The sequence below is a fragment of the Triplophysa dalaica genome, unplaced genomic scaffold (assembly GCF_015846415.1).
Source record: "Triplophysa dalaica isolate WHDGS20190420 unplaced genomic scaffold, ASM1584641v1 Contig4, whole genome shotgun sequence".
In the NCBI taxonomy this organism is placed as follows: Eukaryota; Metazoa; Chordata; class Actinopteri; order Cypriniformes; family Nemacheilidae; genus Triplophysa; species Triplophysa dalaica.
The window spans coordinates 490,192-562,280 of NW_026622638.1; the positions used below are offsets into that span (position 1 = coordinate 490,192).

At 40.5% G+C, this 72,089-nt stretch overlaps 3 protein-coding genes across 3 annotated transcripts; 1 reads left to right on the top strand and 2 right to left on the bottom strand.

The window, feature by feature from the left end:
• Nucleotides 1-3,354: 3,354 nt before the first annotated feature.
• On the bottom strand, nt 3,355-36,212 carry LOC130416972 (NACHT, LRR and PYD domains-containing protein 3-like). Its single transcript, XM_056742329.1, has 8 exons — nt 36,158-36,212; nt 27,035-27,316; nt 20,871-22,668; nt 19,377-19,547; nt 4,735-4,905; nt 4,495-4,659; nt 4,361-4,407; nt 3,355-4,232 (listed from the first exon to the last, which is right to left on the bottom strand). Exons 2-8 carry the CDS (start codon nt 27,297-27,299, stop codon nt 3,676-3,678), a joined length of 3,174 nt encoding a protein of 1,057 aa, XP_056598307.1. The 5' UTR covers nt 27,300-27,316; nt 36,158-36,212; the 3' UTR covers nt 3,355-3,675.
• A 12,288-nt stretch (nt 36,213-48,500) lies between these two features.
• On the top strand, nt 48,501-55,509 carry LOC130416970 (putative nuclease HARBI1). Its single transcript, XM_056742327.1, has 6 exons — nt 48,501-48,594; nt 48,778-48,956; nt 54,581-54,635; nt 54,733-54,857; nt 54,944-55,055; nt 55,133-55,509. The coding sequence occupies exons 1-6, from the start codon at nt 48,501-48,503 to the stop codon at nt 55,507-55,509; spliced, it is 942 nt and encodes a 313-aa protein (XP_056598305.1).
• Nucleotides 55,510-55,558: 49 nt separating this feature from the next.
• Nucleotides 55,559-57,429, bottom strand: LOC130416971 (uncharacterized). Its single transcript, XM_056742328.1, has 8 exons — nt 57,053-57,429; nt 56,754-56,824; nt 56,300-56,476; nt 56,159-56,220; nt 56,030-56,080; nt 55,870-55,923; nt 55,651-55,782; nt 55,559-55,579 (listed from the first exon to the last, which is right to left on the bottom strand). The coding sequence occupies exons 1-8, from the start codon at nt 57,223-57,225 to the stop codon at nt 55,559-55,561; spliced, it is 741 nt and encodes a 246-aa protein (XP_056598306.1). The 5' UTR covers nt 57,226-57,429.
• Nucleotides 57,430-72,089: the final 14,660 nt, after the last annotated feature.

The window sequence follows — 72,089 nt, forward strand, 5'->3', positions numbered from 1 at the left end:
TTTCATACACGTTTAATTGAGTTTTAACAGTTAACTTTATAGAATTAAGCTGCAGAATCACATCCTATTACACTCACAACTGTAGGCTATATAAAGAAAAGACCAAAAATGCAAATACTTTGAAATAATATAAAACATTTTTTAAATCCATTTATTTGTCTTATTTCATCATATATTATTATGTCATCATATCATTCTAACACATAGTTTCTTTGTTGTAAAGTCCATGGTATCTGCCTTTGTACTTCCATCTTGTTACTCTTAATAGGTTATTAGACCTCTTCAGACCTCTTGAATCATTTAGGAGCTGAGACCTAATCTTAACACTTATGAACCTTTATGAATAACTCTTAAGTGTAAGAATAACAGCAAAATTACGTCATTTATGTGAAGCATTTTGACAGACTTAAGAGTGGAATTTTACTCTGACGCGCTTTATATTCCTTGTCTCTATTTTCTATGTATTTCTGTAGAGAGAAACAGTGAATTCACGAGTTCACGTCACAGATAATGAAGTGGGACAGACAGTATGTGTGTTTGTCGAGCTCTGAGCTCAGTGTGTGTCCAGATCATACCCCCCGGTGCTGAAGTAAAGACGGGCTCGTGGTGTGGAGGAGGGATGTGGTGAAACCAGAGAATGGAGGTGAGGGGGCTTGACTTCTTTTAGGCTGTTCAGATGATTGAAGTGATTGATTATGGAGAGCCAGACGAGTTCATGTGTGTCATATATGATCATATATAAACAGAGTAAAAGAACACAACAGAGTTCACGTGTGTCAAATGTGATCATATATAAACAGAGTTCATGTGTGTCATATATGATCATATATAAACAGAGTAAAAGAGCACAACAGAGTTCACGTGTGTCATATGTGATCATATATAAACAGAGTTCATGTGTGTCATATATGATCATATATAAACAGAGTAAAAGAGCACAACAGAGTTCACGTGTGTCATATATGATCATATATAAACAGAGTAAAAGAGCACAACAGAGTTCATGTGTCATATATGATCATATATAAACAGAGTAAAAGAACACAACAGAGTTCACGTGTGTCATATATGATCATATATAAACAGAGTTCATGCGTGTCATATATGATCATATATAAACAGAGTAAAAGAGCACAACAGAGTTCACGTGTGTCATATGTGATCATATATAAACAGAGTTCATGTGTGTCATATATGATCATATATAAACAGAGTAAAAGAGCACAACAGAGTTCATGTGTGTCATATATGATCATATATAAACAGAGTTAATGTGTGTCATATATGATCATATATAAACAGAGTAAAAGAGCACAACAGAGTTCATGTGTGTCATATATGATCATATATAATCAGAGTAAAAGAGCACAACAGAGTTCACGCGTGTCATATATGATCATATATAAACAGAGTAAAAGAGCACAACAGAGTTCATGTGTGTCATATATGATCATATATAAACAGAGTAAAAGAGCACAACAGAGTTCACGTGTGTCATATATGATCATATATAAACAGAGTAAAAGAGCACAACAGAGTTCATGTGTGTCATATATGATCATATATAAACAGAGTAAAAGAGCACAACAGAGTTCACGTGTGTCATATGTGATCATATATAAACAGAGTTCATGTGTGTCATATATGATCATATATAAACAGAGTAAAAGAGCACAACAGAGTTCATGTGTGTCATATATGATCATATATAAACAGAGTTAATGTGTGTCATATATGATCATATATAAACAGAGTAAAAGAGCACAACAGAGTTCATGTGTGTCATATATGATCATATATAATCAGAGTAAAAGAGCACAACAGAGTTCACGTGTGTCATATATGATCATATATAAACAGAGTAAAAGAGCACAACAGAGTTCATGTGTGTCATATATGATCATATATAAACAGAGTAAAAGAGCACAACAGAGTTCACGTGTGTCATATGTGATCATATATAAACAGAGTTCATGTGTGTCATATATGATCATATATAAACAGAGTAAAAGAGCACAACAGAGTTCATGTGTGTCATATATGATCATATATAAACAGAGTTAATGTGTGTCATATATGATCATATATAAACAGAGTAAAAGAGCACAACAGAGTTCATGTGTGTCATATATGATCATATATAATCAGAGTAAAAGAGCACAACAGAGTTCACGCGTGTCATATATGATCATATATAAACAGAGTAAAAGAGCACAACAGAGTTCACGTGTGTCATATGTGATCATATATAAACAGAGTAAAAGAGCACAACAGAGTTCACGTGTGTCATATATGATCATATATAAACAGAGTAAAAGAGCACAACAGAGTTCATGTGTGTCATATGTGATCATATATAAACAGAGTAAAAGAGCACAATAGAGTTCATGTGTGTCATATATGATCATATATAATCAGAGTAAAAGAGCACAACAGAGTTCATGTGTGTCATATATGATCATATATAATCAGAGTAAAAGAGCACAACAGAGTTCACGCGTGTCATATATGATCATATATAAACAGAGTAAAAGAGCACAACAGAGTTCACGTGTGTCATATGTGATCATATATAAACAGAGTAAAAGAGCACAACAGAGTTCACGTGTGTCATATATGATCATATATAAACAGAGTAAAAGAGCACAACAGAGTTCACGTGTGTCATATATGATCATATATAAACAGAGTAAAAGAGCACAACAGAGTTCACGTGTGTCATATATGATCATATATAAACAGAGTAAAAGAGCACAACAGAGTTCACGTGTGTCATATGTGATCATATATAAACAGAGTAAAAGAGCACAACAGAGTTCATGTGTGTCATATATGATCATATATAATCAGAGTAAAAGAGCACAACAGAGTTCATGTGTGTCATATATGATCATATATAATCAGAGTAAAAGAGCACAACAGAGTTCATGTGTGTCATATATGATCATATATAATCAGAGTAAAAGAGCACAACAGAGTTCACGCGTGTCATATGTGATCATATATAAACAGAGTAAAAGAGCACAACAGAGTTCACGTGTGTCATATGTGATCATATATAAACAGAGTAAAAGAGCACAACAGAGTTCACGTGTGTCATATATGATCATATATAAACAGAGTAAAAGAGCACAACAGAGTTCACGTGTGTCATATGTGATCATATATAAACAGAGTAAAAGAGCACAACAGAGTTCACGTGTGTCATATGTGATCATATATAAACAGAGTAAAAGAGCACAACAGAGTTCATGTGTGTCATATATGATCATATATAATCAGAGTAAAAGAGCACAACAGAGTTCATGTGTGTCATATATGATCATATATAAACAGAGTAAAAGAGCACAACAGAGTTCATGTGTGTCATATATGATCATATATAAACAGAGTAAAAGAGCACAACAGAGTTCACGTGTGTCATATGTGATCATATATAAACAGAGTAAAAGAGCACAACAGAGTTCACGTGTGTCATATATGATCATATATAATCAGAGTAAAAGCGCACAACAGAGTTCATGCGTGTCATATGTGATCATATATAAACAGAGTAAAAGAGCACAACAGAGTTCATTTTCAGACACACACACAGATCATAATGTCCAGATGACAGAAAGATTTGACAGTATTTGTGTAATAACTCATGTGGTTATGTGTGTGTCTCTCTTGTGTTTAACAGGAAGCTCTATAGAGGCTGTTTATGTCACACAAACACACTGAGGAGTTAAAACTCACACCAAATCCAGCACAGAGAGGCTCAGTGAATGTTGTGTAGTATGTGTGTAAGTGTGTGAGTGTGTGTGTTTCAGAGACGCTGTAGAAAGACAGAGTGCCGGCCGACTGGTCCACATACACACCTGCTCTACATACACCTGAAGAGACACTAATGTGTGTATAATTATTATTGTGAACTGCAGTGAATCTGTCATCAGTGCACCACAAACTCCATGATTTTACATTGAATCCAAACACACTGTCACTCTCTCCTCTCCTCTCAATGCTTTTATATGACACTGATATATCAACACCTGATCCGCTCCATTCAGTCTCCCAGTAACAGCGTCCAATCAGACTCTCTCTACACAACACCTGAGGATACACACCAGCAAATCTGTCTGGATGATCAGGATACGACTGACGCTCTTCCACACCTCTGATCTTTCTGTTGTCTTCAGACACTTTGAGTTCAGTGTGTGTTGTGTTTAGATCCAGTGTGAGATCACAGACATCTGAACAAAAGAAGACACATTTATAACACAACAGCAATATGTGTGTGCCTGTGTGTGCCTTTGTCTGAGTGTGTGTGTGTGTGTCTCAGGTTTGTGCGTGCGTGTCTCAGGTGTGTGTGTAGACTTACACTTGTGTAGTCCTGCTGTTATTCTTCTCTCTCCTCCATGACTCACACTACACAAACACAGACACATAAAAGACAGAAAGATGATGTGACATTGGTCTGGTGTGTGTGAATCATGTGTATGTTGTGTGTCATACTTGATTGTGTAGTTTGGATCATTGAGTGTGTGAGAGAGCAGCTGAAGTGTTGTGTGTTGTGGGTGATTGTAGCTCAGATCCAGCTCTCTCAGATGTGACGACTGTGAACTCAGAGCTGAAGCCAAAGAACAACAACCTTCATCTGTCACCATACAACCTGACAACCTACAAACACACACATCAACATGTCAACACACTCTTCACTTTTCTTTTGTGAGATCAGTGTGTAGAGAGAAACACCTCAGTGTGTGTAGTTGACAGTTGTGAGTCTTGAGAGCATCAGAGATCAGCTTCACTCCTGAATCCTTCAGATCATTGTTACTCAGGTCCAGCTCTCTCAGAGACGATGATGATTGTAGACATGAAGACATTTTTACACAACACTCTTCAGTCACATTACACAACGACAATCTAAACACAACCAAAACACAATGACACAAAAGACACAAATATCAGTTTGTAGAGAACATCTAGTGTATATATAAGGCATTATAAATCTGTTATGTTGAATAACTTTGCTGTACAACCACTAAAGCCTTGCTCAGACTACAGGAGTTTTAAAATCCTGACAGATTTTAAATCTGGTTGCAGCTCACACATAAGGAGAATCTTATCAGATTCTCTTATGTAAAATCTTAAACCTGGCATTACATCTACATTTGAATCTCTTTTTCAAGCACTACAAAAATAGGTTTGGCCTTTGTAAACTTGCATTTATGAATGTGAAATGTCCAGAGAAGAAACCTTGGGGGTAAAGTTGTGTTTATAAATAAGACTAAATGTTGCAAGTGCAAAAATAAAAATTAATTGATTGGAATTTTTTATTTAATAATTGCACATCAAAAGACATTTTAAGACACCCAAATACAGGATAATATTAAGATTATCATACCAGAGGAGGCCTCTTACGTCATCTCACCGGGAAACAGAAGTAAACAAAGCGACATCGCAGTTAATTTCACGTGACCTATTTGTCCTATTATGAAAAAAGTGTATTTCCACGATAGATGAAGGAAATGCAACGGCTATGCAACAGGTCTAGAGTGTGTAACTGTACCGTTTTAACTGTAGGGCTACAACGGCGTATCCGCGGTGAAAAGCTAATGTATCTGTAGCAATTAGTAGCAAAAGATTTATACTTTATTGTAGCAAAACTGTAGCAAGGTGTGTAACATTCAATCCTGGAATTCTGAGTCTTTGTCGCTCTGAATGGTTCTCTGTCTGTCAGTCCAAAGCCGCGGGATCATATTTTGAGTAGATGGTGCTATATGATTTTTTTAATAGGGCTGAAGTTATGACTGTGCTCTGGGAGAGCAGCTTAAGTTTAATGTTAATAAATAAAGGAAGAAAACAATTGTCGCTGCCGAGAATAAAGATGAATGCCAACGTAATTATAAGATAAAGCAAAAAAACAAACACATAAACGCATGCATGTGTGCCTATAGCCAAATAACAATTTGATGAACGAAACTACAAGCTGGGCGTTAGCAGTTAATTTACCCGGTACATTTAAAACCGATGTGACTTCTCCCCAGCTCTTGTTCTTATCTGTGCGGTTGCGGTATATTTTTGAGGATACATTATAAAGACGATCCTCCTTCTCCGCTGTACAACGTACCCTTGCAGGAGCTTTTGCGGTCTACATTTTTAAAGGTCTGTCAGTCATCTCCGTCAACTTTCAGATCTGTATCTCATTGGCTGTAGCGTAAGTACCAACGTTCGCTAAGAGTGTCATATACTGGCAAGGCAGATGCTTAGCCACGCCCATAGCAACCAAACAGGTTTGCCTAACAACCATTTTGCAATACCTATATCTCTGCATCAGAACATCGTAGAGACATGGTGGTCGGTTCGTTTGACTCATAGCTAAGAGTGACATATACTGAAAAGGCAGATGCTAATTCACGCCAATAGCAACCAAACAGGTTAGCCTGGCAACCATTTAACAAAACCTATATCTCTGCATCAGAACATCGTAGAGACATGGGGGTTGGTTCGTTGCACTCATAGGTAAGAGTGTCATATACTGGCAAGGCAGATGCTAAGCCACACCCATAGCAACCAAACAGGTTAGCCTGGCAACCTTTAAGCCAGAAATATATCTCTGCATCAGAACATTTTACAGACATGGCGATTGGTTAGATTCGTTCATGGCTTTATGTGTCATCACCCTAGTGAATGCCCAGTGCCGCAGTTTGCCATGAAGCCCAACTGACATTTTTCTCAGAAAGTGTATTGCAGAACATTTTTTGACATAATTTTGACGTTATTTTATTGAAGACGTGCTGCATTAATCACCATTTTAAGTCCCATCGCCTTTATGTTTTCCCTTTAAAGGACACAAAAAGCGATGTAGAATGAAACCAAATATCAATGATTCCTAATATCAGCACAATTGTAAAAGTAAATGATGTTCTACAGTTCAATAAAACAAGAAATTTTAATTAGATTTCATTGTCATATAGTAAACAATGACTGTTTTCTCACTATTTCAATGATTCAAATCATTCTAAACAAAGCAGAATTGTTGTGTTACTCTGAACAACACACAACGCTGTTTCGTTTCTAAATGAATCTGTTAGAGATTTAATCGATCTTTACTCCAAAATCAAGAACTTTGATCACATCTGCGTACTTCTCTAGTCGAGTTTATTCACTTGATAAATAATCCTCCATCCTTATGGAAGATTAAACAAAATATTTTTTTGGAAATGTGTGTTTTTTCTTTTTTTCCCTCAGAAATCTAGGAGCGGCGGCAGAAATGAGCTGAAGAGACGAGTTCAGGAGGTGGAACAGGACCTTAAAAACACTTTCTGTCAAACAAAGAGAGAATAATGACATGCACTTAAATCTGAGCTAAAGATCACACTTTTACACCCATAGATCTGAGCAGAAACATACATTTGCTTCTTATTTTATTTCATTTATCACTAATTCCATTATATATTTACTAAATTATATACGTTTAGTACATTAATTTTATCATATTCTTTATATTTATTCATTTATTTGATCATGTTATTATTCTTATTATTTGTCACATTTTGTCCTTATTTTTAATCTTGTTGAATCTTATGTTGGGTGCTGTATTGTGTCTCCATCTCAAGGTTAATGATAACATCACGAGACAATGTTTAAAAAGCTCATTCTTGTGTGGTATAATAATACATAATGAATCTGTTTCTAGTCAGACGAAGCTAAACTGAGCATTTAAGCACAACTTTTCATTTTATTCACATAACTTGGTGTCAAGCTGCTGTTCTTCTCTTCTGCATCTACCTTGTGGTTGATTTGAAGTATAAACTCACAACAGAGATGATATTTAAGTACAGATTTAGTCAGATCTAGTGAAACTGGACTCTTTTCATCTATAAGATCTGCGAGTCACATCTATAGCTGGATCCATCAACACAGAGCTGATGTCATTCAACATCACACGAGGCAATCTCATGATTTCTTTGGTGAGAGGTCATGTAAATGATGAGCATGACTGATCAAACAGATGGAATCTAGAGCAAACATTCATGTTGTAAAGAGAGACGGTGTTTTCTTCACGAAACCTTGAGCTATAAATCAGAGCTTTAAAAGTTCTTCTGAACTCTTACATCTATCTGTCCTTCAGCAGTTTCATCTTCCTAAACTTGATGAACACTATCAGGAGATGCTCAATTGTCCCTTGATGAAGTGAAACTGGTCCTGGACTCAATGCTAAAGAACAAAGGTCCAGACAGTGAGGGAATCCCCCTGAAATCATTTCTGTAATCTGGGATATAGTCTCAGCACTCATTGAGAAGATTTATCAGAATGCTTGAAACACTCTATAGCTCACATTCTCACATTCTTCAGTGTGGTTATGTTTCGCTCTTGGTCGTGATACCCCTCAAGGTCGTCCTCTATGGCCTTTGCTTTTCATTCTGTCAGTGAAGTCATTGGCTGAAGCCGTCATCAACTACACAACCCATTATTTCTGTCAATACCTCACGTCAAATCAAATCTCTCTTTATGATGACAAGATTTTGCTCTGTTTCCAATATTTCTGTGTCTGTTCCTGAATGCTTCAATCTTTCAAACATTTTTGTTTATGTATTTCTATCCCCACAAGTTATTGTCTCTTTTCACTTCTCAGCTGGTTAATAACAGTTGACATCAATCTCTCTGTAGTTGCAGCAGTGCTGTTTTAATATGACAGAGGAGAACTGGCTCTACCGCTTGAGTCTGGTCTCTCTCAAGGGTTTTTCTGTCAATCTAACTGTCAGGCCCCGGGTCTGAGCACCTGTTTGTTGTGTGTGTCTTGTTTATGTTCCTTCTCGCCAAGCACATGGGAGAGACCTTTTTGGCAGGTCTACATGTGCTTGGTATTTACCTTTGGGAGCCCTGCCCCCCTTGTTATCCACTCATCACTGCACCCCAGTTCCTTATCCCGCTAATCACACCACACCTGTTTCTACTCTCACTATCTCATCTCTCCCTTCTTATACTGCCCGAATTCCCTTGTTCCTTGTCAGTTCATTAGAAGTTCTAGTCCTTCTGTCCAAGTCTTGTCTTGTCCAAGTCTTGTCCAAGTCTTGTCCAAGTCTTGTCCAAGTCTTGTCCAAGTCTTGTCCAAGTCTTGTCCAAGTCTTGTCCAAGTCTTGTCCAAGTCTTGTCCAAGTCTTGTCCAAGTCTTGTCCAAGTCTTGTCCAAGTCTTCTCCAAGTCTTCTCCAAGTCTTCTCCAAGTCTTGTCTTGAAAATTTGAAAGATAAATATCATACTTTTTACTCCACTATATTTATAAAAGGTCCAAAAGTAGAACATGTTTTTTTTGCAGCGGGTTTTCCTCTGTCAGGACCTTTTACTATTGCCAAGAATTTCCATTTTTCTAAGCTGGCAGATTTCCGGCAAGCTTTGAATGTCAATTTGGCAGATTTTTTTAGGCAATCTAGCAAATCTTGGATCTTCCAGCTAAACTAATGTAAACGTAGGCGCTGCTACACCGTTGAAAGCTCTAAAATGGCAAATAGAACAATCAAAGGAAAAGGCACATGTTATCATCTGTGGGTTACGATCTGTAAAAGATCACAGAAACATTGTCATCAAAATGATCGGTGAATAAGCATCACATACACCTTGAGCTACGCGTGCGTGTTAACTTCTGATCTGCTGCTATATTATTTAAAGCAATTTGGAAAATAATGATGTTTCAACTGAAGTTACTGATTGCATCGCTGCCGGCGGCTAGTTTGTATCCAATCTTTATTTGAGGATAGAATACCTTTTATTGTCACTGTACATGTACAATGAGATTCGATAGCTGGCTCCACAAGCAGTGAAATAAATACTATAAATTACATTACAAGAAAAAAAAAGGGGGTAAGGTTGAGCAGACCTGAGGAACGTGTACATTTGCAATAATTACGAACAGTGCATGTGAGAGTTCAGAATAGTTATTGCTTTTGGGAAGAAACTGTTTTTGAGTCTGTTTGTTCTAGCCTTGAGACACCTGTAGCGCCTCCCTGAGGGGAGCAGTTTGAAGAGGTCAAAACCAGGGTGGGAGCTGTCCTTGGTGATGGCTAGTGCTCTGTTTAGGCAACGGGAGGTGTAAATGTCCTCCAGGGAGGGGGGAGGGCAGCCAATTATCTTTTGTGCTGCCTTTTCAACCCTCTGAAGCCTCTCCCTGTCTGCAACGGTGCAGCTGCCATACCATATTGTGATACAGTATGTCAGCATGCTCTCGATGGATGAACGGTAGAAGGTCATTAGCAGGTTGGAGTTCAGATTGTACTTCCTGAGAACTCTCAGGAAGTGCAGCCGCTGCTGAGCCTTCTTGTAGACTGCCTTGATGTACTCAGTCCAGGAGATGTCGGCGGAGATAAGGACGCCGAGAAACTTTAAAGAGTGAACCCTCTCCACACACTCGCCGTTGATGTATAGGGGGGCTGGGTCGGTCCTGTGCTTCCTGAAGTCGATGATGATCTCTCTGGTCTTCTTGGTGTTCAAAGTGAGATTATTCTCTGAACACCAGACTGCCAATTTACCAACCTCTTCTCTGTAGGCTGCCTCCTCACCTTTATAGATGAGTCCGACCACTGTAGTGTCGTCCGCAAACTTGACAATGAGATTGTCGTTGTTGGCCACACTGCAGTCGTAGGTATAGAGACAGTACAGGAGGGGGCTCAGCACACAGCCCTGTGGGGAGCCGATGCTCAGCATGCGGCATGAGGATAGGTGGGGGCCAAGTCTCACAGTCTGGGGACGTTTGGTTAAAAAGTCCTTTATCCAGGCACATGTGAGAGGGGAAAAACCAAGAGTGGCCAGTTTGGTGATGAGTCTGTCTGGGATTATGGTGTTGAAGGCTGAACTGTAGTCCACAAAGAGCATCCGAACGTAGCTCTGCTGTTTCTCCAGGTGGTTCAGTGCAGAGTGGAGAGCTACGGAGATGGCTTCCTCGGTGGATCTTTTTGCACGGTATGCATACTGGTGTGGGTCAAAATCTGGGGGGAGATGATCCTTTATGTGCTGAAGGACCAGTCTCTCGAAGCACTTCATGATTACCGGGGTAAGGGCCACCGGCCGGTAATCATTCAGACTTGTGATGGGAGTCTTCTTTGGCACTGGAATGATAATGGATGATTTTAAGCACTGCGGGATGACTGCCTGGGCCAGTGAGAGGTTGAAGATCCTGGTGAAGGTGGGGGCAAGCTGGAAGGCGCACCCTATGAGCACCTTGCCAGGTATTCCGTCTGGGCCGGCAGCTTTCTTGGGGTTCACTGCCAAGAGCACCCGTCTTACTTCATGTTCGTACACGGTGAGTGAAGTTATGTGGGAGGTAGTTGCAGGTGAGGGGAGAGCTGGAGCAGATGAGTGCTGCTGAGGTATTTCAAAGCGAGCAAAGAAGCAATTTAGCTCCTCTGCAAGCGGCGCACTCAGGTCATCTGTAGGCGGATCCCTGCCTCTGAAGTTTGTGATGTCCTTTATGCCCCGCCACACCTCCCGTGTTTTGTTGCTGGACAGATGAGACTCGATGCGCAGTCTGTGGTCCGCCTTAGCTCTTTTTATACCCTTTTTAAGGTCGGCTCAAGCCGCTCTGTACAGAGAACTGTCCCCAGACCTAAAGGCAGAGTCGCGGACCCTGAGGAGTGTACGTACCTGGCTGGTCATCCAGGGTTTCTGGTTTGGGAAGACCCGGATGTTTTTTTCCACCGTCACAGTTCCGATACAGAACAGGATATAGTCCAGTACCGTCCCTGTGAATGTCCCCAACTCCTGGTGTACAAATAAGTCCCAGTCTGTCAAATTAAAGCAGTCTTGTAGCATGAAGAGTGCATCGCTAGGCCAGGTTGTAACAGACTTTGTGGTGGGCCTGGCCCTGCGTCTGAGAGGGGTGTAGGCTGGGGAAAGCAGGAGGGAAAGATGGTCTGACTTACCGAGGTGGGGGAGGGGTATGGCTCTGTATGCGTGCTTAATATTGGTGTAGACATGGTCCAGAGTCTTCTCCCCCCTTGTGGAACACTTTACATGCTGGTAGAACTTGGGGAGTACAGTCTTCAAGTTGGCCTTATTGAAGTCCCCTGCAATTATGTGAACACCGTCTGGGTGGGCCCGCTGCTGTTCGTGTATGGTGTTCAGCAGTATAGAGAGGGCTGTGTTTACACTGGCATCGGGTGGAATATACACAGCTGTGACAATCACCACAGTTAGCTCCCTCGGCAGAAAGAAAGGCCGGCATCTTACAGACATGTCCTCGACGTCTGGGGAGCAGTGACTGCCTATAACTGTCCCGTTGTTACACCATTTGTCATGCACATAAACACAGAGTCCCCCCCCTGCTCTTACCTGAGTCCTTGGTCCTGTCATGACGGAGCAGAGTGCGGCCTACTAGCTGCACGCTTGCATCGGGTATACCCGGCTGAAGCCAGGTTTCGATGATAATCAGGACACAGCAGTCACGAACATAGCGATTTCCAGCAAGTTGTAGTTGCAGCTCATCCGTTTTATACACCAGGGATCTGGCATTGGAGAGATACAGGCTTGGTAGAGGTGGCTTGTGTGGTTGTTTCCTTAGCCTTAGCATAAAACCGGACCTACGGCCCCGCTTCTGCTTCCTCTCCCTCCTCCGTCTGCGCCGCCTCCTCGTCCCGACAACAATCCACGGAGAGCCCGGCGGTCTCGCTATGTCGTTTGGGATGTTATGTGTGTTGTGAAAGTCGCCCGAAACAGATATCTGATGTTGATCCCCGATTTCCAAAAGCGTCTGGCGGGTGTACTGAATGTTCACAGCACCAATAATACTCAAAGTAAAAAAAAAAAATCAACAGAAGAGGGAAAAGAAAAGAGCAAGAGCACTGAAGTGGAGAGCCGTAAGCCGCTGCAACCATGCGCGCCGCCATTACAAAATTAAGAGTGTTAGGACAATAGAAAACACTTTGGATGTGAGCAACTTTAGTGAACACAGCTCGGTTCCGGTTGAAAATGCCCTGCAGCTGGGAAACTTTGTGACTGTGATACAGCATAGTCGCAAGACAATACATCATTCAGCCGTTCCAATTAGAGTCTCGAACAGGTTTGCCCCGCTCAGTGACGCACCGACTGAGAAACATGCCCTAGTGATTCTATTGTCGGAACGTTAACATAGAGGCACCAGCCACCATAGTCAAATGTTTACCGGGAGTGTATGACATCCAATCAAATTTAAATGTCCTGGCTAAGGCTAATCGTAAATTCAGTAAGATTGTTATTCACATCGGCACAAACGATGTAAGCCTCCGTCAATCGAAGATCACTAAAGATAATATTTAAGTGGTGTGTGAGCTCGCAAGCACAGTGTCAGACACTGTAATATTCTCTGGCCCCCTCACTGCTGACCGTAGTGATGAGATTTATAGCAGATTATCATCACTAAATGGCTGGTTGTCTGAGTGGTGCCTGCAGAATAATATAGATTTTATAAATAACTGGAAGAGTTTTGAGGGCAGACCTGACCTGTTGAAACGAGATGGTCTCCATCCCTCATGGGATGGGGTTTCCCTCCACTCTAGAAATTTGGCACATAGTCTTAATAATGCTAAAGTCTGATTACCTAGGGCCCAGGTCAGGAAGGAGACAGAATGGCTTAACCAACTGTCTGCTTGCCGTCTCGCGTTACAGAATACACAAAATATACAACATGTAAAAATCCCTTCTTACAAACAACATAAATAGAGACTGTGTCTGTCTCCCGGATTAGCAAACATAAGATATTGCGTAAACCTCTTGAAAGTAATTTAATAAACGTTAAACAAATCAAACATGAACAAAATACAGATAATCAACTTTTACGACACAGATTGCTTAATATTAGATCTCTCTCAAATAAAGCACTTTTTGTTAACGATTTAATAACCGATCATAAAATAGACATGCTTTGTTTGACAGAAACATGGCTAAAGCCAGATGATTTTATTACTCTAAATGAATCCGTTCCCCATGATTATTACTATAAACACGAGCCTCGTCTAAAAGGTAGAGGGGGAGGTGTCGCTGCACTTTACAAGAATTCTTTTATTACCTCTCAGAAGTCTAATTTTAAATACAATTCTTTTGAAGTCATGGTACTTCACGTATCGACACCTAATACTAAGGACAAAACATTTTTAAATTTATTCTAGCTATTGTATATAGGCCTCCAGGGCACCACACAGATTTTATTAAAGAATTTGTTGGGTTCTTATCAGAACTAGTACTGGCCGCAGATAGAGCCCTTGTCGTTGGTGACTTCAACAACCATGTAGACAATGATACAGGTGCCTTGGAAATGACTTTCAAAGACACTCTTAACTCCATGGGCGTTAGTCAACATGTGTCATGACCCACTCACCTTCGTAATCATACTTTAGATTTAATACTATCTTATGGTATAAATGCGGACGATGTTAAAATCCTTCAGCAGAGTGAAGACATTTCGGATCATTTTCTGATATTATTTTTGCTTCACTGGCCTAGGGCTGCAAATCAAATTCCTTGCTACAAATATGGTAGAACGATTACTTCAACTTCCAAAGATTCGTTTGTAATAAATCTCCGTAAAAGGGAAGGAGGCGGGAACCGGCAAACATTTAAACATTTAATAACAGAAATAATAAAAGCCGGCGGCCCCTCACGGCCGACCGCCGGCAAACAAAACATAAATACAAAACACAAGATCATAAATATAAACTCAACATGTATCTGGGCCCGGTCCTCTCTCTGCGACGGTCCGGTCACTTGTTCCTTTTATATGCTCCCTATCTCCTACGTGATTCGAGCCCGGTGTGCGCACAGCTGGCACTCATTCACAATTACTCACCGGACTCGAACCACGGTCTCGCCCCGCCTACTCTACTACAGCGTTTCTCGTTAATCTGGCTGAATTGTCTCAATTCTCTAGCATGAGTTTGAAGATCTTGACATGACTATTGAAAATAGTCACCTTCTCAGAAACATTACACACAGTTGCTCCTCTGCGTTTAAAGAAAATTAAAAATGGCAGCCAAACACCGTGGTATAATGAACACACTCAGACTCTAAAAAAAGCATCCCGTAAAATGGAGCGCAACTTTAAGAAAACTAATTAAGAGGTATTTCGTATAGCATGGAAAGATAGTACTCAAAAATACAGGAATGCCATAAAAACGTTTAGATCCTCCTACTTTTCATCACTAATAGAAGGAAACTATCACAACCCTAGGTTTTTATTTAACACAATGGCAAAATTAACAAAAAATAAGTCGTCAGCAAATTCAGATTCTGATTTTCAGCATAACAGTGATGAATTTATGAACTACTTCACTAGTAAAATCCAAGATATTAGAGAAAAAAATATAACAATGCAACCAGAAGTAAAACCCGCTGATCAAACTAACTACAGCACCACTAAGGAGAAATTGCAATTATTTTCTACAGTAGATCACAATGAAATCTCTAAAATCATTAGATCATCTAAATCAACAACATGCATGCTAGACCCTATACCTACAAAACTACTGAAAGAAATGCTCCCAGAAATTATAGATCCTCTTCTTAGTATTATTAACTCATCTCTGACATTAGGACATGTGCCTAAAGCATATAAGGTGGCTGTTATAAGGCCCCTTGTCAAAAAACCCAAACTCGACCCTAGAGAACTAGGAAATTACAGGCCGATATCGAATTTACCTTTTATATCTAAAGTTCTTGAAAAAGTAGTTTCAACTCAATTATGCTTCTTCCTCCAAAGGAATGACATTAATGAAGAATTCCAGTCTGGATTTCGAGCATGTCACAGGACAGAGACTGCTTTGATCAAAGTTACAAATGATCATGGCTGTATTTTGTTATTGGTGCTGCTACACTTAATGCTGCATTTTACACCATTGACCACAGCATACTCCTACATAGACTTGAAAATTATGTCGGCATTAACGGAATAGCATTGAAATGGTTGAAGTCTTATTTATCCGACCATTTTCAATTTGTAGCAATAAACAATGAGGTGTCCCGCAAATCGCAAGTCCAGTACGGTGTACCACAGGGCTCAGTCTTAGGGCCTCTGCTCTTCGCATTATACATGCTACCTCTAGGACATATAATAAAGCGACACGGAATTAGCTTTCACTTTTATGCTGATGATACTCAACTTTATATTTCATCTACGCCTCATGAAACCCAGCAGTTTCATTGAATAATGGAATGCATAGTTGATTTAAAAAACTGGATGAGTAATCATTTTTACTACTGAACTCGCACAAAACAGAAGTGTTACTTACTGGACCGAAAACCGGCATACGTAACAACCAAGAATATTGCTTAACTATTGACGAATGCTCCATAAAATTCTCGTCGTCAGCTAAGAATCTTGCTGTTGTATTCGATAGTAATCTGTCATGTCGCCATTAACTTTAAGATCATGCTTATTACCTGTATGCAGATCAGTATTCTACTCACAGCCAGTCTTGTCTCTTTGTTCCAAGGTTACCGCAGGATGCAGTTCATGCCAAGACCTGATGGCAGAGCTGAGAATGGGAAGCGGTGACCTGACAAGAGCTGAGATGATTGAGCTGGATAAAGGACACGGCAACTTGACATGATTTTTCTACAACACTTCAAATGCTATTAGATTGTTAATGATAATCTTAAATCTTTGATTTACCTTATTAGAAAGTTTATTTATTTTTTATTTAGCCTGTTGAGCTTGTGCAGAGGCAGCAGCTTTTGCCAGAGGGGAACTGGAATCCCCTGGGAATCCCCCTTGGACCTGGGTTCTCCTGAGTTTTTTTTCTCGATTGGAGTTTTGGGTTCCTCGCCACCGTTTGCATATTGTTTTGCACTATTTGCCTGGCCGGGGGGGCTGTTTAGAATTTAGAAGTTTTACATAATAAATATAGGAATTTATATATTTTTTTGGACCTGTGGTTCTCTCTCCCTTCTCTCCTATGTGTGCTTTCACTGAGTGTGCGTGCGAGTGTGTTTGCGTGTGGGCGTTTATGTAAATGTGTGTAAGTATGTATGCTTATTGTGTGTGTGGAGCATTTGTATGTCTGTCTTTTGTGTTTTCACCTTTTTCTTGTTTTTACAGGTATATGCCTTTAGTTGTTTTACTTATATCCAATGTGTCTCATGTACAGCTGCTGTGTAACAATGAAAATTATAAAAAGCGCTATATAAATAAAGTTTAGTTGAGTATAGTTCAAGTATTCCTGTAGAAATAAAAACAATAGAACCCTGCCCACAATACAACAGAAAATGTAATGGATTTAATGGTTATAATGGAAATTGTAGAATGGATAGTTGTTGTCTACTTGTATGTGATTGATTCTATTGGTAGGATGGTAAATCCTATTGGAATAAAACCCAAAACACACTTCAAAGAGGAATTTAAAGTAAAAATCAAATTCTTATTAAAAAAAATCTTTGCTTTTTTCAGTAGGGATGATATATGCATAAATTTACTATTTTCTGTATATAGGAACCATGCTACAAGTATTAATCTTTAGTAAAACCTACAGTACTACAGTAGTTTCATTATACTAGCTATAGTATATGTTTGTAGTTCAATTATGGTTATACAAATCGTAATAAATCCAACAAAAACGTGGCTTCTACACTTTACTATTCATAAGAACCTTACTACTTACTGGTAAATTTCTGCTAAAACTCGTAAAGGAAATCTACAAAATAAATACATATAGGCCTAGGGGGCTAATAAGGATAATGAGACTAAATGATCATACAGGATTATATCTAAACTAAACATATAACGCTCTTAAAGGAGAGTTGCTCACTGAAAAATTTACCCCCAGCGACCTTCCACAGTAGGAATAAAAATGACTAAGGAAAGTCAATGGGGGCAAATTTTGAAGAGAACTTATACAACTGATACTTTGAACTACTCAGTGTATTCAGTAAGTTGCTTCAGAGGCATGAGGTATATGACCAAAAAAAAAATTTGCACAACTGACATAAAGTAAATTTACTTTTAATATTTGAGTTCTTTTAAAAGCACGTACTTATTTACTTTTTACTTAAGAAAGAATCTGTCTTTACTTGTACATTTAGTGGAGTCATATTTGACCAGTAGTATCTATACATTCACCAAAGTAAGATAGTTGTGTACTTCGTGAGTTTTGGGTCTGAAAAAAACATCATAAACAAAAATTCATATGAAGACTGTCACACCCTCGTGCTCCACCAGAGGGGACTAAACACATCACCTGGACTATCACATACACTACATTCCCAATAACCCATTACTGGACTCCTGATGCTTGGTGACTAGACACGGGTGATAGTGATCTTGTCCACATGGCCTATTTAAGCTGTTTCCACATTCATTCAATGTGAAGTCTTGTCTTACATTTCTGATGTGTCACTGTTGTTGATGATCTATGTTATTACTTGGACGCCATCTTGTTTTGTGAACCTCTGCCATTGCCTGTTATCTCGTTCATGATGGTTTGCTGCCTGTCCTGACCTTACGCCTGTTATACCTTCAACCCTCAAGTCTCAGAGCAGTGTGGTAACAGAGACAAAGGGAAACGTTCAGATAGACTTTTATCAAGTTATGATGAGTCTATTTTCATCTTAAACAAATGTTCTTCAGTAGAATCATAACCTCTTAAAACCACCAATTAAACAAAACCTCTTTAAAATACCAACACAACAGAATACTGAACATGAAGAAATCTCCTCTTGTTCTAATCTTTATTCAAATGAATAAAATAACACTTGATTTTGACACGTTTTGAACCGTACAGAGTTTTATATTGTTTTTGACTTTGTCAATTGATTTGGTAGCGTAACGCTACATAGTTTTACGTGCTTACAAAAGTCATAGTGTCAACATTTAAAATGTAAACTACGTTTTCACTTTTTTGGGTTTCCAATACTCAAAACAGAGAAACCGTGATCAAAATACCAGAACAACAAATGCTGCGACCCACATGCTGTATAAACGCCTGCCGTACTTTCTACAACTGGAAACTGAGGGTAATGCAAAGCAGCGGATATTAAGTCACTGGTGTGTGACACATACAAGGGAGACAAGGCCATTATTTTAAATAGAAATTTATCTGGTATTTAGATTTATGCATTTGGCAGACGCATTTATCCAAATTGACTTACATTGTATTGTCCTATACGTTTATACAAAGGTATTTGCGCTCCCCTGGGATCCAACCCAAAACCTTGTGTTGTTAATGCAATGCTCTTACCACTGAATTACAGGAAAGCACGTTCTTTGCAATCTTTTGGATAATGTAAGTCCACAACTTCATGAAACATATCACACTGTGAAAGTGATTTCTGGATATTTCAAAATTATTCAATATTGTGGCTTTAAGTGAATGAAGAACATCTACTGTATGGCAGTATCATTTATTATTTTTAAGTATTTTCCGTGAAAGTGTCTTACCTTAGTGTGTGTAGTTGACAGTTGTGAGTTTTGAGAGCATCAGAGATCAGCTTCACTCCTGAATCCTTCAGATCATTGTTACTCAGGTCCAGCTCTCTCAGAGACGTTGATGATTGTAGACATGAAGACAAACTCTCACAACATCTAGCAGTCAGATTACAGCTCTGAAGACTGTGTGCAGGAAAAACACAAACAACACATTCAGATTTAACACTTACTGCTATAATTGAAAACAAATACATAAAACACACAAATCATGTGAACAAACTAGGGATGAGTCACGAATTTCAAATATTCGATTAGTTTTTTAATTATAGAATTTCAACTAGTGTGTGCGATCTTAAAAAATCCCCTTGTTTTCATGCGTAACGTATTCATGTAACCAAAGGGTGGCGCTGCCAATAACCACGTACCTTAGACTTACATGCTGTCAATCAAGAGACATTAGAGGAAAACAATTTCTCACAACAATTGTTAACGAAGTTACGCACACTGTAGACCCGCGTGGCATAACGGATACGATAAATTGAGACGGTGTCAAAAATGAGTTCTGTGTGGGGTCCTTTAATAAAATGAGTGAGAATAAAGTGCAGTGCAAACTCTGCAATGCAAAGAGCTGGCTTATCATGGATCGACAACTACGATGCACAGTCATCTGAGGGCGAAGCACCCAGCAGATTCATCCACAGGTCAGCAATCAGTTGCTAGTTTTATGGTCAGAACAAACAATTTGGATGCCAGACGGGCGGAGCAAATAACGGCTTTAATTACTAAGATGATCGCTAAGGATATGATTTCGATCAGCTTTGTCAAAGTAAAGGGTTTTAAAAATCTTACAAGGAAATGTCCTAGCATTATTAGCGGTTGATGCTGATCGACGTACTGTTAATAAGTGCCGTCATTCGGTTGTTAATATATTAATGTTTCAGCGCGTTATCTTAATTTATTGCTTGATGTAAGATTGCCTATTCCATAATACATAAAGCAGTGTGCCGTCATACAGATTTGAAGCGTAAATGTTCTCTCTCTCTCCGTTTATGTGTGTGTAATACTGTTAATGCGTCCATGTGGGGGTGGGGTGCGAATTTCGAATAATCTTCGAATAGTTCTTATCGATCTTCGAATATAATTTTTTCTTTAATTGCCCATCCCTTAAACAAACAGCACGGTAAAGCTAAAATATCACATGTTTTTACAAATAAGAATTGAACACAAATTCATGTTTTTGTTTATATTGAGATTGTTCATATATTCTGATAACTTTACCCGCTGATGTCAATCTACAGACAAACTAATGTAACCATATTATACTTTTGATGTACATACAGCAGAACCTACATTTAATTCAAACATTTAGGGAAAAAACATTGTCCAGGTTTAGAAATATCTTATTCTACTGTAATACATGTTGTTTGATGTAAAATTGCATTAGATCAGATTACTCAAGTGTGTCAGTGTTGTGTTGATATGAATGAATGTAGAGATGAATCTTACAGAGCTCTTCTGGTGTTTCTGATCACTGGCAGAAGTCGAATCACAGCTTCTTTAGATCTTCTGTATTTCTGCATCTCAAACATCTCTTGAGTCTCTTCAGACATCAGCAGCACAAACACCAGAGCAGACCACTGACCAGAAGAGAGATCTTGTGCTGAAAGATCTTCTGAATTCAGATACTTCTGGATTTCTATTATCAGGGAATCATCTTTCAGTTCATTCAGACAGTGGAAAAGATTTATGCTCTTCTCTGATGATTCAGATTTCTTAATTGTCTGTTTGATATATTCAACAGTCTGTCTCATGTCTTCTGCTGTGATGTTCAGTGAGGGCAGAAGATCTTTCAGCTCATTCTGATTTGACTCCAGAGAGAGACCCATGAGGAACCGCAGGAAAAGATCCAGGTGTCCGTTCTTACTCTGAAGAGCATTTTTAACAGCAGTCTTATGAAGGTCAACCAGTGAATTTTTCTTGACTGTCCTTTTTAGTTTGTTTCGCAGAGAGAGACGGAATGGGTTTGTTTTTTTGTTTTTGTAAATGAGAAGCACGTAAAGAGCAGCAAGGAATTCCTGAACACTGAGATGTACAAAACTGAAGACCTTTCTCCCAGAAACTGGCTTTTCTGCCTGAAACATCTGAGTGCATAACCCAGATAAAACTATACCATCATCGACATACAGCCCACATTCCTCAAGATCTTCTCTATAGAAAATCAGATTTCCTTTCTGAAGCTGTTTGAAGGCAAGTTCCCCGAGCTTCAGAACAACATCTTCAAAAGACTGAGGAAGGCTGGCACTTTGTTTTTTTGCTTTCATCTGTTCCATCTGTGAGAGTAAGAAGTAGATGTACATCCCTGTGAGAGTTGTGGGAGTTTTGTCCTGATTCTCTCGAGTCATCAGAGGCTGGAGAACACTGAGACAGATCCAGCAGAAGACGGGAATATGACACATGATGTGCAGACTTCTGGATCTCTTGATGTGTGAGACGATTCTTTCTGACATGTCAGGTTTGCTGTTTCTGGAGAAGTATTTCTCCTTCTGCTCATCATTGAATCCTCTGATCTCTGTCACCTGATCAATGTGATCTGGAGGTATCAGATGGGCTGCTGCTGGTCTGGAGGTGATCCAGATGAGAGCGGACGGAAGCAGATTTCTTTCGATCAGGTTTGTTATTATGACATCTACTGTAGTTTCTTTAGTAACATCTGTAAATCCCTCACTGTTCTTAAAGCTGAAAGAGAAGCGACACTCGTCCAGACCATCAAAGATGAACATCACTTTATCTTCTTCTTTAGGCAGTGATGACAGTTGTTTATCAGAACCAAAGAACTTTTTATTTATCAATCCCATTAGACTGCGGTTTCCTGAAATCAGATTCAGTTGACGGAAGGCCAGAGGAAAAATAAAGATGATTTCCTGATTTTCTTTTCCTTCAGCCCAGTCAAGGATGAATTTACTGACAGAGACAGTTTTGCCCACACCTGCGATGCCCAGCGTCAGCACTTTTCTATTTTGTCGACCTGTATCATGCTGGACTTTAAATATGTCATTACACTTGACTGACGTTTCCTCAGCAGCAGTTCTGTTTAATTCAATATGTCTCACTTCATGTTCATTCACTACTCCACCAGTCTTATTCTTCACTATATAGAGATCAGTGTAGATATCAGTCAAGTATGTCTTCTGGTGTGAATTACCATCCAATATTCTCTCATAATCCCGTTTTAATAACCTCTTCAGTGTGTTGCTGAACTCACTGTGATCATCATCAACAGCTTTACTGTCAACTGCAGATGCACCTACAAAACAGTAATGAAATACATTTACATTTATGCAATTGGCAATCGCGTTTATTCCAAGCGACTTACATTGCATTATCATAAACATTTATACTTAGGCATATGCAATCCCCTGGGATCGAACCCACAACCTTGCACTCATACCACTGAGCTACAGGAACAGGTCTTAAATGATCGAGGATTTAATCTTCTTATTGTGTCAGCATTACTGTTCATTTATTCAATGAGAGGGATTTCCCTTCCCATCATGCTTTGCGTAAAACTGCATTCTCTTTAAAAGCTATTGAGCTTTAAATTATGGTATATTTTGTGTATGAGCCCATACAGTAAACTCTAAAAAAATGGTTCTTAAAAGGTTCTTTAATGATGATAAATGTATTATTTAGAAGCATGTCTTCTGAAGAACCTCTTTTCAGCTGAAATGGTTCTTTGTATTGGGAAAGGGTTCTTTATTCCCGCCTTTTTTGGTTTAAATTAAATCAGTTATGTAGAAGCTGCCTCCTGATTGGTTGTTTGTCCTGAATCAATTTTTTTATCTATGCAAGATATTTTATGGGTAAATAATTAATGGGAATCTGCTTTACCAATTAATTAGGACAGTTAAAATGTATATACTCTACTCAATATTTATCACAAATATTATATCATCAATCATTATTTACTTCTACTGGTTGAATGTCAATTTTTCTAAAATATTTTCATGAACAGTATCTTCATGTTTCTTCAACAGTATGTGTGTTCAAGTTGTATTTATGTTTATTTATTGATATTTCAGAGTTTTGTATATGACCTTGTGCTGGGAGTGAACTTGAAAGAGACGGGTATTTCTCGCGGTATCAGCTCAGAAGTCTGACAACTGTGTCATACTGAATGTTTTAAAGGCGATATGTTAATGTTTCTTTTAAAGTTGATATCCTTAATTGCAATTTACATTTTAAATAATTTTGGAAATTAAGTTTTGTGTGTTCTTAAAGTACATATATGTACTTGTCTCTATTTCATGTGACTTATAAGCAAAGCTCTAAACCACTGCAGGTCTGACTTTGACGGTTGAGGTAAATTCAGTGACACATTCAAAAGGTAAGTAATCAAAATTTACGAATGAATCTTTAGCCAAACATTATCTTCATTACCAAATAACATGATTATACTGCAGGAGTCGGCTCAACAAAACTTCTGCCAAGACATTATTTTAACATGTGAGAGTGACCTCCACACTAACTACTTGTTTTGTCTCCATGTCTCATCTTCAGGCTCCTGAAAACACCTGACAGACACAGCTCTGGTTAAGTCTAATGCTCAAGGGTGATGAGCACAGCCATAGATGGAAAGTGGTGGGAATCTGCGATGATCATGGCCTGCAAATCTGTGCTCCATGGCAGACCAAGATCCTACTTTTGTTTGGCTAGAAACTTAAATAAATAATAATAATGGATGTAGTTATCTGCCACTTAATACAGAAAACAATACAATATTTAATCATTGTATTGCCTGTCTGAGTTCTTGGCTGTAGTGCTTGCTGTATAATCTTGCTGACCAGTTAACTTTAAATAATAATCAGGTATTTTTACATTTTTCCTGGTTATATACAGTTGAAAGAAAAAGTATGTGAACCCTTTGGGCTTACTTGGATTTCTTCATAAATTGGTCATAAAATGTGTTCTGATCTTCATCTAAGTCACAACAATAGAGAAACACAGTCTCCTTAAACTAATACCGCACAAACATTATACGTTTTAATGTTTTTATTGAACACAACATGTAAACATTCATAGTGCAGGGTGGAAAAAGTATGTGAAACCCTAGGCGAATGACTTCTCCAAGAGCTAATTGGAGCCAGGAGTCAGCCAACCTGGGGTCCAATCAATGTGATGAGATTGGATGTGTTGATTAAAGCTGGCCTGTCCAATAAAAAACACACACCAGTTTTGAGTTTGCTGTTCTGAAGAAGCGTTGTCTGATGTGAACCATGCCTCGCACAAAAGAGCTCTCAGAAGACCTACGATCAAGAATTGTTGACTTACATAAAGCTGGAAAGGGCTACAAAAGTATATCTAAAAGCCTTGATATCCATGTGTCCCCGGTAAGACAGATTGTCTACAAATGGAGAAAGTTCAGCACTGTTGCTACACTCCCTAGGCGTGGTCGTCCTGTAAAGATGACTGCAAGAGCACAGCGCAGAATGCTCAATGAAGGGAAGAAGAATCCTAGAGTGTCAGCTAAACACTTACAGAAATCTCTGGCACATGCTAACATTTTTGTTCCACAGCACTACTGGCAAAACATTCTGTGGACAGATGAAACCAAAATTGAGTTGTTTGGAAAGAACACACAACGCTATGTGTGGAGAACAAAAGGCACAGCACACCAACATCAAAACCTCATCCCAACTGTAAAATATGGTGGAGGGGGCATCATGGTTTGGGGCTGCTTTGCTGCCTCAGGCCCTGGACAGATTACTGTCATCGATGGAAAAATGAATTCCAAAGTTTATCAAGACATTTTGCAGGAGAACTTAAGACCATCTATCCGCCAACTGAAGCTTAACAGAGGACGATGCAACAGGACAACGACCCAAAGCATAGAAGTAAATCAACAACAGAATGGCTTCAACAGAAGAAAATATGCCTTCTGGAGTGGCCCAGTCAGAGTCCTGACCTCAACCCGATTGAGATGCTGTGGCATGACCTCAAGAGAGCGATTCACACCAGTCATCCCAAGAATATTGCTGAACTGAAACACTTTTGTAAAGAGGAATGGTCCAAAATTTCTCCTGACCGTTGTGCAGGTCTGATCTGCAACTATAGAAAACGTTTGGTTGAGGTTATTGCTGCCAAAGGAGGGTCAACAAGTTATTAAACCCAAAGGTTTCACATACTTTTTCCACCCTGCACTATGAATGTTTACATGTTGTGTTCAATAAAAACATGAAAACGTATAATGTTTGTGCGGTATTAGTTTAAGCAGACTGTGTTTCTCTATTGTTGTGACTTAGATGAAGATCAGAACACATTTTATGACCAATTTATGAAGAAATCCAAGTAAGCCCAAAGGGTTCACATACTTTTTCTTTCAACTGTATATACTTTTATTTTTGTTCTCACATTTCTACTACTTTTCTGCTAAAATGGGCTTAAACTTATTTCTTTACTTTTCCTATGTCTCTGTTTTGGGCTGTTTTTTTCTGTAAAGCTGCTTTGCACCAATGCAAGATTATGAAAGGCATTAATATGTTCAAATATATTGAATGTTGCTTGACATTTAATGATGTGACCAATAGGAAATAAAAGTATTACTTGATTTACATGTCTTGCTTATTGTTTTTATAAGGTAAAATGGAAATAGACAATCGTTATATCTGTAAAAAAATTAATGAATGAATTAATAAAAAAAACAAAATTACCCCCCACTATTTTCTGATAAAGATATGGTTCTTTATAGCACCCCTGAGGTTCTATAAAACCTAAAATGGGTTCTATATAGCACTAAATTGGGTTGTGCTATTGCTTTTTTGGTGCAATTTAGAACCATGTGAAGTGAAACAGCAACATTTACATATTATTTGACATATATTTAAATAAAAACTCAATAATCATGTATTTTTCATTTCATGGGTCATTACCGGTTGCAAAGTACTATTTAAATGAAATTAATTGCTTTCAGTGTGCTGGATTCTCGTTTTGTTCATAAAAAATTAACACATAAATTAGTACTGACAAGACTAGGACGATAGTGTTTTAAGTTACTACACTTGCTCAGATGTTCTAAAGGATACCAACACCTCTTATATGTGATAAGGTCGAGGAAAATTTGGTCGTCATGTCATGACTCTTTTAATGCTTCAACCTCACAGTCATTTATTTCTTCATCAAATTGATTCCTTATCAATAGCACTGAGTGAAACACTTCTGTTGCTGAGAGAGAATTCATTTCATTTCAGTTCTGTTCTGGTTCAGTTATAAGTTATTTTCTCGGCTGATATTTGGCTCAGTTGTGGCTCATGTTTGTGTTTAATCCAGATCTGAGTCACCTGAAGGTCGTCATTCTTTACTGTATGTGATCTGAGGGAAACTGGTTGTGTGGACTGAAGATGGGACAGAACCATAATGTGATGCGTGTATGTGAGATGTCACTGCTCCATCAGTCTCGTTCTCCAGCATGTAGAGATCAGTTTTAACATTATTCAGACTGATACAGTTCAGTCTCTACATCACCATTCAATAAGCGCTCATGTTTCTGTTTTAAGATGTTCTTCAGTCCGTTTCTGAACTCATTTTAATCACAATCAACAGCTTCACTTTCAAATGAAGGAGAGAGATTAACAGACTCATGAACTTTAACATAAGATGAAACTCTTTTTCTTTACCTTTCTTTACTTTGAGTTTGTTCTCTAGTTCTTCAGCCAGCTGGTTCTTGTTCATCTTCCTTAGGATGTCTAGTGTGATGTTCACAGCTCCTTCTTGTTTCTCACGCTCCACCATCTTATCTACTGTATCTAAGACATCTGCTTCCTCCAGTCCAGAAGCTGGAAACTTATAATCATTCCTCAGGTAACACCGAAACCTTTTCAGTTGAGCTTTATCCAAATCATCCAGTGAGTCTATGAGGAGCTTCTTAACAGACGCCATCATCCAGCACTGAGTCACTTCTGCAGGACGAGAAGAAAAACATCTCAGAGAGTTTCTGGAGATCAGATGATGTTGCTGTGTAAATAATAAACCAAGAATCTGGTTCACAGAAGACAACAGTGAGCTGTTGATTTTCTGCATGTGTTTCTGTCTCTTCATAATGAACCCATTCAACATGTTTGTCAGATGGTGGAGAGATTTGATGATGTGAATCAAATACTGTAGTAAAGTTGATTTCCGTGTACACCTGTGTTCTCTGTCTGATCTGACCCACACACCATAAACTGACTATAGACCTAATGAAACTGTTCTATTGTGAGTAGACATGATGAGTGCTGGACAGAAATGATTAAATGAATGACTGACACCCACTATGTGTTCATAAAAGGAGAAACATTACTGTAAGAAAAGCCATCTGAACAGATCATCTTATTGTTTTATCTGAGTTAAAGGGATATTTTACATATGAGAGTCACATTTGTAACCTTCTATGACACTAAACAGTAAACAGCACATAAATACTGGTGACCAAAACTTTATGGAGTCCCATTATCAAATCTGTCTGAGGTCATAGTTCAAACGTGCGGCCTGACCTGAAGAATAAAGTTTTCTGTTGCAAAATATGACTTGTGAAGTAAACTAATAAAGACCAAACAAGTGTTTTTAGACTTAAACCTGTCATACTAAATTTACATTTATGCAATTGGGAGATGCTTTTAACCAAAGCGACTTACATTGCATTATCCTATACATTTAAACATATGTATGTGCAATCCCCTGAGCTACAGGAAATACTAACAAAATGAAAGACAAACACTTTGGATTATAATAAATTCTTCAAATACAGAAGCACGTCACACAGATTTTATCTCTGAAAAAATAAAGACTTTGGACCAACCTTAACAAATACTGTCTATCCTAATAACTTATATTTACCATTAAAACCAACTGTAGCTGTTTTATTACACTTTGCTTAATACTCAGAGTTGTCATAAAAATAACAGTCAATCAATGCATTTGCAGTACCAATATAATGTCTTCTGATCAAAGCAACATTTCAAAATATTTGTATTATACCAAAGTACCAAAAACCTTTAAAAATACCAACAGAACAAAATACAAAACATTGATTACCCCAATAATAAACAAGCATTGAGTCAATGTTAAAATGGTCAATATCACTTTTGCACCCACAATTACTGCTGAACAATGTTGAAACTTCAACAAACCCGCAATGTTTGCTTTAGTTGGGCTCTTGACTCTTGTGTTTAAACGAGCCATTCTTTTGCTGTTTTTGAGCATTTGATGATGTTTTTTGGGTGTTTAACAATGGATGTTTATGGTTATTGTTTAAAAAGATGAAGAACAACAGATGAAAATCTCTTTTTTTCAGTGTTGAAGTGCGATAATCGGGTCCCCTATGCGTCCAGCAACCCAGAAAAGGTGAAAAACAAGAACCCTGTAAGTGTGTTTTGGTGTGCCTATACCTGCAAGCATGTGAGAAATTGAACCGTTCAGATTTCCCTCCTGTTGTGAAGTAAAAGCAGGCTCTTATTATAATGTTACCGCCCCTTAATCTACACAATTCCACCCACAATGCTGTTGTTGTTTTCACAAGCGACAGCAGTGTACGTGACACCATAAAGTCTTTGTTTAGAGTCCCAGCCTCAGAAGACACGAGACAGAAGTGGATTTATTTTATTTTTTACTGGAAATCCATCAGAAACCATCAGTAAAAACCTTCTTGTTTACTCAAATCACTTCAAACAGGAGTGCTTTTCAACCAAGGACAGTAGAAGCAGGATTTGCTTCAAAGTTGTTCCTCAAAAGGGATCCTGACAAACTGAACGAGACAAAACTGTCGATATGAGTAATATTTATCAACAGTATAGGAAGATGACGTCAGCATATGATAGCGAAGGGAGCTAAGTAACAGGCTAAATAGAACATTCAAACCTGTGTTAAACTTATTGTATACAGTATAAGTGCAGATAGACACTTGGAGTTTAACTGTATGTGTGTTAATATCTGTTTAATGTCTATTAATATATGTTTGTTTTGCTAATAAACAGGGGTGAACACTGCAGGTTAGTTTCGTTTTAAACGTCCTTGGGCTAAAAAAATCTGTCACACACCAATACAGGGCATACTAGTTATGCTCTCACGTTGAGTGTTTATAACTTGTCAATGACAAGCACTAAAATCCACGTAATTCTTTTGAGATCTGCAGGTGCCCATTCTATCTTGTGCAAGCATACACGCACAACATGTGTTACGGTTCTGTCCCGGTTTTGACAGGGCAGAAGAGAGGAAGAACCCAAGTGCAGGCACACGGCGGTAGTAAGGGGTTTAATTAGATATTTATTTTAAATAATACAAAAAGGAAAAACAAAACCCACGAGGGGGGAAAACAAGACAGGATAACTATTGAATAAAACAAGGACACGGACTAACTAGATTAAGAAAACAAACACTTGGTACAACACTAAACTATACTACAAGACACAAGGTAACAGGACGTTGACAAGATTAGGCGATATACAAACAAGTCACTAGACATAGTGACAATTGTAAGCATTGTTTCCTCAGAAGTTCTTCCTTTGGAAGTTTAAATAAGACGCATTTAGTTTCACGTAGAACACAGGATTTAGACGGCAAACGCATCATGAACAAGCAACAGTGTTTTTGGGAGGAGAGTAAAGTTTTAACGGCAGTCCCAGCAAAACGTAGGCGGGGACTATGACTGGTGACATATAGACATGACGGTTAGAGACACGTCTCATTTGCATGATTCAGAGTCGACTCCCTTTTTTACGAGCCAATGACTTTGTTATTTATTCACCTTAGGACTTACAACTTGGCAGACTGCTTACTTTCATACTAGGCAACAAAACACACCGCATGAAATGTAATTTTCATGATCTAATCCTACTTACTCTTTAACATCATTCATGAGAGTAAACCAACACACTTAAAATGAAAACTGATGGATTTTTGAAAGATAAGTTCTCAAATCATTTAGTTGCTGCTTTGAAATAATGTTGTTTGAAATGGTGAGACCTAAATAACCAAAAACAAATCTTAGGGCTCCGGACAAAAAATCAGTTAAGGAGCCATTTGCTACTATAGAGGCGAAAAACACAGGCGACAAATTATTTTTTAAAAAGCCACATAACATGAACATGAACATTTTTAAATGGCTTACTTTTATTTATCCTGTGTTGTGTATATCTTCCCCCTAATAGGTTTTGGTCACAAAGTTTTTTCAAGTTGTTTTTCCTCATAAGCAGGCCCCTATGCAATCTGCAGAATTCCGCGGAATGGTCTTAGATTTATATTTGTGGACAAATGTAAACACATCTGTATAATTGTGTTCAAATAGTATTACAATGCTGCCAGTATATTTGAATGGAGTTGATAGCAGTTTTTGTTCTACTTATTTAAAAAGAGGCAGAGAAGGGTTGTTATCGATTGTCTTGATGCTAAAACAACTGTTGAACTCTAAATAATCTGAATTAATTTAAACCAACAGAAAAGATGCATGTCAAGACCATATTCATATATTCTATAGCATGGGCGTTGCTAGCACTTTTTATTCGGGGCTGTAGCCCCGATTGTTTGTAATCTAGCCCCGAATGTTTTGGACTGGAAATATTATAATAGGAATTCAGTAACTGGACGTTTAAAATTCAATGTTCAATGTTGAAAAGGTATTAACTTTAGTGTGCGTGTACACACAGACAAAAATGGACTATAATTCATGATATCAAAATCCAGATTATCTCAACAAGCCCGCACAGTTTTTCGTGATTCTACTATTGTGAACAAAAAATCTTAATCCAAATTCCCTACATTAGCCCCTGATAGTTTTATATCCTAGATACACCCCTGTTTATAGGCTTTATGAAAGAGCAGTGATGTGCGGTCAGACTCACTTTTCATCATGAAAAAAACGAATAATGAGAACATAAAATAAACTTGAATAAATGAAACCTGTTCTGTGCTATAAATTCCAATGATTCCAATAATTTGATCATTGTTATAGTCAAAATCGCTTAATTTACACATTTCCTGCTCTGAAAAAGGGAGAAGGGGGATGTGCCGAAGTGAATTGTTGAGCCTCACCTCAGACTGCACTATCACTCACACACTGGGTTGTGTTGCTCTCTCTCTCTGCATGTCGCCAATATAACGTTTGCAGGCACGTTTATTAAACACCCTCACTTTCAACAGTCTGGATAATATCTTTCATGAAAAGAGTTGTATGTAGCCCCGATTGTTTGTAATCTAGCCCCGAATGTTTTGGACTGGAAATATTATAATAGGAATTCAGTAACTGGACGTTTAAAATTCAATGTTGACGCTGTGTACATGATGCCGACTGCAGCCTCTCTCACACACGCCGAGTCTGAAACACACAGGCACATACACACACCATGTGACTGATTTCAACCTATCATAGAACATAACCATTGCAGTTGAGCTGCTCGACAAAATAAAATATAACAGTGTGAGGGCAGAGAGGACTACAGAACGGCAATAGCACGTGCCAAGAAACAAACAAATCTTCTTTAATTTTGGCACTGCAAAACACTCTTCTACTTAAGTATCACGGTAATATGAAGCTTCACCACGATCTGAAAATACTTTGGGATCGGAGCAACTACGAAGCTGCAGAGTAAGGATTTCAACAAAGCTGGTGCGCAGATGTTTGTCATCTGCATTTAAACCCTACATAAGACCCGACTCCAAAATCATCATGGAAGTCCAACAAGCTCTTTCAAGTCAAGATCAAGGATCGGAGCAGCCACAACCGGGCTGAACGCGGAATTCTAATGGAAAACCTCATAACAGCTCAACAAGCCTCATCCGGTCAAGATCCAGGCGTCAGCTCGATGTGCGCCCCTCCTGTATACCGACACTCCTTCAGGATCAGAGCAAGTACTACCGCAGTCGAACGCGGAAGTCCAATGGGAACCATTAAATGGACAGGTAGATGGTCATCCTCTGCTTATGAGTCTTAATAAGACCGGACTCCTCTACCATCACGGCAGCTCAACGAGCCTATCCGTCTAATATCCAGGTAAATCTTGCAAATACTGGTGGTGGTGTGTCACGGCCTACCAAGGCCTGTTCAGTATCGTGGCCTACCAAGGCCTGTTCAGTGTTGTGGCCCATTAAGGCTGCGTTTCTATGTTGTGGCCCATCGTGGCCTTGTCAGTGTTGTGGCCTAGCAGGCCTTCCGTCACTGGGGCCTCTAGTCGGCCTTGTCAGTGGTTGTGGCCCGTCGGGGCCTTGTCAAAAAGAAGGGGCTGGATGTACCTCATAATGTCGTGGCCTTCCGGGGTCTTGTCAGTGTTGTGGCCCAGCGGGCCTCGTCTCAGTGTTGTGCCCTATTAGGGCTGCGTTCCTATGTTGTGGCCCATCGCGGCCTTGTCAGTGGTTGCTGCCCATCGGGGTCTTGTCTCAAGTGTCGTGCCTTCCGGGCTATGTATCAGAGTTGTGGCCCATCAAAGCCTCGTCAGTGTTGAGGCCTATCGGGACCTCTGTCACTGGGGCCCCTCGTCAGCCTCGTCAGTGCTGTGGCCCATCGAGGCCTCGTGTATATGTTGTGGCCTATCGGGCCCCGTCTCAGTGTTACTCACGACCAGCGACCGGTAAATTGTTTTATCACTAACATTTGCAATTAATATCGTTCTGCAGGTTCTGCTAGAGACTCCAACCAGCAGGTGAGTAGAAATAATTTCTTTTGGGGGGGTAGGCCCCACTCCAGAGGTAAGCCCACGATCATTCTCTGGGGTTGGCTACGCCCCCGCCTTACCATCTCAAGGCGGGAAGTGGAGGACTTCTTGGCCCTCTGGATGCGAGCCACGGACAGGGCCTACTCCAAAGAACTGTCACCATCTTATTATATCCATATATATTCTGTCTATCAGCTGTCAAATAAATGTTGTATACTCAACTTTGGCCTCCGAGTCTTTCTGGTAGAAATGTTGCTTCAGCGCTAGTTCTGCCAGGAAGACTCAATCTTATATCACTCATTGCCAATCAACACCCAACCAATCACCTTCCGACATGAAACATAAAAGATCGCCACTTACCCCTTCCTATGTCCGCAGTCGGAGCTACGTGATTCGCCCCCCATCCTCCCCACCACCACCAGGAGGTCCCTGTCAATATAACCCCAAGGGGGTTGGCTACGCCCCCGCCTTACCATCTCAAGGCGGGAAGTGGAGGACTTCTTGGTCCTCTGGATGCGAGCCACGGACAGGGCCTACTCCAAAGAACTGTCACCATCTTATTATATCCATATATATTCTGTCTATCAGCTGTCAAATAAATGTTGTATACTCAACTTTGGCCTCCGAGTCTTTCTGGTAGAATTGTATTTAAAGAGAAAGATCGTGGTATAAAGTTTAGTCAAACAGCAATTATTTTGTCTAATTCAAAGACGGCGCCGTCAGCGGAGCATTTTAGTGTATTTCATCCGTGAAAAGCTGTCTACACTTTATACTCCAACTATAATTATAGAAAAGTGAACCTGCACCGGCAGTAAAATAAGCAGCTTTTGGATCTCACTTTGTCAAGAAAAACTCAGCAGAGCAGCCCATAAGTTCAGACCTCGAGCTTGGCTGGAACTTCAACACGACAACAAGTGAAATAAAAACATGATCATATTGAAACATTATATGAGACACTGAAGTGAAGTTTATCATTTAGTTCATACCGTGTAGTTTGTGTTTGTTTGACGATGAATTTGAGCCCACTTCCTTCTTCCCGTTCTTAAACACAGTACCATTAAATGTTAAATAGCATATGTAAAATCATTAAGAATAAGTTTACATTTACAAATTGTGAGCACTTGAATGGTGATTATAATGATTTTCAAGATGAGCAAAATCAAAAACAAAGTTAGAAATGCATTTACTCCATATTGTAGGTTTGAGAATTGTCCACAGATGATATTTCAACTACAGAAGAGGACAAAAGACTGGAGGCTGTTTTGTGATGGGTTACCTTTAACATATTCCAGTGGAGTCTCATTTTATTTGACCAGTGTGCTGAAAGGCCCTGTTTTAATAAACACTCACTTCAATGTACAGCTGCTTTGTAACAATGAAAATTGTAAAAAGCGCTATATAAATAAAGTTGAGTTGAGTCAATGTAGGCCTACAGTATGTCTGCAGAGGCGTTCTGTGTATGGCAGGGGCTCTCGCGGCTGTCTGGTCAGGTCAATTCAAATTAATATTTTATTACAGGATTTATTGCAGAACCATCGGAAGAATGAAAAATGTAAGTGACTCCTCACAGAGAAAAGACTGTAAAAACAATACTACTTTATCAGCAGCTTCTGTGGTGAAGGACGCGTGACAAATGATTTTGACTCTGCTGTGAAGTATACTGGGCTCGAATCTGCCTAACTCACTTCTCAACTTTTTCACATCACAAATCAGATCTGCTTCCATTTGTTTTTTAACTATAGATTATTTAAAGTGTTGTGCTTTGTTTTATTATATGTGAGGATGGCTGCTGCAGTTTGCAGCATGTATGATAGGGTCAGGATTATGTCTCTCGTGCAGCTGCTATGTAACAATGAAAATTGTAAAAAGCACTATATAAATAAAGTTTTGTTGAGTTGTGGATTAATAAATTCTGACGTCACTGTTGTCAGGATTCCATCACCATCTCCCTCCACTCATTCCCTCACTCCGCCCACTCAGTCATTCACACGCTCATTGTCACCCGATTACTAATCACTATCACCTGGACCTCATCAGCAGTGCACCCATTTATACCACAGACCAACATTCACTTATTGTCTGATCTCGTCTACACATGACACAGTTTCTATACCATACGTACCTGTATTCCTACCTACTATCCCGATCTTCTCAGCGAATCTTCTTCCCGCCTGTAAAGGAATTCATCATCAGCTTTATCAGCAAGATAAAGAGAGAGACTTGGTTACACTACGGATAAGTTTCCATCTGTTTTGTCATCTTACCGGATATTCACCTATTTCATTGTACCGATCCATTCTGCAAATTAAACGTATAAACTTACCATTCTGTCTGTTTCGTCTCTGCCAAAACCTGACAACTGTATGTCTGATCCTTTTAATTCATTTTTGTAATGGCATTTTATTGCATGTCATTAATGTTTATCGAGGCAAACAATGCAAGAATTGATGTAATATACATTTGGTTTGTGAAATTACTTAGTTCTCATCTGTCGATTAAAACTTTTTTCATATCCTTGTTCTGCTTTTTCCCAGGCCTCCAACAATCTCACGTTCACATTCGGTTCAGGAATATTCCACTGATACACCATTTAATGGCAAATTAGAGCAAATTACTTCATTCTGCAGACACTGTTCATATTTCCATCCAAAACTATTTCCTCCATTCTTTTTATATTCCCATCACTCATTTAAAATTGAGCGTGTACGATTATTCTTATCACTACCCTGTAAATTAACCCAAAATATCACTGCTAGCTTTTCTCTTCTTAAATCTGATTTCATCTCTCCCATTTCAACCCTGCACTGTAAAAAAAAATGCTGTTAAAAAACGGGCAAACCTGGCTACGTGAAAACCTGGCTACACTTTATACTCCAACTATACTTATAGAAAAGTGTACCTGCACCGGCACCAAAATCAGTAGCTTTTGGATCTCACATTGTCAAGACAAACATAAATCAGCCCATAAATTCAGACCTCGAGCTCGTCTGCAACTTCAACATGTCATCGGTTTTAAATAAGCGTTCAGATTGATTAACACGACAACAAGTGTAATAAAAACATGATCATATTGAAACATTATATCAGAAACTGAAGTGAAGTTTATTGTTTAGTTCTTACCGTGTAGTTTGTGTTTTTTTGACGACAGTTTGAGGCACTAAATGGCAAATTGTCATGGATGCTTTTACTTTCGATTTTGAGACCACTTCCTTCTTCCCATTTACACATGTGTCGGTGCTACGAGATTTTTGGTTGCCAATATTTTCTCAGAGGGCAGAGTTACATGAATATTTATGAGCTTCTGTGTCATGTCAGGATTTTCAGTTTCTGCATGTCTAATGTTTAACAAGAAGGTAAATAAATACAGACGTTTCAACTGCATTCGTTAGGCGTAACGTTTTAGGGTATACAGGTCACCTGACCAAATGATTTTGATGCACTCACATCATTTTAAAAGTCTATTTAAAATAACACATTAAAGTAAAGATTCTGAGATAAAACAAGTTTATTTAGCCCACTGTTTCCGCTATGTATTGAACTATGAATGTGGATTATAAACAGTGACAAACTAAAGTTCTTAAATCAAAGTACCATTGAATGTTAAATAGCATATTTAAAATCATTAAAAATAAGTTTACATTAACAACTTGTGAGCACTGAAATGGTTATAATAATGATTTTCAATATAAGCATAATCAAAAACAAAGTTAGAAATGCATTTACTCCATATTGTAGGTTGGATGATTTTCATTCTGTTCACTTTCTGTCTGTCTCTCGACGTTGTGTCGAGAACGACAGATGGGGTTCGCCATTGAGAACCAATCAACTCTGACTACTATAGAAAATGCCAATGAAATTTGGCGAATGAAATTTGCATGCCGGTCTCCGCCCCCGGATGGCCGGTATAAAACGAAGCCGGCGTGCAGCATTCACTTACCTTTTGTTCTTCAGAGCCTTCGCTCATGACTCCAAACATAACGAATTCAACAAATTCTTATTCTTCTACATTGCCGGATCTACGACGTAGAGCACTGGATCGTCCCTACCTGCAGCGACCTTCCCCTGAGCGTCTCGCCAGTTCCGGAGGTGTAAGAGATTTTTTCTAAGAGGTCCTTTTCAGGACTGACTGAGCATTCTCCAGCGCGGCATGTCCTGCTGTTCTATTGGGTGTGGCACCCTCATCGAGGAGGGGGATGGACATGATCGCTTCATTAGGTGTCTGGGCAACCAGCACGCTGAAGCAGCGTTCATTGACACATCTCGCCCGCACTGCGGGCAGATTGTCATTCAGAAGTTGCGGTTACGGGGGCTGTCTTCCCACGGGAACCAGCCACCATTTCGTCTGCTACCTGGGCTGTACATCTGTGGCTACGGCCCCGATGACCACCCAGCGTTAGTGATAAGGGGAACTCTGTGAACGTAAACCCGCCAGCCAAGTGCTCACGGGCTCTTCTAAACATTCCCCAACCGGCGGTGGCATACCTTCCGGATCCTCACGCACACACTCGGATACGATATGTGACGTAGATGAGATGTCGCTCGCAGCATCGGAGGGAGACTGACATCCGACTCTGACGAATCCGAGCTCCACCCCCAGCGGTCGAGTTCTGGAGGAAGGAGAAGTGATGTCATCCGTGCTAACCCGGGGATACCTGGTTCCTGAAGTCGGAGCGCGGTGCAAACCGCGCCCACCCCAGGTGCCATGTTTTTCCCGGAGGTGCATGAGGAGCTGTGTAAAACTTGGAACTCACGGATCATTCCAGTGAAACCAGCTCCGGCTCCCTTACTTCCCTCGACGGTGGGGCAGCCAAGGATTATGTCGAGATCCCCGGGTGGAATGTCCGCCCAAGCAGTTCGGACATCGGGACCCCTTCGACGGCACCCCGGTAGCAGAGGTCGAGGGGGAAATCTCCACCCTGTCAGCAACCTTCTCTCGAGAAGGGACACTGATGGGAAGACCCCAGGGAGAACAACATCGGGCCTGAACCTTCACAGCCACGTCTCTGATCGGTCGGTACGGGACGACTCCTGCCTCGTCACCAAAGCCTTTTCAGGGCCTGGCGCCCTCGCAGAGTTTACTCGCAGAGTTTTTCCGTTCTCCCCGGGTGTACTTGCAGCCGATCACACACTCCACTGGACTGTGCTGGGTGAACCGACCTCACACCCTGGCGAGGTGTGAGGTTGTACACATACGACAGCTGCCACCACTCTCAAACAGACAGTGCGTGCCATTGACCCGCCAGGCAGGTAAAAAGGCGGAGCCAACCTTCCCTCCTGGGACCCCCTGCGACAGATGGTTAGCTACGCCAGCCGACGAACCACCCCCCGTGGGAATGATGAAGTAGACCGTCCCCTTGGTCACCCTGTCACAGTCCCTGGGAGCTCGAGAGCTGGCCACACTGTCTCGCTGGCCAATGCGGGTGGTCCGTCTTGGTTACTCAATCCAGTTCGCCAGAGACTGATCTTACCCTCTGTAAGAGGTAGGGACGCCTCCATACTTCGGGTAGAGGTCTCCACCCTTCTTGCAAAACAGGCATCGAGTTCATCCCTCAAAACCAAGATGTTCTGTGGGTCACGACCCGCACTTCATCGTTCCCAAGATGGTGGGTTGCACCCCATAGGTCTGCGTACCCTGAACTAAGCACCTTCACCAGCTGCCGTTCAGAGTGCTCATGCAGATACACATCCTGACATCTATGAGGTGTCAGGATTGGTTCGTGGCAATCGACCTGAAGGACGCTTACTTTCATGTCTCGATCCCCCTCGACACCGGCCGTTCCTACGGTTCACGTTCGAGGGGCGGGCATATCAGTACAGAGTCTGTCCCTGTGGGTACTAAACTATCTCGACGACTGGCTTATCTTAGCACACTCGCGAGATCTGTTGTGTACACAGAGGGACCTGATGCTCCCGCATCTAGATCGATTGGGATTTCAGGTAAACTGAGAAAAGAGCAAACTCTCCCCAGTGCAGAGCATCCTCTTTCTCGGTATGGAACTAAACTTTGTGACCATGACGGCGCAGCTGTCAGAGTTGAACTGGAGGCTCCTGGGACACATGGCATCCTCTGCTGGGGTAATACCCCTCGAGTAATGCACATGAGACAGTTTCAACACTGGCTACAGAGTCGAGTTCCGAGGACAGCGTGGCACACCGACAGCAGGCCCATGGTGATGTCGCCCTGCTGCCGACGCACCCTAACCCGTTTGCTCTTCCATGACCTCCCTCCGAGCGGGGTTCCCCTCGGGCAGGTTACGAGGCACGTCGTGGTGACGACGGATTCTTCGCTGCAGGGGTGGAGTGCAGTGTGCAACGGGCACACAGTAGCGGGGTGCTGGACGGGCCCCCGTCTGCGCTGGCATGCAATTGCCTAGAGTTGTGGGCTGTGGGGCTTGCGCTGAGAAGGCTCTGGACTCTACTGCAGAGCCAGCACGTGTTGGTCCTCCCGGACAGCACGACAGCTGTAGCGTACATCGACAGGGTGGCGTACGCTCACGGCACCTAACACGACTTGCCGGACGCCTCCTCCTGGGGAGTTAGCAGGTGATCCGCTCCCTGCGGGCCACACACATCCCAGGCGAACTGAACCAAACAGCCGACGCGCTCTCTCGTCAGTTTACGCTTTGCGGAGAGTGGCGACTCCACCCCCTGTCCAGCTTATTTGGGTGCTGTTCGGACAGGCACAGATAGACCTCTGCCTCCCGCGACACAACCCATTGTCCGCTTTGGTACTCCCTGACCGAGGCCCCCTTCGGCACGGATGCCCTGGCGCACAGCTGACCGCGGGCGGAAGCACACCTTCCCCCCCACAGGAGCCTCCTTGCACAGGCACTGTGTTTTGTATTGTGTAACTATTTACAGTATGTGTTGCTTTTAGTTTATTGTTTGACATTATTTGTTGCGTATTTTCCATAGTATTTTTATGTTTCTGTTGTATTGTGTTACTTTGTTTTTGTTGTTCTTTTTCTGTTGTCTTAATTAATTAGTTTGATTGTTTTTTGGCACCTCTTTTGACATTGTATTTATTTCTGCTGCATTTGAGTAGATTTTATTGTCAGCATCAATTAAACACAATACTTGCATTTGCTTGGTGTCTGTGTTTATTTTTCCAATTATTCAATATATAATCATGCATTTCTGGGAGAAATAAGGTTTTTATTTGCTATCTGGGCAGTAGAGTAAATATAAAATAACATAGCCATTACGGTGAAATAACAGTAGGCATAAAACAGAAAACTGTACACCTACTGTAAATCGCTGCCAGTACTTTGCTGTGGAATTACAGCACAACTGTTACATGAAAAACGGCTGCAAACCTGTAAAATTACAGTTAATGGCTGGAACCACTGCTGCCAGTACTTTAATGTAAATTTACAGGGATTTTTTTACAGTGCACATTTATGATCAAAACTTGTTTAATAAGGTACTTACTTTGTTTGGTGTTATGTTCATGGGGGGTCAAGAAATATTTTTGACAATAAAATGCATTAGATATAAGTTCATGCTGAGTGGAAATTCGTGTCCACCATCACGAACCAATAGATTACATTTTGTGACTACATCACGAACTGCCGTGACTTTATGTTAACAAATTGTTTAGAAACTTTTATTAGATAATGTTCTTGCAGTACCCATTCTAAAGTTGAGCCTAGTCATCGTTAATGTTAATGTTTATAAATGCTTACGATTGATCTATAAATCTTATATGCTTAACGTACAGACATTAACAACACATAATAACAAGAAGAAAACCAGTGTTTATTGTGTCAACACATAGTACAGTATAGTTTCCTTAATCATGAAGCAGATGGCATGATACATTAAGAAGAGAAACAAATAAATATTACAATGTCATAAGAACAAATTTAGAGCTAGTTCAACATTCGCTGCCATCGAAACAATTGTGTTTCTGTCAACACACACTGCCTTTATGCAGACACAAAAGATTTGGTTTTCATGTAGCGTTTCAGAACTGCTCTGTACCTTCTAACAACTTCATCAGGGTCTCTTGCTGTGCAGAAAGAAAAATATTAACACATAGTCATGCTAGGAACAGTGCCAATAGTAAATATGTTCTGCCTAATAGTGAAACATATTTTAGATGCTGTGATTTACCTCTTTGATTTATTTTCTCAGTTTTACGTCTCTTCTTACTCTTCTTTTTCACTTTTCTTACGCTTCTCAGTTGAGTTAGATGAATCTGAAGAGGTAGAATGTGAGGTGCTGGAGCTTGAATCTGTAGAAGATGGCTCTGTGTAAGAGTCAGTGATTCCAGGTCCTACATTCCTTTTAGCTGAAATCAACATAACAATGTTTAATATTTAGTATAACTACATGGTGTGTTATTAACATTGTAACCCCCATATCAACGTTTAAATGTGGTCATTTAAGTGTAAATGTTACCTAATGATAACTTCTCAAGTAATTCATCACGCTCTTTAGTTAGCTCTGCAATCTTTAATTCTGCTTTGCTCTTTTCTCTGTCAATAACCGCAAAATATTCTTGCTTAACTTCTACATTAACCCCAAGAAGATATGTAAGTCAATGCATGTGTATTTTAACAGAGGCACTTTTGCTAACATTGTCCCCTGATAGCGTCCTCTTTCGCCCCGCTTTAGAGGCAGATCAATTAGTTTCCGTTGGCCAGAGCGTGTGAAATGACTTTCATCCACGCTTTAAAAACACAAATGATATTATAATCTCTGGGTGCACAATTTAATGCAGCATTATTAATACAGTAAAATCAAATTGATAAATAATACCCGTTACGCCTCGAGTTGCAGATTTCTAACAAACAAGGTTGTCGGATTTCCCACAATTCTGAGGGGCGCTGTTGTTGAGACAATCTTTTCGCCTTTTACATGATCATTTCTCTGTATAACTTATCCACTCTTCATTAAATGTTTAGCATAATGCGGGTTTACTGCAAGATCTGCAGAAACTGCTCGAAAAGAGAAAATCCAGAAAACGACACTTACCTAATCTCACAAGTTACTGTAATCATTCTCTCTAGTTGTATCAGTGCTGTTTTAATATGACAGAGGAGAAACGGCTCTGACGGTTGAGTCTGGCCTCTTCCAAGGGGTTTTATCTACACTTTCACTTACCATAGACAAATCTATAGTGGAGTTTTGGTTACTTACCACTCACTGGGAGATTGCTGAGTTTGTTTAGATTATCCATAAATATAAACAACTCGCATTTAACAACACACATGCATGCTAACAAATTTGAACTTGATCTCCACGTTTTTCTATTATTACAAATTGTTCTGGTAAATTGAAATTCAAGCCTCCCAGTCCTGATAACAGTATTTAAAATAATAATATATCTAAATTAAATATACTTTGATTATCACCCCTGGTCCTGTTTTCCCCATATTACACCGGGATAACCTTTTCCCACGCTCCCTGACGTGTCCACCAGTCCCTCATAGACATTCACACCTGCTCTCGATAATCCACACCCTTTATATTCAGCACTCACCAATTCAGTGCTGTCAGGTCTAGCTAGATGTTTGTTCTTAAGTTTACGCTGTACCTGTGGAGGTTCTTTGTTTGCACTACTATATAAATTGGATTTCCTTTATCTGAGGTTGTCATAGTGTCTGTCATCAGTGCACACCCTTACATCTGGTATTTTTACATTTTGGGCTCCCTGTCCTGATAACAATATTGAAAAATAATAATATACCTAACTTAAATATACTTTGATAATTTATTGTTTCTGAAAATGGACTGACATCAGTGTAGATTGTAAAGAGAAAATTTTGCAATGACACCATGTATTTTAATACTGTATATACGCTTAATTTTCCTACAGTATTAATCATTTTCTTTTGTGTGTAAAGCTGCTTTGCAACAATGAAAATTGTAAAAAGCGCCATATAAATAAAATTGAATTGAATAAATACAGTACACTTAAAAGAGAGTTTTTATGTATAAGCAATAACATCAAGAATCACTAGAACTTATTTTTCTATATCAAACTAGATTGCAATCAAACAGTCATGCGATAAATGCGATCTAAATAAATAGCGTTGTTCAGCCCTATTTTAAATACAGTATTTCTCTTCAGTGATAAAGAAATTAATTCTGCCCCATTTTCTGCCAAACACAAAGCCTAAAATGATAATGGAATGTTTTGATACTACAAGACACTTACCTGTGGCTCTATGCACCATGGTTTTTTTTTTTTCTTGAGAAGTACTTTTGCAATTAGGTTCAAACTTGTATGCACTGTACAGAGGAATTTTATGAAAAGCAGAATAGAGTGTAGCGTAAGAAAATATATCGTATTTCCACATCTGACAGATTTTCTTGAGATTCTGATCCATCCCTTTTGGTTCTATGCCTTCTTAGAAAAATTCACTACAATCTTGGAAGCTGACGACCACTTTCGCCTGAGCATTACAAGTGCTCAGCGCGAGACATGTGAACAAAAACAGAAGAAACATTTTTTGCTGAGTGTCTCCTATTACAGAGCATTATCAATGAGAAAGTCTGCTTTTAATACACAGAATGTATTTTGGGGAGGGGGGCTGGGGTGTGACTTTAGACAAATGAGGAACAAATTATGTAAAATATGTAACGGGGTATTTAGACCCGTCTAGTAAGGGCTGCCCTGGAAGACTGAGTAATCTCGTACCTTATTGATACATATCACTACGGACCAGTAATGTCACGAAATGACTTCTTGAAGTAGCAGTGTTGGGCCAGATGAGATGTTTAGAAGGATTTCTTAAACCATTAAAAAGTAAAAAGGATTTAAGAGATGAGTTGAGTGTCGTCTTTGTTACGTGTGTAAACTCTGTTTTCGTGATGGAGGAAAGCGGACGTTATGTCGAACCGACAGATGGGGTTTGATCTTGAGAACCAATTACTTCCGATTGTGCTTTTAAAAGGCCAATCAAATTGGCGAATGGCGTGGCATGCCAGTCTCCGTCCAGCACATACGGGTATAAAAGGAAGATGGCGTGCCCATTCATTCACCTTTTGGGCTGAGGAACCTGAGAAGTAACTCCCGGTCGCTGCAGCGGGCGAAGCATAGTGGTATAAAGGACACAACATCTCGTTCCCTCCATCAGGGAACCGAAGTTACATATGTAACCAAGACGTTCCCTTTCTGTCGGTCTCCCGACGTTGTGTCGAACAGACACATGGGGTTCCTATACGAAACGCCACTGTGCTTCGTCACAGGTGGAGGCCTTGCGACTCTAGATGCGAGATGGCCGCCTGGCGCGTGAGGGACACTGGAACCTCGAAGGAGGAAAATGCACTACGGAGGCCACATTTTCTACCTTATGGAGGTGATATGTGGAAATTACCTACATGGTCTCAACTCCTGGGAGTATAGTGCGGGGCACCAACCAGGGGGCACAGAAAGGTGGAGTACACCAGCGGGAAACCAAGAGTGAGGAAATCATCAGATGGGACGACCCAATGGGGAGTCACTATGTGTGGAACATCACCAAACAGTCCACCCTGAGTGACAGGGACATCGAGAAAGCGCACTTTCTGAGCGTCTCACATCTAATCGGCGTCTCTCTCAGAGAACCGGAGTGGACATTGGCCAACCCAGCACTCACTGTCACCTATTCGGCCGAAGTGTGAAGTCAGTGGTGGCGCGCAGCTGAATCGTGTCTCCCCTCAAGTGGGGGCAATTTGAAATACGGCAGTGCAAGAGTTCAGCACGAATGTCGAAGAGCTAACATGCTTTGGAAGGGTGTATATCCCTTTAAATGCCCGATGTCGAGGAGAGTCAAGGCATTAGCACTTGAAGTAAAACGTGCCGAAAAGTAGGCGTTCCTGGTCTTCGTGAGCTCGTCATGCACCTCCGGAAGAAAGGCACTGGGGCAGGGCCCCGCACTATACTCCCAGGAGTTGAGACCATGTAGGTAATTTCCACATATCATAAGGTAGAAAATGTGGCCTCCGTAGTGCATTACAATGTAAGTTGCTTTGGATAAAAGCGTCTGCCAAATGCATAAATGTAAAATGATGTAGGCGATGTTGTGGCTGCGTCCCGCAGATAACAGCCAGCCGTGACCGCAACACCCTCGAGGACAAGTCCATCGCATCCAAGGTTACAGCGTGATAAATGTTCAGCATATAGCAAATGCTTTGCAGGTTCCGAAGAAAAAAAGGTGAATGAATGGCCAAGCCATTCGACAATTTAATTTGCCTTTTAAAAGTACAATCAGAAGTGATAGGTTCTCAATATCAAACCCCATTGGAGACCGACAGAAAGGGAACATGCATACATCAAGAATCAGCATATTAAACTCAACAATGGTGCGAGTCAACAAACGAAAGCTTTGTGCTGTAATGCATGCTAGGTAACATCATAGTAAAAAACTCATTCATGACTGATTCATGAGCTTCTCAGTTGATTTATACCAGGGCTTCTCAAAGTCTACTTTCAAAGGTCCAAATCTGAATTCACGAGAATGTCAAAGGTCCGGACAATTGGTTGTTTCAAAATTAGTTTTTTTTACACATCCTTATTACTTTTTATAATGAATTAACATTACTTTTTTGAAAACAATAAAGAGTCTTTTGCATTTAAAAAATCCAAAAGTGGCAAAACATACCAAGAGGTATAGGCCAAAAATAAAATGGTGCAAAATACAGAGCAGCCTTATGTGATAAATGGCACTGTCTGTTCTCAATCAGCTGCCTTAACCGTGGCACAAAAGGTGTGGTTGTTAGTACATAGTGCCGTTCGACATTTCCACTTTTTATAATTTCAACTATCTCGTTACAAATTAAACAGAACGGCTTTGTGCTGGGGGGAAAAATGAATCCTTACCTCTCTGTCCAGTCATCTTGAAAAGCTTTGTTTTCTTCGACTTTTCTTTTTTTAGTAACGGACATCCTCGTCTATAGAACCGCGCACGCACCTCGGTAAAGTGTCGTTTTATTAACCCGCTCGATTAGGTCAAACGTCATACGCTTACTGGATTTCACGGAAGCAATTGACATCGCGAGAGCGATTCAAAACCATACAGAGCAGGCGGGTCTAGTCTCTCTCTCTCGCGGTCATGTGCTGTCATTCGTCGATTGGTCTGAGCGAAGCGGCGCCACAAACAAGCAGGTCTGGAATTAATTCCCTCCGGATCCGGACCAGAGTCCGGACTTTGAGTAGCCCTGATTTATACCATTATTGAGATACATACACTGATTATTGATGTAGTTGTGTGTAAATAAGGGTATTGTCATTTAGAAGACCTTAATAATATCTGATTGTCTCAAAACAGCTGGATATCACTCTCTACTATCAAACTGTAACGAGATTCAAGGCTAGGAGGGAAGGAGGCGGGAACCGGAAGACATTTAAACATTTAATTAAATCATAACACAAGTAAAAAGACAGCCGGCCGAGTAAAACGAATAAAACATAAATACAAATACAAATGATAACCACGTTCGGAGCCGGTCCTCTCTCTTCGAAGGTCCGGTCGCTCGTTCTCTTATATGCTCCCGATCTCCCACGTGATTCAAGACCAGAGCACGCACAGCTGGCGCTCAGTAACAATTACTCACCGAACTCGAACCCCGGTCTCGCCCCGCCTACTCCACTACACAGACATTTAACAGTATAACACTATTGTCATCAACATTTACCCATTATAATACTGCTATCAAAGACTCCTTTGGCATTACTCAATTTAATAAATGTGCTCTATACAGTTACAGCAGCCAGAAGTAGAGAAGTAACAACACTGATCAACATAATGTTGACTTCAAATGACAAACCAGCAACATCTAACCACTAAGCTCACAGTACAATGGTTAGATCACAGTTTGAGAACACAGTGAGAAAGATTTTACATGAACAGAAGTTATTGGCATACGTATCCGTTGGTGCATTTGAGCGCGGGCCTGCAAGGCAAAACCCAGGTTATTCTGCAGGTTCTGCAATGGATCTTGTTGTGAACTAAACCGATACATAAAAACAAACTAGCTATGACCCGCTTGCTTAGTGTCACAATGTGCGAAGGTTTTACCTTTATTGATAAATTACTAATTTCATTTACACAAGCAAATAACATACGATATGGAAATTTTTTAAAATAAGTTTTGAGTTATTTCCTTATAAAAGTAAGATCCAACATTTGTTTTTACTCAATTGATTTAAAAGTTAGTTATAATATCAGTTGTTATACAAAATACTGATAAGATTATTTATTCAGTATTTATTGTCATCTATAAAAACACCTATGACTGTTTTAAATAAATGCTTTTATATGAGAATGTAAATCGCATAAATCCGTTTTGCGCGAATTATTGGTTACTATGATAATTATTAGGCATAGCGACAACACACTGATTGGCCGAAGTTAACCGCAGAATTTTCAGTCAGAGCAGAGAGCGGGATGTTGGATGCGAGCGTTTCTTGTTGTGTCTTTTTAAGTTCACAATAACAGTTTGGATTTGAATTATCAAACTATAATTGTACAACATTTGAAGGTGAGGTTTTAGTTTTATGGTTATATTTAGTTCAATGTTAGACACCTGGTTAAATTCTCTCACTGTCGTGTGCGCCTATGGGCCAAACGGCAGTGTAGAATACCCGGCCTTCTTGGAGACTATGGGAGGGGTGCTGGAAACCGCTCCGACTGGGGACTCCATCGTTCTGCTGGGGGACTTCAACGCCCACGTGGGCAACGACCACGTGGGCAACGACCACGTGGGCAACGACAGTGACACCTCGAGGGGCATGATTGGGAGGAACGGCCCCACCGATCTGAACCCGAGTGGTGTTCTGTTATTGGACTTCTGTGCTAGTTACAGCTTGTCCATAACGAACACCATGTTCAAGACCATACGATGGGGACCATACGATTTCATCTCTGCTCTTTGCGGAGCTCAGCGTAGAGCCGCTGCTTCTCCACATCGAGAGGGGCCAGCTGAGGTGGCTCGGGCATCTTTTCCGGATGCCTCCTGGACGCCTTCCCGGGAAGGCGTTCCGGGCATGTCACACCGGGAGGAGACCCAGGGGAAGACCTAGGACAAGCTGAAGGGACTATGTTTCCCGGCTGGCCTGGGAACGCCTTGGTGTACCCCCGGAAGAGCTGGAGGAAGTTTCTAGGGAGAGGGAAGTCTGGGCACCCCTGCTTAGACTGCTGCCCCCGCGACCCGGCCCAGGTTAAGCGGAAGAAGATGGATGGATGATTAGTCAACCGGTTAAATTTGAGCGTTCACGTAACGTTAGGCCTACATATATACCCAATGCTGTCAGATATATTATTTTACACTTTTTAAGCATTCCTGGACTTTTAATAACTTTAAAATTAGGTTAGCGCGGGTGCATAGACAGTAGGGTGATGACTTCAACCATGAACTTCGCTTACTTTAAGGCATTGCAAGCGCTACGAGATTGGCCGAAGTCACTGCCGCCATTACGGAAATTTCCGTCAGAACAGAGAGCGAGACACCAACTACAAGCATCAACTAAGGCATGGCTTTGGCGTCTTTATCATCGGAGGAACTTCTGTCAAAATTAACAGAGGCTGTGCTTGAATTATCAGAGGAAGAGAAGAGAGAATTTAAAGGTGAGTTTTATATTTTATCTTAGCACCTTTTAAGTACGGCGGCAAATACTTTCATGATTCCACTATCATGTCATGTTTATTTGTGTTATTTGAGTGGAGTCATGGCATAACCTATGGTTTTATGTGGGGAAGACATAGTTCTTTCTCGTGTCTCGTCATTGTTCCCTCAACCATCCTCTGCAGCCTCTTCTCCACCACCGACTGGTCTCCGCGGCAAGCGGGGAAGGAGAACGTCTTCGGGGTCTTCCTCGGAGGCCTCCAACCCGGATCCAGCAGAGTCCTTCACCTCCTTCCTTCAGCTGACCACCAGACGGGTAGCTCGGCTGAAAAAGAAGAGGCAGCGGAGGGCAGCTGGGAACCAGGTGGTCCCGAGTCCGGTGGTCCCGAGTCCGGTGGTCCCGAGTCCGGTGGTCCCGAGTCCGGTGGTCCCAAGTCTGGTGGTCCCGAGTCTGGTGGTCCCGAGTCCGGTCCAGCAACCGGCACCTAGCCCGGTCCAGCAGCCGGCGTCAAGCCCTGTCCGTCCGGCCCAGCAGCCGGTGTCAAGCCCTGTCCGTCCGGCCCAGCAGCCGGCGTCAAGACGTCAAGCCCTGTCCGTCCGGCCCAGCAGCCGGTGTCAAGCCCTGTCCGTCCGGCCCAGCAGCCGGCGTCAAGACGTCAAGCCCTGTCCAGCCGGCCCAGCAGCCGGCGTCAAGCCTTGTCCATCCGGCCTAGCAGCCGGCGTCAAGACGTCAAGCCCTGTCCAGCCGGCCCAGCAGCCGGCGTCAAGCCCTGTCCATCTGGCCTAGCAGCCGGCGTCAAGACGTCAAGCCCTGTCCAGCCGGCCCAGCAGCCGGCGTCAAGCCCTGTCCATCCGGCCTAGCAGCCGGCGACAAGACGTCAAGCCCTGTCCAGCCGGCCCAGCAGCCGGCGTCAAGCCCTGTCCAGCCGGCCCAGCAGCCGGCGTCAAGCCCTATCCTGCCGGCCTTTCGACCGGCGCCAAGCCCTGTCAAGCCCCCTGGGGCTCCGCGCTCTGGCGCGTCCCCCAGGGCTAGGACTTCCCCTCCCAGCCCTACCCCTTCTGGACTTCTCCCTATGTTTCCTTGTTTGCCCCCACCCCCCCTCCCATGTTTGTTATTTTTATTGTCTCACCCTGACCCATTTGTGATTATGTCTTGTATGCCTCTTGTTATGTTCACCTTGTCCGTCTGGTTTTTGTTTCCCAGTCGGTCTTGTCTTGTTAGTTCCCCTTGATGAACACCTGGACACATGCCTCTAGACTCGGAACATGCCACGGCCCTATGCTTGTCCAAAGTCTTCACATCGACATTCTTCTGCAGTAAAACTAATTAAACATATAGGCTTGATTCATGCTCATTAGCCTAATTTTCTATCTGCTGCGGACTTGATAGGTGTCAGCCTTTCTTTTGCAAAAACGAGTCTGTTGTGCATACAGAGGAAGTTCCAATATTCTTTCAGGATAACTATGTTTTCAACATAGACACATTGTTGATACTGTGAGGAAAACTGTTGCTTCCACATTTGTTTGATTCTCATTTTCATGCTTTTCAAGTGATTCATATGACAAGGACTGGTTTTGTATGATGCTAGGATATGAATTGGACTACACAGCACTTGAACACTATATTGTTGATGATGTTTTTTGTATGTAGGAGCTAGATATTTGTAGTTACTTAACAGGTTTTTGTAGAATTGTTACAATGTTTTTTGGATGTTTTTGAGTCATACCATTATTTCTAATACAAACGAATTCGGTGTAACACTTTATAATAACTGCACGCTATGAATCATTAGTTAAGCATCAGTACATAGTTAATTAATCATTTGTGAAGAATTGGCCCCACATTAATAGACATTAGTAAGCAGTTTATAAATACAGCTATAAATGCTTTGTTCTTGATTTATAAGCATGTATATAATATGCTTAATAATCAAATTTTCATACTTTATTAAAGATTAATTCATCATTTCTAAATTAAGGATTACATTACTTACAAACCAGTTAGTTAGGAGTTGTCAGTGGTTCATGAGATCATTTAGAAAGTGTAAGTAAATGATTAATAAACTCTTTGAATGCACATTTATACATCTTATTATTCTGACATATAGTAACAGTCACGTAATTTGATAATAAATGCTTTTTAACACACATTACTGCTGTAATTCATGATTAAATAAGGCAGTTATAAAACATTTACTAGTTGTTAGAGAACTATTTTTGTGAGCTCATCTAAAGTGAGGACTATGTATGCCTTGTAAAGCATTTACAAATGAGAGTTGCATATCACTTCACAGTTATATTTTTTCTGGAGGTGTGCAGGAATTCATGTTTTTTCAGAAGTTTATTTTTCATTTTATATCAATTCATTTAATGTTAATTTATATGTTCGGTTGTACAATTTTAATTTTGCAGAGGTTTATTTTTTATTTTATATTAAATCGTTTTATATTCATTAATATAAACAGCTGTACAGTTTAATTTCTTTTGCATCTTGAAATAAATATTTCTTTGTTCTGTATCCCTCCGTGTTGTGTTTTTCCTATTTCTGTTTAGAAGATAACTGAGCCTTTAACTCTCATTTGTAGATGCTTTACAAGGCATACATAGTCCTCATAAATGATTAATTAACTGTGTACTGATGCTTAACTAATGATTCATAGCGTGCAGATATTATAAAGTGTTACCGAAATAATTTATGCTTTAAAATGTTAATGTTACAATTGTAATGTTGATGGTATAGTTCAGGCAATAATGACAATCGTGTCAAGTTGAACCTGTATACATTTCTTTGTTCTGCTGTACTCAAAGGAAGGTATTTGAAAGAATGTGAGTAACCAAACAGATCTCGCCCAGCATTCACAGTGATAGTATATTTTTCTACTATATAGTCCATGGTGGTCGAGACCTGTTTGGTTACCATCATTCTTCCAAATATCTTACTTTGAGTACAGCAGAACAAAGAAATGTAGCTACCATGTAGCTCAGTGGTAAGAGCATGGTCGTGGGTTCGATCCCAGGGGATTCCACATACGACTATATAAAATGTATAGGAAAACGCAATGTAAGTTGCTTTGGATAAACGCGTCTGCCATGTGCATAAATGTAAATGTATACAGCAGAACAAATAAATGTATACTGGTTTGGAACATTTTGAGGGTGAGGGAATGACGACGCAATTTACATTTTTGCCTAAACCATAACTTTAATGACTTGAAAAGCGTGAAGGCATGAAAAGCGATATAAAAAATATGAAATTTGTTAAATTGTATTATAAACAGTTTTGACAAGTATTATATTGTTGATGGGAAATTGTATTTTACATTATATATGCATGTTTTAGTTAAATTGTTTGCATCCAAAAGAGAAATGTTTTTAAAAGTAATAGTACTGTACTAGTGCTTAAAGGAACACATTTGCCATAGTTAAGGTACAAAAGTGCTCATCACTGGTGAGGTACCTTCAAGGCCAATATTTGTACCTTCGTTTCAGGTACAATATTATACCAGCAAGGTTCAAAGTACAAAAGGTACATTTTGGTTACTAATGGTACAAATCATGTCCTTAAAGGTACAAACTGGAATGGTACAAATTTGTTTCTCTATATTAAGGTACAAATGTGTACCATTAAAAGGTACTGCCCCAGTGACAATGGCTTGTACCTTCTTTGGTACAAAATTGTACTTTGTTTTCCGAGAGTGTAGGGGGCTGAGGGCAACAGCCGAAGAAGATTGTTCATAGGGTTAAGGCTTAAACCACACACTCTACAGCGCCCTGCCCGACCAAAACAATTAAAACACACGTGAATATCACGGCAACCCAAATCACACCAAAAGAATGAATAAGAAACCCATACCATATGGCCAGCTCCTTGGATGGCCCATGGCGCGAATAACGGAGGGTTACTTTACAGGCCCTGTTAACGGAGTTTTAAAATGAAAAAGATCCTTGTCTTTACTTGTGTTTCCACCACCTGTAACACCAGAGGGTGCTCTCACTGAGCCTTGACAACTTTTTTCCCTCTGCAGTGACTTTCTGGCCTTATTTTACCGACCATGCCAACAAGACATTGCGAAGTAGTGCCAGTTTTACCTGCCTTACTGCCTTTACTTTCACCACATCGTAACGGAGCAGCGTAAGCTACTGTTCGTATTGTGATGAAGGCTTCAGGCTCTTGATTTCGCAAACTCCCCCTATAAGAGACTCCAGGAAAGGCTGTGCCAGGTCAACAGGTTCTGCTGTGTCCCTGAAATGAGACCTGCAGAATCAGCATTAAAGCATCCTGCCATTAATGTTTTAATTGACCCCTAATTGTTTTACCATTTGAGGAACAGGCAGGATGACCAAAAAAGAGGCCCTGACTATAAGTTTTCCTTGTAGTTGTGCGATCTTTCCCGTGCTTTAACAGGGAAGATCTAGTGGGGGGTGTCCTGGCAGGCTGCTCAGGGTGCCCCTACAATCTCCAGCTAGAATGAACCAGCTAGACTTCACCAGCCAGCATGTACAAGGTGAAGTTGATCTGCTAATTATTAGGGTAGAAAAGAGGGAGTGGAGAGTAGCAGCAGCACGCAGCCCTGAGCACTGAAACTTGTTATTCGGAATGATAAAGCGTTTGTCCAGAATCAAGCTTGCTACAAAAAATTAATTAAGATATAACCGATGAGCTTTTATATTTTCCTTTTGTATGGAGCTGGATTTTTTGCTTGTTGCACACTGATATGACACAGCTTAAACAAATGTTATTGTTCGTTAAAGATGTAATGCAATGTGTATACACGATTCAAGGTTAAAAAACGTTGTATTTTCTACATACAGTGGATGTTTGTATCTCCTCTTTGCACCGCCTCTCTGAAACTGTTTTACCTTTTATATACGACGTTATAAAGACTATAAACAACCAACCATATACTTCATACAGAGTTTGTGTGAGATAGAAACAAGCTGGCATTACAGCAGGGAATGGTAACATAATAAATAACACCAGCGCTCTGACTCTTCTTGATCAACCAGTGTTAGGCCACGTCTCATCACCAGTCAACAAAGACAATAAACCCTAAATAAATACTTAATAAAAGACAATATAAACACCACATTTGTTGCCTCTAGTGGAACATTATTACTGATTATTAGGACTCATGTTGTCTTTTTTCACGTTGTGCGCCTGTCTGCATTTGCAGATCACAAACATACAACAAACTCAACCCGCCAAGTCCGTAACAAAGTGTTTTAAAATGAAATTTACTTACAGGCTGTGAATCTGGGGCCCGTTTCAGAAAGCAGGGTAAGTGCAAACTCAGAGTAAGTCAACCCCAGAAAACGGAATACTCAGGGTTTTTGGTTTCAGAACGCGAGGTCTGTCAAACCCGCGACCGCGGGGTAAGTCAAGCCCATTTCAGAAATCGAGGTATCTTATACTCCGAGTGAGTAACCAGAGTAACCTACTCCGTGAACCTAACCTGGTCGGGAGCAGGTTTTATTCCGCAAACCCAGGGTTTGTTACAATCTCCACCCCCATTTCGAAGCGCGAGCGGTGTTGAAATTCCATACGCCATTTGTTTGTTCATTCACGTTCCTAATCGCGCTCGATAAAGTTACACAGACCTTAAAATGGCATGTCCGTTTATTCATGAACCCGTAGATGAGGAAGCTGCATTAATTCGCAGAGAGTTACATTTACGTCGAGAGAGAATTGTGAGGCCCCGTTTGGATGTTTTATCATATCCGGAGGATTTTTTATTTGAGCGATACCGATTTTCTTTACAGTCCATAACATATATACACACTCTGCTTCATCCTTACATCACAAACCTCACTCGTCGTGGCCGTGCTCTTACATCTGAGCAGATTTTGTGTATGGCATTACGTTTCTTTGCTAATGGTAGCTTTCTTTATAACACCGGGGATGCAGAACACGTTAGCAAGGCAACTGTATGCAGAGCGATAAGAAAAGTGTGCCTCGCTCTCAAGCACTTTTTGCACATTTTTGTTAAGTTTCCTGGCCACAAACCTGTGAGAGCCATCAAAGAGGAGTTTCACATGATTGCAGGTGAATGGTCTACATCTTTCTAAATTAGGCTGATCAAATAAATGTTGTTCTGCTAATAACATCTTGCTGCCGCCTCTGGAGGTAAGCTAATAATTAAAATCCCCTTTAGGATTTCCCAATGTGATTGGGTGCCTAGATGGCACCCATATACCCATCATCGCTCCTTCACAAAATGAGGCAGATTATGTCAATCGGAAGTCCATCCACAGCATTAATGTGCAGGTACACTGACATGGCCTAATGTTTCCTAATCTCAAAGCCTTTTTCCAAGTACAGTAACACTAATGTCTTTTTTTGTCACTGTAAAGATCATATGTGATGCTGCACACATAATTACAAATGTGGAGGCTAAGTGGCCAGGCTCAGTTCATGATTCACGGATATATCGTGAGTCATCTCTGAGCAACAGAATGGGCCAAGGTAAGTAAATGTATGCACTGACTGAACACATGGTCATGTCTGTTTGTGGAAAAAACTAAACCAATGTGACCTTACAGGAGAGATGGATGGCCTTCTGCTGGGTGATAGGGGTTACCCATGCCAACCTACACTCATGACCCCTTACCCAGAACCTGAGCCAGGCCCCCAGCAGCACTTCAATATGGCACACAACAGGACACGAGCCCGGGTGGAGATGACCATAGGCCTGTTGAAATCACGTTTCCAGTGCCTGCGCCACCTCAGGGTGACCCCTGAAAGGGCTTGTGACATTATTGTGGCATGTGTTGTTCTTCATAATATTGCCATTATTAGAGGGGAGCAACACCCTGCCCTACAAACTCAAGATCCTGAAGCAGACCTCATACACACTGGGGATTTCCAGGATGGAAGGGTGGTCAGAGACCTCATATGCCGTAATGTCTTTGCAAATTAATGAACCACACCAACACAGGACTGTTAAATAAACTCAATTTATTCACAATTCATTTTGTCTTCTTTATGTCCTACAAATACAAAAGCGACAGTTAAATTCCCTATAAGGTTGTAAGACTGTTCCATTATTTTGTACACCCACCTCTAGTTTGTGCCTAAGGAGCTCAATTTCCAAATATGTTTTTAGAATCTGACGGTCCAAGTACACAAGTTCTTTATCCGTCTTTTGTAATGTTTTTATTAGATGGAGCTTATATAGCTCCTTAACTGGCAACTGAAAAACACAAGACTGAGGTTAGATGTTGATGTTCGAAAAAATTCTGCAGATTCAAACAATGACATTTACTGAACATTACTCAACTGCATTAATTTGGGTGTCAGAATTTGATGGACCCTCCTCCTGTTCTGCCATGCTCTGTTCAAAAAATGAGAAGCATGTCAGTTCGTGCACATCTACCAACTAGCACTCTAGAGGTCTACTACGGAGTGTGTGATTTGGAAATACATGATATGAACATTACCTCTGTAGGCCTCTCTGTGTCAGCGGATAAGGTTTCTTCATCCCCTTCATCCTGTGAAGATGTGCATTTTGTGTAGTATTCACTTTTAAGAATGCCCTGAAATTTTTCAGCATGGGTTAGGCCACTTACAACTGCCTGGGGTTCTGTTGTGACAAGAGGTTCCACAAGGCTAACCTTACCATCAGAATCTGCTGAGACAAAGAAAAAGGCCAAAGAGAAATTATGGTAACTATAAGAGCCTGTACAAACCAAGATAGTCAAGCCTCTTACATATTATATAAGCACTTGTATCCTGGGGAGAAACAGGTTCTGATGAACTCCCTCCTGGAATTCCCTCAGCCACTGGTCGTCCAGTGTTGAGGCTCAAGGCCATCTCCTCTGCATCCGTCAGAGGTGGTGGTGCAGGACCTCCTCCTGTTTTACGTGCCTCTGCCCTCTTTCTATTGGCTGAGTAGACATGAAATAGTCAAATTATTGTCATTACTCTAATTAAGATATGCAGAGAGAATTTTCTCTGGTAGGCCATTACAACTGTTGATTACTTTCATTGGATGTGGTTTCACGGACTATCAAATCCAGTGCATAGCTGTTATACAGACATTATTTAGAATACCATAGTGCTCGGTTCTCCTCATAACTTTTAAGGCTTGTTTAAGTAATATATCAAACATATCCCAGTCAGGCATCCTATACTAGTAAGAGCATTTTATTTCTTTAAACTCACCTGACTGAATGATGTTTTTATATTTCATTTTCAGCTGCTGCCAAGTTCTTTTAATTGCAGAAGGATTGCACCTATATGAAAAAAACGTAGATGTGTGTGTGTGTACAATATATATAATATACTTTTAAATTAATTTTGTTGAAACTGTCAAAATTGTAATTATATTGAGCTCTACTAAATGTCTCCCTCTCTCTTTATATAAAGAGAGAGAGAGAGAGAGATTTAGTAGAGCTCAATATAATTACAATTTTGACAGTTTCAACAAAATTAATTTAAAAGTGATTGACATTTAAACTTACGCATTAACACGTGAAGCAATTTTCTCCCACGCCAACGCTCTTTCTTTTGCTGCTGCGGCTGTGTTGCTCTTTTTTCTAAATATCGGCTCATATTCACCGTAAGCTTGTAATAGTACCTCCAATTCCATTGGCGAGAAATAAACAGAGCGCTGTTTGTCACGTGCCGTTGCCATGGTGAATCGTGCTATCTTCGCTCAATTGATGATGGCTTTTTATAGCCATGGTGCACGGGCGTAACCCAGAGTGAACTTACTCAGGGTTGATTAAACTAACTCAAATCAGCTGTTCTGAAACTGAAAACTCAGAGTAACGATTCTCTGAGTAAATCAACTCAGGGTTCAGATTTTAACTCGGTGTTGGTTGAACTTCCTTATTGAAACGGGCCCCTGAAGCGCCAGACTGTCATTGCAGAGTTGTATTGGTTGGAATGGACCCCACTTTTAACCAAAGCTTCCGTGCACAGGCGGTCTTGATCTCTCACAGGTTCAGGAAGCAATGTTCGGTGAAATCCTCTGCACAAACTGGAACATTTGAATTGTACTTTTCTGGAACAGTGATGTAAATAAAATGTAACCATTTGTTTTTGGTCGTATCATCTTTTGGCAACGCAAACAAAACATAACACACATCATCTCCGCGACATGGCTGTGCCGGCAACGGTACAATGAGATTTACAAGTACGCCCACCTTACTTGCATTTAGATTTGGGTGGTCTTTGTCAAATCATGTTACGAAATGACGTACATTCGTGGGGGTGTGGTTACAAGAGGCGTTTCAGGCAGGTCTGGGTGAGCATTTGCTTTAAGATAGAATGCATATTTCGATCCGAGACTTACATTTTTTGCAATTCTTACAAGTCTAATCCATACATGGGCAACTTATAACACACCAAAGACACATAAAACATGTAACCGCACCATATCAACCCTTTAAAATATTCAAATCATGTAAAAAATATTAAATTATGTTTTCAAATGTTCAAATATGAAATCATTATAACTTAAAATTTTACATTTACAAATGTGGCAGATGCTTTTATTCAAAGCGACTTACATTGCATTGTATTATACATTGTTTCTGATTATGTGCAATCCCCTGGGAAACGCAATCAAGGGAAACAGAATCAGGTGAGGGACTTATTAACTCATAAAGACATTAGAAATAGAAGGAAAACAAGGAGACAAAACAGTCCAATTGTGACACTGAGCCACAGGAAAGCTCATTATGTATTGTGTAATTTATTTATTCTTAAAGTGGCTAAAGTCTGCTGTCTTTTTATTTATTAGGATGAATTTTCAAAATAACAGAAAATAGGAGAGCAAAAGTGTGGTCAATGAGTGAAAATCAGTAGGATTGTTCTTGTAATGTCTTTTAACTTGTGAGTGTTCTGCATATTGAAAACCTTGCAAACAGCTAGGAAGAACTTGTTAACCACACATTCATTTTAATAAAAGATCAGAAAGTTACCAAACAGTTACAAAAGACACGTTCTATGGGATGGTAACCTAAACTCTCAAAATGTTTTGTGTTTTTACACCTAGGAGGTGCTTTAAGAATTTCCTTGTTTGCTCTGCTTACAATGACAATAAAAAGCTATTCTATTCTATAAACATTAACTTACATTATAATGTTTCTCTTAGATTTTATCTCTTAGAATCTTTCTTCAAGTACACATACTGTGGAAATCTTTTGAAATCGTATTCTTCTTATTTTACGTCCTTCTCATTATAGATGAATAACTCCATGTGAAATAATCCATTCACATGTCTCTAACTGCCAATAATAGAATCACAGATAAAACTTTATATGAAGTGTAAAATTCGATTGAGTTGAAGGCGATCTCTAAAGTGAAGCGACATCCCTAATGAAACAAATGAGCAAGATAAAAATATGCTGACACTGCTCTTCCCAAATTGGACCAAAATGACAAACAGCAGAAAGCAGAAAATCAGAAATGAAACTCCATGCTTCAGTAAAAAGTGATACATGTCTCTCATCTGAAAATTATGGATTATTGGAGAACAGCATACAGCAAAAATGGAAGGTTAATTTACAGGCCCTGTTTACTGAGTTTTGAAATGAAAAAGATCCTCCGTCATGAATGGGGACAGATTTGTTTCATTATTCTGAATAAATAAACTAAGATTCGCAAATAAATACAGAGAATTTCACAAACATTTTTTAAATCCACATATGCACAAAAACCATAAATACATGTTAGACGTTCCACAAATAAATACAATGAGATTTGCAAATAAAACATATTTACAAATTTTTTTTAACCGCATTTATTTGTGGATCGCTTTGTTCACATTTGTGGATCAGTGTACGCATTTGTGGATCAGTGCACGCATTTGTGGATCAGTGCACGCATTTGTGGATCAGTGCATGCATTTGTGGATGGCTGTTTTTGCACTCGTGGATTTTGGAACATTTCTCATTTCAAATCGTGCGCACAATCCACAAAAAGGGGGACTCCACCCACTTTTGTTGTCCAATAGGCCACGTTTTAACTTCAGCCAATCACGTTTTGCTCTGCACTAAGATTCAGGGAGCTAACATGGTGACTAGTGGCCGTCTAAAATGTGTGTTATACTAAGAAATGATAATGGCCTCTTCTTTATACTATGAAATGATCGCTTGTTTCCGTATTGTTACATAAATGCTGTATTTAAACGTTTATGACTTGATAACAGCGTGCACGGACTGCAGTGGAAAATCCTGGTGACTAGGGAGTCGGGACTGATTTGGTCTGCCAGTCAGCCGTTTTATTGTGTTTATGTACCAAAGGGCTAAATTCTGATTTTTTGCAACTGTCGGTGTCCTACCAGTATAACGATTGCAGAATTAATGTGGGGAAATCATCAGCATTGTGAATTTCTACGTCATTCATAATTCAAAATAAAACGTAATTTCTACAGTCATCTCGGTTTATCCCATTCCTGAATGATCTCTGCTGCTATGTCTAAACTGTTCTGTATAGCTCTACTCTCACACATACGTTTCTTGATGTACATGACGCGGAAAAACTTTTTTTTGTTAAGGAGTACCTAGCATATGGTTTTTAAGGTCCTGCTTTGGTTTATGGAGTGTCCAACAACAAGTTTATGTACAGAGAAGGTGTAAAAACACTATAATGTCGTAATAATAGGCAGTTATTCGTACCTTACTTCTTGTCTAACTCTCAAATGATTCGTTCCGGTATTCATCTAGTCCCTTCCTACCACTAGCCTTTTATTATGTGATTGGTCAGATGGTGTATTCTGTTGTTATTGGTCAAGCGCGTTCATCATTTGTTGCAAATGGAACCCCACTACCATCATTACAGGATTACGATTTACATGTGGTTGGATGTCACTTATATTATATTAGTAGCTAGAGATAACGGTACATGCTAATGTTAGCGTTGTATGCATTAACTAAACACAAACATCCATCCATCCATCCATTTTCTACCGCTTATCCGGGGCCGGGTCGCGGGGGCAGCAGTCTAAGCAGGGATGCCCAGACTTCCCTCTCCCTAGCCACTTCCTCCAGCTCTTCCGGGGGGACACCGAGGCGTTCCCAGGCCAGCCGGGAGACATAGTCCCTCCAGCGTGTCCTAGGTCTTCCCCGGGGTCTTCTCCCGGTGGGACATGCCCGGAACACCTTACCGGGAAGGCGTCCAGGGGGCATCCGGAAAAGATGCCCGAGCCACCTCAGCTGGCCCCTCTCGATGTGGAGGAGCAGCGGATCTACTCTGAGCTCCTCCCGAGTGACCGAGCTTCTCACCCTATCTCTAAGGGATCGCCCGGCCACCCTGCGGAGAAAGCTCATTTCGGCCGCCTGTATCCGGGATCTTGTCCTTTCGGTCATGACCCACAGCTCATGACCATATGTGAGAGTAGGAACGTAGATTGACCGGTAAATCGAGAGCTTCGCTTTGCGGCTCAGCTCCTTCTTCACCACGACAGACTGGTACAGCGACTGCATTACTGCAGAAGCTGCCCCGATCCGTCTGTCAATCTCCCGCTCCATCCTTCCCTCACTCGTGAACAAGACCCCCAGATACTTGAACTCCTCCACTTGAGGCAGGAACTCTCCACCTACCTGAAGTGAGCAAGCCACCCTTTTCCGGCTGAGAACCATGGCCTCAGATTTGGAGGTGCTGATTCTCATCCCAGCCGCTTCACACTCGGCTGCAAACCGTCCCAGTGCATGCTGAAGGTCCTGGTCTGATGGGGCCAGCACGATGACATCATCCGCAAAGAGCAGAGATGCAATCGTGTGGTCACCAAACCCGACGCCCTCCGGCCCCTGGCTGCGCCTAGAAATTCTGTCCATAAAAATTATGAACAGAACCGGCGACAAAGGGCAGCCCTGCCGGAGTCCAACATGCACCGGAAACAAGTCTGACTTACTGCCGGCAATGCGAACCAAGCTCCTGCTCCGGTCGTACAGGGACCGGATGGCCCTTAGCAAAGGGTCCCGAATCCCATACTCCCGGAGCACCCTCCACAAGATGCTGCGAGGGACACAGTCGAATGCCTTCTCCAAATCCACAAAACACATGTGGATTGGTTGGGCAAACTCCCATGAACCCTCCAGCACCCTGAAGAGGGTATAGAGCTGGTCCAGTGTTCCACGACCGGGACGGAAACCACACTGTTCCTCCTGAATCCGAGGTTCTACTATCGGCCGGATTCTCCTCTCCAGTACCCTGGCATAGACTTTCCCGGGGAGGCTGAGAAGTGTGATCCCCGGTAATTGGAGCACACCCTCCGGTCCCCCTTCTTAAAAAGGGGGACCACCACCCCGGTCTGCCAGTCCAAGGGCACTGTCCCCGACCGCCACGCGATGCTGCAGAGGCGTGTCAGCCAAGACAGCCCCACAACATCCAGAGACTTGAGGTACTCAGGACGGATCTCATCCACCCCCGGTGCCCTGCCACCGAGGAGTTTCTTGACTACCTCGGTGACCTCATCCCGGGTGATGGGCGAGTCCGCCTCTGAGCCCTCGGCCTCTGCTTCCTCAATGGAAGACGTGACGTCGGGATTGAGGAGATCCTCGAAGTATTCCTTCCACCGCCCGATGATATCCCCGGTCGAGGTCAACAGCTGCCCCCCTCCACTGTAAACAGCGTTGGTGGGGCATTGCTTCCCCCTCCTGAGGCGTCGGACGGTTTGCCAGAATCTCTTCGAGGCCGACTGATAGTCCTTCTCCATGGCCTCGCCGAACTCCTCCCAGGCCCGAATTTTTGCCTCCCCAACCACCCGGGCTGCAGTCCGCTTGGCCTGTCGGTACCTGTCAGCTGCCTCGGGAGTCCCACAAGCCAGCCAGGCCCGATAGGACTCCTTCTTCAGCTTGACGGCATCCCTTACTTCCGGTGTCCACCACCGGGTTCGGGGATTGCCGCCTCGACAGGCACCGGAGACCTTACGGCCACAGCTCCGAGTGGCTGCGTTGACAATGGAGGTGGAGAACATGGTCCACTCGGACTCAATATCTCCAGACTCCCTCGGGATCTGGTCGAAGCTCTGCCGGAGGTGGAAGTTGAAGATCTCTCTGACAGGCGATTCGGCCAAACGTTCCCAACAGACCCTCACAGTACGTTTGGGTCTGCCAAGTCTGTCCAGCTTCCTCCCCCGCCATCGGATCCAACTCACCACCAGGTGGTGATCGGTTGACAGCTCCGCCCCTCTCTTCACCCGAGTGTCCAAGACATACGGCCGTAGGTCAGATGAAACAACAACAAAGTCGATCATTGACCTCCGGCCAAGGGTGTCCTGGTGCCATGTGCACTGATAATGTACAAAAATATTTCTTGAAGTTAAGACAAAAATGAAAGCCATTGCCATTAAATAATGGAAATAAACAGTACTTTAAAGCTGTCCTATATGTCATTTAAAAGGCAGCAATATATACATAATTATATCCCAACAATAATTATTTATTTAGCACCAGGTAAAATGGAGACGTTTAACATGAAAACTTACCGCAGATGTGTGAGCGTCAGCCCGGGATGATTTCAGCACTGATTGAAGGTCAAACGTTTCCTCATCTGCACTTAGAGGCGCACACACACATGTCTGAATCATTAGCCATTGGTGATGTTATGATGAGAGCAGTGAGTTATGCAGTAAGGGCAATATTCAGTAAATAAAGCCTGATAATGCTAACAGCCTGAGGGCTAATATAGGGATGGATTGTTCGACACACGTATCGAGTTTTCGACAAACTAGTGCTTCAAAATAGGGTTCCGGAGCATTGCTTGAAATGAGTCTGTCATGTGACCTGAGGAAACAAAGCGTTGTGATCTCACCGACACATCATGCAGGGATCAAACACAAAGCATAGGAATATATTATAATTATTTATTTAATTGATATTATTTTACGTAATGTATTGCTAATTAAAGTACTTCTATGTCAAAAAGTAAAAGGCAGGTTTTACACTGTTCCCAAAAAGTATAAAAAAGTGTTTCATCAACCACAAACTGGTTTCCTGGGTTCTCTGCAGCTTACACGTGTGTTAGAAGTGTGTTTGATCTATAAACGAAGAATACACACAATAGACCCTGTTCTCAAGTGTGGGAACACTTCAGTCTCCACACTCCTAATAAAGTGTCACGTCTGATATGAGAGCAAACTTTGTCTTATTCCTATAATACATCCTCAATGCTTCGTCACAAACATCCAAACGCTCTGGGCAACGATACTAAAAGAACAGAGCACCAGTCTGCACCATCTGGGGAATGTACATAAAATAAATAATAAAGGGTAAAATACATATTAATAATAAAGACATCTCCTTTGGGACAATAAAAACAATCTATTTCCTTCAACAAATGAGCAATAAACGAATTAAAATGCAAAAGTCACCTGTTTTGAGTATTGATTTTCATATTCTATTCCATTTTTATGTGTTGTAAAAGATTACACTATCTAAGAACACTGAGTATTTCAGTATCCATTAGTTTGGTGGGTTATTCTAATGTATTTTAGGTTAACAGGCTGTTGGATTTAAGGTCAACACCAATCAAACACTTTAAAATTGTGTCCAGATTCACACTATATCATTATTTATTATATATATACTGTACAGTATATTGAGTTTGGTTCCAAACGTTTTTTATATATTTTTTTGCATTACATTGCTGTATTTTTTTCGAGTTATTATGGCTAAAGCCAACTACAGTTTAATTGATATTAAGTGGAATCCACCATAAAAAACATTATTAGTGAAATGTTTGAAAAATAGAAATATGGAAGTCTTCATATATATTCAATTATTAATCATGTTTCTTATGTTAAGAACTGGATGTGCTTATTTTTCTTTGTTACTTTAAGTTCTAATGCTGTATATTATTAAATGATATATTAAATATACAAATAAAGCTTATAATAACTTTTTAATTAAAAAAACATCCGGTGAAGGAATTTTTATTGACCACGAGATGATGAAGTAGAGCACTGTGTCAAAAGCTTTGAAGCACCGATGCAGTTTGTTGAAAAAGCCTCACTGATTCAGAAGCTTCATTCAGCACATCACTAGGCTAATAGCGAATGATCGTATAAAACAGATTTATCTGTGCGTTTTATGAGGATTTTGGTACGGGATACACTTAAGAATAAGTTTTGCCCTCTGTGAAATATCAATTTAAAACATAAATCTTAAAGCGGCCCTTCAACGATGTGTCATGCATTCAGACTTGCTGTTGCCTGTCCCACTAAAATCCATTCAAATAGGTTGACAGCACGGATTTGTTTGGAACTATTGAGCACCCCATGAACCATGTGACCCCACGATAGCGAGATCAATTGTTGCAACTCTAATATTCAACGGCTCTGGTTTTAACTACCCAGATAGCGTGGTGACACTGGTATAGTGTTGATCATTTTATTTCAGACGGACATCACAATATTTGAAGTATTTTTCATCAACATACATAACATTGATTCAATAACATTATTGTAGATTTTGTTTATGTATTGTTACAACATTGATTGCAGGTGAAAATGGATCTTGAACCGACACCACTTTGTAATGTTAACTCAATACAATTAGCATTCACACATCAACACTGACTCAAAATACTCAAGCAGTAAACAGAGAAAATGATTCTGCCACTGTTGTCACCGAGGTCGGTCACTGGCCCAGAGGGGTCGATATTCTCAACAGCTGTGTTAGCTGTACTTGTATTTGGGCGCAAATTTGTTGAGGTGGTTACCATTTCTTAAATCCCTTATTTATTTTCGGTTGCAAACACACTTTGCACTCGTCTCGCTATCTCATTGATCATTTAGCTGCTCTTCTGATTTACGCAGTTACGTAGGGCCAGCGGCAGCATATGTAATTGGCTCCCTATGTTAGCACTGCGTTATGGGTCAGAACATTTTTTATTTTAAATAAAATTATACTGTTTATTATGTAACAAAAATTCAGGGCACAACCAACTTAAGTTATAAAACAGTTTTTTTTATTATTAAGTTGAAGTAATATTGTGAGAAGTAAGGGGGCACAGTGACTTAAGTGGCTGGGCCAAGCCCCCAATGGCCGCCTCGTTGCCCCAATGGCCGCCTCGTTGCTCCAACACTGACCAAAGATTTACAACAGAAATGTAACCATTAGTAAAAGTTATATAGCGTTGATTCAAATGCTATCTGATTATACTGATAGACAGGAAAAAGACTGGGATGCAAAGATAAAACGACGGACAGGCAAGTCTAAGAGGAGTTAAGAGTCAGACAATCTGGTATTCAAAGAAGAATACGTTTAAATAGCGCTTCAGTAACAAGCTGTTTTTACATTTACATTTAGTCATTTAGAAGACGCTTTATCCAAAGCGACTTACAGGTGGGGTAGGCAATGGAAGCAATTGGGACAGGATAAGGACAACAAAAGCATAAGTGCATCAAAAAAGAAGACTGGTCTCATATAACCTAACACAGTATACAGAACCATTCTTTTTTTTTTTTAAAGAGTAGAGAAGAAAATAGAGTCAGAACAGATCAGTCAGGTGATGACGGAAGAGATGTGTTTTCAGACTGTCAGGGTTCCGTCATTCATGTTTCGAGTTTGCATGCTTTGTGGACGGGACCTTGAAAGTACCATGTCTTGTTTGTGTTTTGTTATATGTGGAGACACGTGGCGGTATGTTTTGATTATTCGCCGCGTGTCCTCCTGTCTTCCGTGTAGCTCCGCCCCCTTGTTTCTCCGTTAGTGTTTCATATGCGTCAACTGTCTTCCTTTAATGTTTAGTATTGTCACCTGCACGTCTCCTTCGCTGTGTAATCTCCCCTCGTTATCTGGTCCCTAATTAGTCCCTCTGTTTTCCCCTCACACCTCGCAGGTTCATTGTAAATGTTACTGTGTTTGTGTTACGTTTGTGATTCATTGCATCAAGTTCTAGTATTGTCTTTTCGAGTCTAGCCCCGAGTTAACCTTCCTGAGGTTTTGTGGATTTACCCTTTTTTGGATTTACCTTTTTCCAGTTTTCCGTTTTGGATGTGTTTCCTGGCCGAGAATCCCGTCTCTGGATTTTGTGTGGACTTATTATTTATTTTCTGTTTTGTGAGTACGAGTCTCTGTTTTGCCCCATAGTGGGTTTTGTTTTGCTTTTATTTAATTTAAACTATTTTTGTTACCTCCACCTGCCTGCATTTGGGTTCTGCCTTACACCATCCTGACACAGACTTTTCTTAAAGATGGCTACAGAATCTTTTTCTCAATCAACTTCATATTAATAATACTATCAATTGTAATATATTGCATCTATATGTAGTCCTGCTGGCCCTGAGTCACTAACATCAAATTAGGTTTTAATAACAGGAAACTACCACTTACTCGTTGGTGTCACTGCCATGATTGAAATCAGGTAAGTCAGCAAGTGTTTCAGACAAACCAGATGTGCTGGATTGAGGAGTGTTCTCTTCTGGAACCAGACTATCCTGAAAGTAAAATAACATAACTATAGTCATAACAACTATTTCTTTAAGTTAAGTCTAATACTTTATAGTAATATAGAAATCTCACTTCCATGCTTGAGCGTGCAGGATTCATTTATGTAATCAATTATTCTGCCTCTTGTTGTGCTTCTTATAGCTGAAGCCTGAGTTCTCTGAATAAAGAAACCTCTGTGACCATCTCAACCGATCCGGCAAAGTCAAAAAGGTGCTGCAAAAATAGAAAACAAGAAATTAAGTTAAAGTGTTGCCCATACAAATCTTTTCCAAAATTTGAAAACCGATTGTTTTCTTCTCAAGACTCAACACTCATGGAGGTTGCTAGTTTAAGGACAGGAATGGGTACAATTGACAATGGAAGTTATAATACAAGTTAATGAGTTAATTTATCCACGGTATACTTTAGATGAATGCAGAGGTTCTTCAGATTGGGTAGAATCTGACCAAGGTTGTTAGCTAGCTTTCATGGTTGCCACACGCTTTGTTTCTCACCAACCCAGGGTGAAATACTATTGGGTAAACTGGCTGTGGGAGGCATCACAGACCAAAATACAACAGACGCTGGAACACAGAACACGAATATCAAAGCAGTGGTCCTCTGGTTTGGTCCTGGAGGGTCCAGAATTTAGCTCCAATCCTAATCAAACATACCAGAACCAGCTAATTAAGATCCTACTAGGCATAGTAGAAACTTACAGACAGGTATGTTATGGCAGGTTGTAGCTAAACTGTGCAGGACACCAGCCCTTCAGGAACAAGTTTGAGGACCCCTGGCTTACATAGAAATAAGTAGTATATTGCCTAAACATCTGAAAACATAATGGGACATTTTATAGTGTACAATAGGGGTTTACAAAGACGTTCCTGGAATCCCCCAACAATGCAGATTTAGCATCTCTCCTCTGTCTGACATTTCAAGTCTTGGAACATGTAGTAATGAGCTGAAGACATAAATCAGGTGTGTTTGATTAATTAGCAGTATTAGAAACCTTTAGAATGTGTGAAATAATTCCTGCACCTACATTAGCAATTATGTAGCACCAGAATGTCCATAGATTTGAACTAAATTTAATTTTACCTGAATTGGCTGCATGAGGTGAAACCTTCTTCTTAAAACATGGCCATCTGGAAATGTAATATGTAAAGGGACACCATCCTGCGGCTCAACCAGTCTACTTGAATTAAAACGACGTCTTTCCAAAGCCTGCCAAGAGCACAAAAAATAAAAAATAAATTTGTCTATGAAAAAATAAAAATAAGTGACAATTTGCCTCTGCCCGTCTATTACGGATGTCTGCTTCTCTTTGCAGTGCACGTTCCTGTGGAAAACAGATTTTCCCAGATTTTTATGCTTGCTCACATATACAGATTATTTTTACTCGTTCTTGGTCAGCTAGAAGACTTTCATTGTATTCCTTGTCTAGTGTAGCCCTGAGTTTACGCCCCTCTTGTAAATCCTAAATCCACAGAACGAATGCAAGACCAATCAAAACTGTTTATTCGTTCTTGGTCAGCTTGTTAACTTTCATTGTATTCCTCATATTCCTAAAAGCAATAAAGGAAATATAAGAACATTCCTTAATATTATCAACTCATTTATATTGAAAATCACAAAAAAATACATGAGTACATGTTAATGTAGAAGGGGTCATCTTACAGGATTTCCTGATTTCTTCTTGATTTGGTGTGTTATATAACTGTTTGTGTATGTATAAGACCTCTTCAAAAGTCAGATTTTTGCACAAAATGATTTATTCTAAATTAAAGAAGAGTCTGATCCAGATCTGCCAAAAATGCCCCGATCAATCACGCCCCCACATTTCTTTGTCAGTTCGTAGTAATGTTTGCATGACGCCACCCAAATGTATATGCAAAAAAGGCGGCAGAGCTTCAGTAATTGCAGCGTGGTGCTGGAGCCGGCATGTCACAGAATTGCAAAAGACAAAATAAAAACATAACCCTGTATAGCGTCCTTCTGGTTGATCCGTTGGTTTCATCGTCCTAACTAGGTTTGAAGGCAAGGCTAACTGACGATCGTTCCAACATGAGAGTTGTGCGCTCTGTGCTTTCACGAGCTGTCTGGTTTTTCTGTGCTTGCATATGTGGTTTTGATCCGCTCGTTTCATTATTTAACCTGTCACTGTTGTTATTAGTGTACAGTTTTTACAACTGTTCAGAGATGAACTGACAATCGGCCTCGTCCTGGAAGATTGCGCTCATGGTTAGATGTGTAAAATTTCTGTCACACGCTTGTGGTGTGCAACAAATCACGAAGCACTGGGTAGCTGGCCAATCAGAGCACACACTGCTTTTCAGAGCGGTGAGTTGTGTAAAAAAAAGGAAAAGATGTCCCTAGGGGAGCTACTGTCACGGTTTGTCAGACAGAACCAAAACGTGGGCAGTAGTGAAGGGTTAAATAATATTTATTAAGCACGAAATAATAAACCCACAATGGGGCAAACAAGAAACTAAAGACTTACAAACAGAAAACTTCCCACAGGGGGGACAAAACAAAACAAGGTTTAGGGCAATCCAAATAATAGATCCTAACACGAAGGGAAACAGGAACAAGGTAATCCAGATACGAAATAGCCAGTAGCAACAAAGGAAAACAGACAATAGACAATGACCAACAGTAAGGGAATAAGGGACATTAAATAAGGGGAAACTAATGAGGAGAGATGACAAAGAGATCGGGACGGGCAGGTGACAAGACTTAACAATGAGTGCAACTAGCAGGAAGAGGCATAGACGGGTGAGGAAGATAAAACACTAATGGGACGCTGTCAGAGAGACGAGGGGGCGGAGCTACACGGAAGACATGGGGAGAACTGTCAAAACGAACCGCCACGCGTCTCCACACGAAACACACACACAAGACATGATATTGTCACAGCTCTGTTCCTAAGGCCCGAATACTCAGGACAGGAAGGACAGGACCGTGACAGCTACTCGCTACTACATACAGTAATTATGTAAAGATAATGAGTTTATTTAACAGTAAACTGTGTAAAAAACACTGTACACCAAAAAACACATAAATGTTAGTGTGTCCTTCTGATCTGTGACCTGTATGACAATCAAAAAGATATCACTGCAATGTCAACAACTGATTCTCTTTACCACTTAATATTGCAAATCAATTCAAAACTTTAATTTACAAGTAAATGAATAATAACAATTAACATATTTTAAACAGTGTTGCTATATTTGTACATTTTTGCAGTATAAATGACATCCGTGGACATCAGTATTTCTTTTCATTCATTTGCATCAATTACAATTCCTGATACATCACCGGTACCCATTAGACAGTCTATTTAATTTAATGCAATCACATTTTTTCTCATTTCAAAAGGGTTTTCACTCGGATATATTACAATATCAGGATACAGAAAAGACAAACCGCAAATTCCGTTTCATGGTGATTTTATGGAAGTGCTTGAAAATTAAACTCCTAAAAACAAAACTTACATCGTCATCATCCTCCATTTCCACGGTCTCCGTGTCAGAAGACTGATCTCTGACCGGTAAGACATCCTTAACCATATCACAGTAATGTCAACAATTTATTATTTTGGAATTTCAAAAAGTACATTATGTTTGGTAATAATTTTAACAAACAGCTGTTAGGAAATGAGAAAGAGCTAACAACTTAAATCAAATTTGTATGTCTTGCTGTCACAACCCTTCAACAATCAACAAACTAACACGTTTTTCACAAATACCCTTAAACTACAATCAAGAATAGCAATGATTATGTTTTGAGTTTGGAAATGGTTAAATCCGCAAAAAAATTGAAGAGAAAGTTAAAGTCTACTTTCTGTTGGGTTTAGGGTTTCACAACATATTTTTGTGGGTACTGAGATGGTCATTGCATCTACAAATTTCGTACCACATGACATGAGGTGCTAGTGATTGTTTCTTTAAAATGTTTCACAATGGCATAATAGTGCCACCTACACAATTACTTCTAAAAACAAATCTGACAAATTCGTAGATTTGAACATGCTTAGGTTCTCAAAAATGCTAGATATTCTGAAGAAGAAACAACAGAAATATAATAGTGTCCATCAGACCTTGGGCCCTATTTAGTACTTAAGGGAGGATATACAAAGCAGATCGCTTGAGCACTCAGCTGGCTTTATTAACAGATGGTGACAGTAGAGAAACTTTATTTTTTTCAAATTTTCCATCTACCCTTGCCAGTTCAAATTAGATTATATTCTTATATAATGTAAGCATTAAAAGCAGAGCCCTAATATACCTTTCTGTGGGTGAAATGTTTCCATGTCAGGATGGAGCAGGAGAACAACCCTAAAACTAGCAAATCTAGTTTGCTCCCTCCTCTTAGGTCCTCTAGTAGGAGCAGAATTTTGTCTGAACATTCTCAGCCTGAAAGTATTCACACAAATTGCATTGATTGAAAACGCAATTAAAAGCCTATCTTGCGGAAATACCTAATCAGTTAATGGAGCATAATTTATTATACATGTTAATAGAGTAGATAACATACCCATAAGTAAGAGATAAAGTACAAGCAGCTGGTTATGAACGAAATAAACCCGGACAGTTTGATCAGGACCCGGCGCATAGAGGAGGAATCTCATATCACACACTGAAAGGGCTTATTTTGTGATAACAGCCGGGTGCTTGTACATCATCCCGTAGCAAGTCATTGAACATCTTTTGAAATATTTTATTAGCTCATTTGACATTTTCTGTTGTCAGACATTTAAACAAGTGTACTTGTTTCAACAATTTCCTATATTATACCAACTTTAAAGTATTATAGTTTCACAGAATTCATGGAAATTGCTGAATATAGTTGTTATTTTTGTTTGTTTGCGCACAGAAAGCACCTTGTCACTCTATATTATTTAATGCTAAATCACTGGAGTCACAAGGACCATTGTCCTTTTGTCCTTTGTCCTTAAAAACAGGCTGTTTTTAGAATATGAATATGCAACATCATGCCAACAGTATTCCAGTAGTAAACAACCGGTGGATGAAGTACTTACCTTTCTACAATACTTTCTGAGGAAGTTGGTTGTTCTGAATGCGATTTATTATGTTATATAACCTACTAGGCA

Excerpts from the sequence above, each read along its gene's own strand:
- LOC130416972 (XM_056742329.1), bottom strand. The coding sequence starts at position 27,299 with ATGATGGCGTCTGTTAAGAAGCTCCTCATAGACTCACTGGATGATTTG. Across the intron at positions 4,660-4,734 it reads TGTCAACTACACACACTGAG|GTTGTCAGGTTGTATGGTGA; the intron begins GTGTTTCTCTCT and ends GTGTGTTTGTAG. Across the intron at positions 4,233-4,360 it reads AACAGCAGGACTACACAAGT|ATGTCTGTGATCTCACACTG; the intron begins GTAAGTCTACAC and ends TCTTTTGTTCAG.
- LOC130416970 (XM_056742327.1), top strand. The coding sequence starts at position 48,501 with ATGGCTTTGGCGTCTTTATCATCGGAGGAACTTCTGTCAAAATTAACA. Across the intron at positions 54,636-54,732 it reads GGAGTTTCACATGATTGCAG|AATCCCCTTTAGGATTTCCC; the intron begins GTGAATGGTCTA and ends GCTAATAATTAA. Across the intron at positions 54,858-54,943 it reads TCCACAGCATTAATGTGCAG|ATCATATGTGATGCTGCACA; the intron begins GTACACTGACAT and ends GTCACTGTAAAG.
- LOC130416971 (XM_056742328.1), bottom strand. The coding sequence starts at position 57,225 with ATGGCAACGGCACGTGACAAACAGCGCTCTGTTTATTTCTCGCCAATG. Across the intron at positions 56,081-56,158 it reads CAACAGAACCCCAGGCAGTT|GATGAAGGGGATGAAGAAAC; the intron begins GTAAGTGGCCTA and ends ACATCTTCACAG. Across the intron at positions 55,924-56,029 it reads ACACAGAGAGGCCTACAGAG|AGCATGGCAGAACAGGAGGA; the intron begins GTAATGTTCATA and ends TTTTTTGAACAG.